At 36.6% G+C, this 51,270-nt stretch overlaps 4 protein-coding genes and 1 long non-coding RNA gene across 7 annotated transcripts in view; 2 read left to right on the top strand and 3 right to left on the bottom strand.

Moving 5' to 3' along the window:
• LOC114247689 (uncharacterized) overlaps positions 1-762 on the bottom strand; it is an 11,781-nt gene extending 11,019 nt beyond the window's left edge. Inside the window, exon 1 of one of the 3 annotated variants that reach the window (XM_028180708.2) lies at positions 323-762. The gene's annotated coding sequence lies outside the window, so the exon portion shown is untranslated. The other 2 variants (XM_089727384.1, XM_089727383.1) reach the window with 2 other exon arrangements.
• A 2,606-nt stretch (positions 763-3,368) lies between these two features.
• On the top strand, positions 3,369-18,117 carry ttv (exostosin glycosyltransferase 1 ttv). Its single transcript, XM_028183027.2, has 8 exons — positions 3,369-5,374; positions 10,958-11,159; positions 13,269-13,388; positions 13,469-13,786; positions 14,667-14,788; positions 16,522-16,702; positions 17,042-17,283; positions 17,808-18,117. Exons 1-8 carry the CDS (start codon positions 4,515-4,517, stop codon positions 17,986-17,988), a joined length of 2,226 nt encoding a protein of 741 aa, XP_028038828.2. The 5' UTR covers positions 3,369-4,514; the 3' UTR covers positions 17,989-18,117.
• A 5,784-nt stretch (positions 18,118-23,901) lies between these two features.
• LOC114249448 (uncharacterized) lies at positions 23,902-31,724 on the top strand. Its single transcript, XM_089727381.1, has 6 exons — positions 23,902-24,050; positions 25,602-25,707; positions 28,956-29,081; positions 29,539-29,610; positions 31,062-31,202; positions 31,354-31,724. The coding sequence occupies exons 2-6, from the start codon at positions 25,633-25,635 to the stop codon at positions 31,423-31,425; spliced, it is 486 nt and encodes a 161-aa protein (XP_089583507.1). The 5' UTR covers positions 23,902-24,050; positions 25,602-25,632; the 3' UTR covers positions 31,426-31,724.
• On the bottom strand, positions 31,712-38,882 carry LeuRS-m (Leucyl-tRNA synthetase, mitochondrial). The gene is made up of 6 exons (XM_089727380.1): positions 38,640-38,882; positions 37,961-38,410; positions 36,338-37,682; positions 35,998-36,236; positions 35,243-35,479; positions 31,712-32,016 (listed from the first exon to the last, which is right to left on the bottom strand). Exons 1-6 carry the CDS (start codon positions 38,730-38,732, stop codon positions 31,801-31,803), a joined length of 2,580 nt encoding a protein of 859 aa, XP_089583506.1. The 5' UTR covers positions 38,733-38,882; the 3' UTR covers positions 31,712-31,800.
• A 9,833-nt stretch (positions 38,883-48,715) lies between these two features.
• On the bottom strand, positions 48,716-50,786 carry LOC149502948 (uncharacterized). The gene is made up of 2 exons (XR_016323084.1): positions 50,284-50,786; positions 48,716-50,196 (listed from the first exon to the last, which is right to left on the bottom strand). It is a non-coding gene; the product is annotated as an uncharacterized LOC149502948 (long non-coding RNA).
• Between the last annotated feature and the right edge of the window lie 484 nt (positions 50,787-51,270).

Genomic DNA, 51,270 nt, shown 5'->3' with positions numbered 1-51,270 from the left:
ACCAAGTACTATTTTAAACTAACAATAATGAAAACTCGTCTTCGCTTAAAATTTATTTCGGTAACAAATTTTAATAATTATTTTGCAATGATTATGATTTTTGTCTGTTGAATCAAAAAATCGCAGTTAAATGCTCCACGTTACTGAGCAACAAAAATGGCGGTAGCGGCATCTTAGATGCTGGACTTTCGCCGGGTGGCGACAAAACAGTATTTTCTCTCAAATTTGTCATTTATTTTCTGCCTATTTTCTTTTCGAGTCTTTTAGGTCATTAAACACATTAAACGTAGTTTTAATAAATTTATTGCGTAAGAATACTTACACCACAAAGTTCCTCCTACGTGCAATAATCACGATTGACCATAGATAATGGTAGATAATACATTTAATATTATGGGATTTTATGACCTGGTAACTAGGACTTTTAGGTCAAGTCTTATTTTAATTTATGTTCTTATTTTTATGAGAAATGATAATATGCAGTGAAATGAAATGAAATGAAATGAAATGAAATGAGGTGATATAGATGAAATATAATTTCAGTAAAATGGTGGTAATTTACTGAGACTTTTTCAGTGGGCTTTTTGGAGGATCCCGAGAAGTTACGTTCAGTGGCTTTGTTTGATTTTCCCACATTTGTGCACTTTCACAGATACTAAGGAGTTAATAAACTACCGTTATTACACACTTAAACCTGAAGAAACCCTAAATAGACAAATTAGAACAAAACACACAACTTCCCTCCTCGCGTTCCCGTTAAAGAGTCCCATTTAATATTAGTAGCATAATAGGCACAGATTATGAACGGCTAAACAGTTTGTCACATTTGAAAGTGCACGAAATGGTTAAAATCTTACTGGTGGTGTGACCTCTTGTCCTCTTGTGAGTCTGCGCGGGTAGGTACCACCATCCTGCCTATTTCTGCCGTGAAGCAGTAATGCGTTTCGGTTTGAAGGGTGGGGCAACCGTTGTAACTATACTTGAGACCTTAGAACTTATATCTCAAGGTAGGTGGCGCATTTACGTTGTGGATGTCTGTGGGCTCCAGTAACCACTTAACACCAGGTGGACTGTGAGCTCGTCCACCCATCTAAGCAATCAAAAAAATCACTGAAGTATGAAACCTATATAATAATAAGTGAATAATCTATGGTAGGTACATACATAGTATGTACCGACTTTTTTTTTGGCGGGAACGCGAGGAGTGAAGTTGTGTGATTTCTTTTATTTTATCAATTTAGTGTTTCTTCAAGTTTAAATGTGTAATAACGGTGGTTTGTTAACTGTTTAATATCTGTGAAAGTGCACAAACGTGGAAAAATGAAACAAAGCCGCTGGACGCAACTTCTCGGGATCCTCCAAAAAGTCCACTGAAAAAATAAAAAATAACCCTAAACACGTACCTATGGTAAAAATCATTACACCTGTTCCTTTTCTTTTTATATATATGTGTATGTGTGTGTATGTGTTCGCTTACCTATTTTGATTTACTCGTATATTCAGCACCGTTATTACTAGTTTTAAGATACTCCTGTAAAAAACTCTTCACGAGACAGGCAGTGCCTAGTGTGGAGAGTTTTTAGCAAACTGTTATGTGTAAATGTTTTCAAGGTTAATAAATAAATTATTATTATTATTATAAAATCTTAGTAAATGACCACCATCTTACTGAGATTATATCATCATCCCATATCATCTCATTTCATTTCATTTCATCCCAGTTGATTAATGTCTCAAATTAATCGTCTTCATTTCATTTCACTCCATAGGTAACATCATTTTTCATAAAAATATGGATATAAATTAAAATAAGACATGACTTAAAGGTCTCAGTTACCAGGTCATAAAATCCTTTAACAAAAAAAAAAACTACTTAAGAGGACTTTTTGGCGGGAACGCGAGGAGTAAAGTTGTGTGATTTGTTTTATTTTGCCTAATATATATATTTAGTAAATAAATAAATTTAATAATAAAAAACTAATAAATAAATTTAGTGTTTCTTCAGGTTTAAATGTGTAATAACGGTGGTCTATTAACTGTTTAATATCTGTGAAAGTGCACAAATTTGGGAAAACGAAACAAAGCCGCTGGGCGTAACTTCTCGGGATCCTCCAAAAAGTCCACTGAAAAAATCTCAGTAAATGACCACCATTTTACCGAGATTACATTTCATCCCATATCATCTAATCCCATTTCATTTAATTTCATCCCGTTGATTAATGTCTCAAATTAATCATCTTCATTTCATTTCATTTCACTCCATATTATAATTTTTCATAAAAATAAGATTATATAAATTAAAATAAGACATGACTTAAAGGTCTTAGTAACCAGGTCATAAAATCCCTTAAAAAAAACTACTTAATAAAAGACTTTTTGGCGGGAACGCGAGGAGTGACGTTGTGTGATTTTGTTATATTTTGTCTAATTAGTATTTCTTCAGGCTTAAACATGTAATAACGGTGGTTTATTAACCGTTTAATATCTCTGAAAGTGCACAAATGTGGGAAAATGAAACAAAGTTGCTGAACGTAGTTTCATGGGATCTTCCAAAAAGTCAATTGAAAAAGTCTCAGTAAATGACCACCATTTTACTGAGATTATACTTCATCCCATATAATCTCATAATATATTTCAAATAAAAAAGTTATCATTAAAATTAAAATAAGGCTAGACCTAAAGGTCTTAGTTACCAGGTCATAAAATCCATTAAAACCTACTTTTAGTTATTAATAATGTTTATGTATAGTCGGATTTTTAATTAGACGAAGCCAGCTGACAGTAGCTAATGTCACTTTGTGAAATAATGTTGCTATATTTAAAGTAATAGTGATGCGTCCAGTTCTCGTTCAATCACATAAATGAACAATGAGTGTGAAGAGTTAATCATTAATTTCAAACTATAAAAGAATATTATTTATATTTTACAATAAAATTGTATTAAAGTGATCCAATATAATAATATGTTACTAGTAGTATGTAACTACAATCAGTTTTTTTTATTTTCATTACCTATGTACCTATAATTGTTATATTTTATACATCTATAGTTTCAACTATATGATGCATTGGAAATAGGACAGTCTTACAAACTTCCTCGCAATGTTTTTCTTAATGTTTAAAACACTCGGTATTCAGTACAGGTAGATACCATAGGAACATAATGTTTCGTCGAAAACTCGTTGGTATGTACAAAGCACGGCTAAAATTCGAACCCCGTGCCCGATATCGGCAGTTCGGCACACTAACTATTCACTAGACAATCGAGGCAATTTCATTAATTCAGGAGTTTTTTCAATCGTTCACTTTGTCACAACACTATTTTTATTTCATCAAAAACTGACAACACAGTAAACGTCAGTTTACTTCGTCTAATAAAAAATCCGACTATAGGTGTAGGTAGCTAGTAGGTATATAACTATATATATTTTAGACTTGCGCAAAACATCACTCCTCAATGTAATGTGATATGACATCACTTTTACAGACAGGTGATATTACTCGAAAACATTACACATCACTCTTAACATTACTCGGTGCGTTCAATAGATACTGTGACGACGAATACATTGTATCTATACACCCGAATCATTACCTAAGTGATGTGTTGATACACATCACTTAGGTAATGATTCGGGTGTGTCATTACAGTAGTGTATTACAATACAAAGTATGAACTTTGTATTGTAATACACTGTTATATTACTTGACAGAGATTGACTTACTTAATAATATAATAATTTTATTTTTTACTTAATATAATTTATTGTGGGATGAACGGATTTCATATGGCGACTTAGACTGCAAATTGAGCTCGACAATAATGTTAATATACGAGAGCAGTAGATGCATTGTTTCGGCGCGATATCCTCAAAGTGCATCCAAGGAGGACTGTACTTTCATTTAGACGCCGTTATTTCTTTCACTTATTAAACACGCATTAAAACAAATAATAAAACTATCTTCAAACAAGTGCTTAAGTAATTCAAATCAAACACAAAAATTAATATGAAATATTACTAAACAATTACGAGCGACTAGCGATTTTACAAAAGTTGCGAATAAAAAATTAAGTAAGTACTTGCGGGAAACTACCGGCTGGCCGCATGAAAAATATAAACACAAATACCTATATTAAAATTCAGACGTACCATAGGTATAAAAATGTACCTAGCGGCCGGGACATACGGTTCCAAATCACTAGGAATAATTCCGTGTCGCTTGCTCATTTATTTTGCGTCGATCGGTCTGTCTCGCTCGCTCGGTTCCGTTCGTGTATTAAGCAACATTACACGACAAAGAAAGAAACATGTTGGGTGATGGTGTGATGTTTGTTTCCTTCGCGTAATGTGTGATGTTGCATTACATCGTAGAGTAATATTACCCGAGTAATATCACTCGCATTACTTACACATGTCTAATATATTTCCCATTTATTCGTTTATATAGTTTTTAACAGTTTGAGACTTGTCTGGGGTGAAACAAATTTTGGTATTTATTTCTACGGTTGTGAAATGCAAGCGAAACGACGATACCTACTACTTTTCATGTCTTGTGCTTTTCTTTTGTATTGCTACTACGGAAATACTAGTTTCAAGTCAGACACTTGTAAATCGAAATTAAATGAATTGCCATCTTTTGCAACACTTGATGATCTGCACCTTAAACCATCTAGACAAAAACGCAATCCTGCTTCTGCAACACAGCCTTGTCGTATGGATACATGTTTCGACTTTTCTAAATGTGGAAGTGATCCAAAAATTTTTGTATACCCAAGTGATGGGACTGTCAGTGCTTCATATAGGAAGGTATTATCAGTAATAAGAGAGTCCAGATATGTAACTAGAGATCCAAATGAAGCATGTTTATTTGTGCCAGCTATTGATACACTGGATGCTGACCCCTTGTCATCAGAACATGTATCTGATGTCGCTTCACGTCTATCGAGATTACCTTATTGGAGAAATGGTAGAAATCATCTCATATTTAATTTATATGCTGGCACTTGGCCAGACTATGCTGAAGATTCTTTGGGATTTGACCCAGGTGAAGCTATATTGGCCAGAGCAAGTGCTTCCGAAATAATGTTTCGTGAGGGATTTGACATTTCATTGCCATTATTTCATAAAGAACATCCAGAGAAAGGAGGAGTTCCACCTGCTGCTACTGTCAACCCATTTCCGGCTCAACGTAAGCATTTGGTAGCCTTCAAAGGAAAAAGATATGTACATGGTATTGGTAGTGAAACCCGTAATTCTTTGTGGCATTTACATGATGGAAATAACTTGATCTTAGTAACCACTTGCCGTCATGGAAAATCTTGGAAAGATTTAAGAGATGAAAGATGTGAAGAGGACAATAAAGAATATGACAAGTAAGGTTTTTTAGTCTGTTAGTAGCTAGTGTTGTTAAAATGTTATGTGCATTTAGAATTATTTGAAGTATAGATATGATATTATTAACAGACCTAATTCTCAAATTACTACTATCAAACCTTCAAACTGGAACATGATTCATTTATGGCAGAAATAGGCAGAAGAATATAAATACTGAACATGAATTTGTAAAATTCGTGATTTTGATGATTGATGATTCAGAGGTGAATTGAATTGAATGATGAGGTGATTGATGATTCTAGTATTATTTTAGTAAATTAACATTTTAGTATATTATATTTATAATTATTTTGAACAATTTACATTTATAAATTAAAATACCACTGACGTATTACTAATGTGTCAAAACATATTTTTAATAATTTGTATAAAAATATGATTTGTCTCAAGAATTCTTTAAACAAAATCTATAATTGATCAAAGTATTGCAAGTTACTGTCTAGGTATCTAATTTCTAGACTAATATAATTTCAAATGACTTTATTATTTTAAGGGAATGATTTTTTTTACTCTAAATACATAAACTCAACCAAGACACAACACAAAGTCAAGGCAGCATCATAAATAAAGTACTTAACATTATTTTAAAGTGGAAAAAATTACAGTATGAATAGAAAATGGTGAATGAAAACTGTTTTTTCTCCTACCTACGCTGAAAGAAGTCGTCGTGGCCTAACGGATAAGACGTCCGATGCATTTGTGTTGAGCGATGCGCCGGTGTTCGAATCTCAGGCGAGTACCAATTTTTCTAATGAAATACGTACTCAACAAATGTTCACGATTGACTTCCACGGTGAAGGAATAACATAGTGTAATAAAAATGAAACCCGCACAATTATAATTTGCGTAATTACTGGTGGTAGGACCTCTTGTGAGTCCGTGCGGGTGGGTACCACCACCCTGCCTATTTCTGCCGTGAAGCAGTAATGCGTTTCGGTTTGAAGGGTGGGACAGCCGTTGTAACTATACTTGAGACCTTAGAACTTATATCTCAAGGTGGGTGGCGCATTTACGTCGTAAATGTCTATGGGCTCCAGTAACCACTTAACACCAGGTAGGCTGTGAGCTCGTCCACTCATCTAGCAATAAAAAAAAAAGTTCGGTTTTCCTCCCGCTGTACAAGGAAGAAAGTCTAACTTTTCCTCCATGGGTACAAGTGCGCATGTGCATTAGTGTTTACGTCTGCTCTCACGCTCCTAAAATTCTCTGCCATTGTTGTGCTCGGGTAATTTGCAATATTGTGTTTAGTGTAAAAGTGAAATATACAAAATGCAATAAAATTTAATATTGAAGTATTAAACAAAGATGAGTTCATCAGACAGCTTTTATTCAATTAGTAGCAGTTTATTTAAAAAAAAATTTTTTTTTTTTTTTTATTGCCCTTGTAAGCAGACGAGCATACGGCCCACCTGATGGTGAGTGGTTACCGTCGCCCATGGACTTCAGCAATGCCAGGGGCAGAGCCAAGCCGCTGCCTATCGCTGAATAACAGTTAAATTGTTTTTTTATGAGTACGGGGGAGCTCCGCCCCCCCTACCCCCTGCCAGAGCTTCGCCCCCCTACCCCCTGCCAGGGCTTCGCCCCTAGACCCCGGCCTGATTCTCCACGAACTTTCGGCCTGGTAAGAGAAGAAATAGTATGTGAACCGCGGGAAAAAAGTAGGACATCTCATCCCGCGTGTTTGCCATTTTACAATGTACTGTTTCTTAATTACTACCATTATCGCTCACCTGGTAGTGAACAGTCACTGTTGCCCAAGGACATCAGCAAGGCCAGGGCCATAGAGGACTCTTGGCAAACCATATTTCAATAGAGCACTTGACCATTTAGGGGACAAAAATCATGTCATAGAGATCAGGAAACACTGTGTAGGGAAGCTCATTCTAAACCAGATAGTAAATTTCACAAGGTTCACATATTCAATGAAGTCGTCCTTGGGCTTTACAACACTCATGCGCCTATCAGAAAAATTTAATTGAAGCGCCCTCCAGCTCTTTGGATGAGTCAAAGTATTCGGATGGCTATGAGGCGCCAGGATCGGGCTTTCCGAAAATTCAGGAGGAATCGGTGTGATGATAGCTGGACTAAATTTAAGGTGTCGAGGATTCGGTACAATCAGATGATACGTAACGTTAAACGACGCCCCGTTCTAGAAAACATGAATTCCGCTTCATCTGCTAATATTTGGAAATGCCTTGGAACTCTGGGTATTGGTATACAGCCTTACTCTGATTTTGTGATAAGTTTGAATGACATCAACTTTCATTTCTCTTCTACTACACCACAATAATCAAACGAAATGACCTTGAAAGAACCTTGAATAATCTGAATGGTTTGTCTTCACTGAACATTGACTTTTTTTAATTTTCTTCGTTTGCTGTAGATGAGATCAAAAATATTATCCTGTCCATAAAATCGAACGCCGTGGGTTGTGAAAATATAAGTCGCCGTATGATCGTCACAATCCTGGATCATCTTCTGCCAGCTATATGGCACATCACAAATTTCTCCCTATCTTCAGGCTCTTTTCCGTCATTGTAGCGTAAGGCCTATGTTATTCCTTTATCTAAAATTCCTAACCCTTCCCTTCCAAATCACTTTAGGCCCATATCTATTCTTCCCTTCCTACCTAAGGTGGTCGAGGCCTGTGTACACAAACAATTGTCGCAGTTTATTTTCCGGAACAGCCTATTGAGCCCTTACCAGTCTGGCTTCCGACCAGGTCACAGCACTGTTTCCGCTCTTCATAAAGTGGTTGACGACATTAGGGCAGGTATGCAAGACACTAAAGTCACAGTACTGGTACTCATTGATTTTTCAAATGCGTTCAATGCCGTCAATCACGATATCCTCCTGTCTATGTTGTCCTATATTATGATCTCTCCTACAGAGCTGGAAGGGTTTTCATCATATCTTCGGGGACGCCAGCACTCTACTCGTATTGATGACACCTCTTCAAGTTGGTGTAGTGTCGACTTTGGCGTGCCCCAGGGCGGTATTTTGCCTCCATTATTATTATATATTTTTATAAATTTCTTAAAACATAATCTTCAGTGTGCGTATTATATGTAAGCTGATGACTTGCAGCTTTATAGACAGACTAGTGTGGAGTCTATTTCTCAGGCAATAAACCAGTTCAATAGGGACCTGGACTACATAATTATGTAGTTGGTCAACTAAGTTTGTTTGGACAAAGAACCTCTGGAATTCTTCGTACTCTGTATCGCTTCAAGAATTTCTTATCATCAGCGACTAAGACTATGCTAGTGCAAGCCGTTTAATAAGTCGTCGTGGCCTAACAGATAAGACGTCCGGTGCATTCGTGTTAAGCGATGCACCGATGTTTGAATATCAGGCGGGTACCAATTTTTCTAATGAAATACGTACTCAACAAATGTTCACGATTGACTTCCACAGTGAAGGAATAACATCGTGTAATAAATATGAAACCCGCAAAATTATAATTTGCGTAATTACTGGTGGTAGGACCTCTTGTGAGTCCGCGCGGGTGGCTACCACCGCCCTGCCTATTTCTGCCGTGAAGCAGTAATGCGTTTCGGTTTGAAGGGTGGGGCAGCCGTTGTAACTATACTGAGATCTTAGAACTTATATCTCAAGGTGGGTGGCGCATTTACGTTGTGGATGTCTATGGGCTCCAGTAACCACTTAACACTAGGTGGGCTATGAGCTCGTCCACCCATCTAAGCAATAAACAAAAAAAAACCTTGACCTTCCCTATAATAGATTACGGTGAGGTGTTTTTTTTTTGACCTGAATGCAGACCTTCTTTATAAACTTGATCGTCTTCTTAATAACTGCAGTCGATTTATTTTTAATCTTCGTAAATATGATCATATATCTTCCTATCGTGCTGAGCTCAAACTTCTACTGATTCACCAGTGTCGTAATTAACGTTTTTTTTTTTTAATTGCCCTTGAAGGCAGACGAGCATACGGCCCACCTGATGGTGAGTGGTTACCGTCGCCTATGGACTTCAGCAATGCCAGGGGCAGAGCCAAGCCGCTGCCTACCACTGACAACTCTTCATTCCTTACTTATCTATCCCGAACCTCCTTCCTATCTAACTCCCTATTTTCAATATCTTCACTTCAGTCATGAGCGGGCCCTACGTTCTTTCCATAGCCTATTTCGTTGTCCCACACAGCTCTACTTATGGTTCGTAACTCTTTCGTCGTGCAGTCTGTTCTGCTATGGAATGCGCGAAAAGTTAGCGGAATCGTCATGAATTTACTAAAATGGAGTTATTTATTAAATTAATTTATTAATATATTCCTTTTAATACTGTTTAAACTATTATATGTATGTGTGTACCTAAGTATGTATGTATGTATGTGTGTATATATTATATATGTGTAATTTAATATAAAATTCATTGCACCTACCACTATTTACTCTGCACTACCTTTGGTTGACTCTTAGAAAATGCCTTAGGCATTAAGTCTGCCAACGTAAATTTTACATGAAGTGTAATAAATAATAAATAAATTCTTTAAAAGATCTCTGACAATGCACTGTGGTTCAAAATAGTTTTTCTAGATAGTTTGACTGACCTCATCTCTGGGGATGAGTGTTGTAATTATTTCAAATAACACTTGCTATTCTTCAGTCAATCTATGCCCCATAAACTCATCACACTCAATGGTCTAAAACGCACATTTGGCTCACATGTTCTGAACGTCACCAATACTAATGAAAAATCTCAACAAAAATAATGTGGGAGAATAACTGGCTCTCTTAACTACACGTTGGTGTATAAAATGTGTTTAGTGACAGAATCTTGTTGAAGGGTATCACAGATTAAAACATAAAATAAAAGCGGGTAGCCCCAAGCCCCAGTTCATTCTAGAGCTTAATATTGGAAGATAGTTTGGAAAATCACTGTATGTTATGAATCTCTGTAGGCTATTGCTACACTGAGGCAGACATGTGATCCCATTTCCATTCATAGGTAGACAAAGAATATATGAATATGGTGATAATGATGAGTTGTCATCATCACTTATGCTATCAATAATGTTAGGAGCATAGCCAATGTTTGCTGCAGGGAAATATTTTGAAATGTATTTTATAGAAGGACATGTTATAGAGTAAAACAGTACATATCCACTAGATGGTGACCGAGCTTTGTTCGGTTTTTTTTGATAACGCCATCTTGTTGTGTCTTTAAAGCGGTTAGTTGCCCTCAATTAAGAAAAATAGTACTATTATTCGGCAACAGATGTCGGGAAGAGTTGATTATTGAAAGCACGAATAAAACAACATTTTCTGAAAATAAATCGTGGCTAGATCGATTTATCGCCCCCGAAATCCCCTGTATACTACATTTTATGAAAATCGTTGGAACCGTTTCCGAGATTCAGATTATATATATATATACAAGAATTGCTCGTTTAAAGGTATAAGATTATAGATTTTAATTAATTTTTTTGCTATGCATAACCCTTTCTTCATAGAGAAATCAGACAGGGATCATAATTATAATAACAGCAAAAATGTGATACTATTGGTGCATGAAATTTAATAGAAATAAAATGTTGCAGGTTTGATTATGAGCAGTTGTTAGCTAACTCAACTTTTTGCATTGTTGCACGAGGAAGACGATTAGGATCCTACAGATTTCTTGAAGCCTTAGCAGCTGGATGTATACCAGTTTTGCTAAGTAATGGATGGAGATTACCTTTTGATGAAAAAATAGATTGGAGGCGTGCAGTTATTTGGGCAGACGAACGCTTATTATTACAGGTAAATACACAGTCATTTTAGCCAAAAATTGATAATGATTGAATCATAAATAGAAATTAATCATCTTATTCATGGGTAAAGTGGGTGATAGATTTTGTTCAATAACTTAAATGCAGGATTTCCTTAACCCGGCGTCATGGGGGTGAAAAACGACTACACGGACTTGGGGGTGGGTCATAACTACCCGATATTTTGACTTAAGATGTTCCAATAATTATTTATTATTTTATGGTAATTACTTTATTGTCTTGTGGTTTGGCAAATAAATCAATAATTTGTATTGCAGAATATTGTAATTAAATCTTTACACCTTCCAAAACATAAACACGTAAAAATCAACAAAATTTGTGTTCCTTAGCCTAATCTCACATGAATGTCTTCGCATTAATTAACAGTCTTTAATTATTTATAGCACTTTTTATAAACTAAACTACGATATATTCAGATAAAACTTACTTAAAACTAATCAGAACCGTTGTGAGTGCAAACACTGCCGAAAGGTTTTTTTTTATGATTGAAAGATTACTGGTGGCCCGAAGGCCTTTCCAGTTTCACCAGAACAGGTGGACGAGCAAATGCTCAGCCAAGAGAGGTGGGATTTGCTAACAACCGCCCGAGGGCCTCCGAAGGAGACCTATCAACTCAAAAGCAATTGCTTCGCGAATGAATCTACTACCGGATCGGAATCGCTACCCGCTGAGAAGATCCGGCGAGAAACTCAGCGGGCTGATGCATGGGTTAGGTGCCGAAAGGTACGACATGTTCAGGTCAGATAAATTTGTTGCAACCATAACATGTGTGGATTGTTTTGCGGTTTTTCTTCGCAGGACATACTTTGACTATTGGGTCTGTAAACTGGAGGCTCCTCCTAATCTTCGCTAGCAAATAGTCCTATTTTTTTCGCATTTCTCGAGCCCAACGTGTCACATTCTGGCGGACTTTCAAATGATCACTCACAAGGGCAAGGCCTAGTTTCTTCAGATAATGTCATCGCTTTTATTTTTTTTCGACTCATTATTGATTCGATATATTATAATAAATGATATATTATAAAAAATTCGATATCCGTTGACAGCAAACATGTTCGAAACGGCGTAGAAAACTGTGAAAGACCAGTTTTTTGAATTGCGACACACGTCATATGTAGCGTACAACTCATCAGCCACATCCACTCCACATTTTGTTGAGTTGTAATACGTATTGATTTCCAACTTTTGCTTTTCTTCAGTTGAATCATCAACACTGTTGTCATGGTGCAGACTTGACATCAGCGGACTCCTGATCAGATGACATGACATCCGAGTCATATTCTTCAAAAATGTATAAAATACGTTCTCGTTCTCCTTCGTCTCGGTCCATTTTTTCGATCTACCCATAAAAAGATAATAGATTAGTAAGAAACGATAAATCAAACATAAAATGTAGAGCAACAACACTTAAAGCAATGAAAAAACATAAAATCCATATTTGGAAACAATGTTGCAAAATTGTTACACCTAGTATGGGGATGAGTTATATTTACCTTTTTTAACATTGGTCACAGTTAGCTCCAAGCATGGTCGCAGCACAACTGAATATTTCTGAACAATGCTTAGTGAAAGTCATAAATTCCAGCTATTGAGAGGTATGGCATCTGTAAGCTAACAAAAACTTCTCAGGTCATTTTGACCCAATGATATTGTCATTATGATGAGCCTGCTATAGCCACAAAATATTGTCATTATCTTACAATACAATTAAGTCTGTCCTCATGCCCCAATGAAGGTGACAATATTCATGTTGTGATGTCCATGGAATCCGGTGCCACAGAGAGTAATCTATACTAATATTATAAAGAGGAAAGATTTGTTTGTTTGTTTGTTTCGAATAGGCTCCGAAACTACTGGACCGATTTGAAGAATTCTTTTTCCATTAGAAGCCGACATTGTCCCTGATGAACATAGGCTACTTTTTTAATTTTTGTTTTTTTGTTTTATGTGTGTTTTAATGTTTCCGAAGCGAAGCGAGGGCGGGTCGTAATTAATAATAAAATATAAATAGGTATCTGTATAATACTTTTTACGGCGTCAATAACTCAAATTTTAATAAATCAAAAATTTAAAATAACAGGTTCCAGAGCTTGTACGTTCAGTACCACCGGAACGCATCCTTGCACTGAGACAGCAAACTCAGTTTTTATGGGAGCAATATTTTTCATCAATTGAAAAAATCGTCTTCACAACTATTGAGGTATTTAAAGGTTCACGCATTTTGAAAATTTCAATCTCTTAACGTTTTGATAAGTTCAAAAATGTATTATATATTTATAGATTTTACTGGAACGTGTTCTCGCTCATCGAGTTTCAAAGCAACGAGATCTTCTAATTTGGAATGCTTCACCAGGAGCCCTCGGAACACTGGCTGCATATGGCGATTCTAGATCACATTACCCTATTCCATCTCCTGTATTAGAAGCGCCCTCGGCTCCTTTTACCAGCCTCGCCCCTCTTCCTGTTCCATCAATACCTCAAATGGCACCTCCTCATACTCCTGGTAATTCTTTTACTGCACTGTTATATGTTCAAGCAACATCACCAGCTTTACACAAACTCCTTGCTAATATTGCCAGTAGCGAGTTTTGCGAGAAAGTAAGTATAATCCCTTATCTAATCTATACTATCTATCCTCCTCCGTGCGTCGTATTCCTCAGTTCTGAGGGTCGTGACCTTTACTGAGCACTTTTGTTAGGACTATGTTCCTCCATTCACTTCTTTCCTCCGCGCAATGGATAGCGACATTGATGCTGGATTCCAAAGTCGTCTTAATCTGATCGGATCTATCTATACTAATATATAAATCAACAGTGGTTTTTACATATGTTCCGTTATAACTACTGAACCATGCATCCGATTGTCTTGAGTCTTGGTATCCATGTATAAAATCCATGTACTTAATGGATAGTCTAATATTTATATGAGTGTTGGACTCCCTACACCAGTTGCGGGGGCGTTAATGATGAGAATCTTTGTGGGGGTGAGAAATAATGATGTGAATTTTAAATGCCCAGCGAAGCGGACGGGTACAGCTAGTCCTTTTATAAAAATGTTACGTATTTACCTTAGGTAACGTTAAAGTTCATGAGCGCTCATCGCCTTGCCCAGCTCATGAACACCACGATGTGAGTGTCGCCGTCCGCCTTGAGACGTGAGGTTGAATTCTGGTACGGCCCAAATGATCTCTAGTGCTTTCATTCGCTCATTGATTTCAACTATGTCAAGGCCAAGCATTTGCCTACCGATAATATCAGCTACTAACACTACGAATCGGCAGATGGACTTGTAACGGATGCCACGACCAGTAATCAGGATATGAATTAGGAGCCGGGTTAATTAGAATATCAAACATATTTAAGCTTTCAAAAATATTGTTTGTTTTTTTTAATGCCAATAAAGACGCGCTGTTCATCAATGTTATAAATTCTTAGTCCACTATGGGTATGCATAAAATCGATATATTTTATAATACTAGGTAGTTCTAGTATGGGACAGTGAACGGGCTGCGCCTTCTCTGAAGTCTTTGTCACGTATGGCTGGAGACAGCCGGGATCCACTCCCAGTAATAGTTGTCGACGCTACCACTCACTACCCTGGGTAAGTTTAATACATTTTTAATGCTTTAGATGATAAGACGAGTTCACAGCTAACCTGGGGTCTGTAGATATCATGACATAAACTCAATCAATCGAAGTCGTCGTGGCCTAAAGGATAAGACTCCCGGTGCATTCGTATGTAGCGATGCACCGATGTTCGAATCCCGCAGGCGGGTACCAATGAAGTCGTCGTGGCCTAAAGGATAAGACTCCCGGTGCATTCGTATGTAGCGATGCACCGATGTTCGAATCCCGCAGGCGGGTACCAATGAAGTCGTCGTGGCCTAAAGGATAAGACTCCCGGTGCATTCGTATGTAGCGATGCACCGGTAGCCGTTGTAACTATACTGAGACCTTAGAACTTATATCTCGAGGTGGGTGGCGCATTTACGTTGTAGATGTCTATGGACTCCAGTAACCACTTAACACCAGGTGGGCTGTGAGCTCGTCCATACATATAAGCAATAAAAAAAATAAAAAAACCAATTTAACTAATAATAAATTAGCAAAATTGATAAAATGGCCTTATTGACTCAGTCTTTTAAATAGCTTGGTTTTAGTACGTGATTATTGGTTATATAGTTATTGAATAAATCGTTATTCGACATTTATCCTATGCATAATTTTATTGAATCAACTTTTTTGTTTCGGCTTTTGTTACTTCTGCAGTTTTTTGTCATCTTTGCATTATTATACATACAAGAATAAAAAGGCACGTTGTGGGCTAAAAAATCATTTCGAGAGAAATATCTCATAAAACATACAGGAATTACGGCCATACCTAACAAACTAGTTTAACTATTTTTAAAGCATATTTGAAATAGGTTACGTTAAATGCACACACCATTATTTTTCAAGCAAAAACTGACGCATAAAAGTTTGTTCAACTACTACATTCCAATCAGACGGATCAAATTGAATCGTTTCAGTCCATCAAACAGCCCTCTGGCTTTAGTGTATTTCTAGTCGAAGTACCCTCCTCACCAGGTCAGGATTCAAGAGGTCTATCAAAGGATTGTCAAACGGAACTGATAATAGAACTGTTCGTGTTCCAATTTTGGACCCTGTGTTAATTGTGGTTGGATCGTACTAATTCCAATTACTACAATCACAAATAATAGGTCTTGACCTACGAAGTTGCCATTTTATAATACTGTCCCTGTTTCTCCTACACGACAACCCTTGACCTTATATGGCACAACAGACCGTCTCTAAGCTACAAGAGTAGAAGGTTTTGCGTCATCCACTATGCTCACCAGACCTTGCGCCGACAAACTTCACTTTTCCAAAATTTGGAACTTCATGACAAGCATAAAGTACAATACCCGAAAGATATTAAAGTATAAAAGGCCAAAATAGTAGTTCAAGAAGGGAATTGAAAAATGATCAATGCATCGATACCGTACATTTTGTTAAAAATAAAGAATTCTTTAAAAAAAATCTCAAAGTTTTTGTATATTAAACGGTAATTTCATAGGTAAAGAATTTTAAAGTTTTAATAGTTTGCGCCATTTGCCCTATTACTAGTATTTAGTGTTACTTTTGATCGAAGGCAAAGACAAAAACAAGAAAAATAAATGCTTAGTAAAAAATATTCTCCATATCGGGTTTGTATATAACACTTTAAAAACTTAGAGCAAATCCTTGAATCCGACATGGGAAAAAAAATTCAATCCTTTCGAATATATGAAGGTTTCATCAGGGAGTAATTTTCAAATTTTGTTTTTGATCTAGTGAAGGTGTTTCTGCACGATGGCAGCCATTGTGGGCTGTTCCGACCGCAGCTGTGTTTTCATTAGACGGCGACGCTCCACTTCTGGCTGAAGAATTGGATTTTGCTTTTCGCGTATGGCAACAATTCCCCGAACGTATTGTTGGGTATCCAGCTAGAACTCACTTTTGGGACGAATCAAAGGTAAATAAAGTAATTAATATCACTTACTTATGTAATGTGAACGAACGAATAAAAAAAGGAATATATATATAAACTAGCGACCTGCCCTCGCTTCGCTTCGGAAACTATAATTTATTATTGATTTCTCCACTATTTAATGGATGTTATTATACATATAAACCTTCCTCTTCAATCACTCTATCTATTAAAAAAAAACTGCATCAAAATCCGTTGCGTAGTTTTAAAGGCTTAAGCATACATGTAGATATAGGGACAGAGAAAGCGACTTTGTTTTATGCTATGTAGTGATATACAAATTTGAAGCGAAGAGACAACATTACAGGTTTCGGAATGTTTCAGGGGTCATGGGGTTACAGCAGTCGGTGGGGCAGCCTGTACTCCATGGTGCTGCCGGGTGCGGCACTAGTGCACCGCGCCACGCTGGCGTTGTACGCGGCGAGCGGGCCGGCGCTGCGGCAGGCCGTGCGGCGCGCGCACAACTGTGAGGACATCCTGCTCAACTGTCTTGTGGCGCACACCACGCGCCGCCCGCCGCTCAAACTGGCTCAGCGCCGCCGCTACAAGCCGCCCCTCCATCACAAGTAAGCATCACCATCCCTTTCACTTTGTTTAACGTCTCTGTGAAATATTCGACAAATCATCTGATGCGTCCAAAAAATTCTTGAGTAATGTACTTTCATGTATGGTACCATACATGAACGATAATGTGAATAACAATGCCGGCATTGATAAAAGAGCTCGAATATGAATTGCATTGGAATAATTGCTGTTTTACAAATAATTTGGAACAACGATAAGATCCGAGTATTCGTCTTCAGTCTCCTCGGGCCCTTACAGCCACTACTGTCTCCCCATCATTCATCAGTAATATTAATATTTTCATTCAAATATATCCAATTTTCTTTATCATAAGATGTTCCATAAGAATTTTTTATCTTTAGTACGGGTAAATTGTAAGTCCAAACTGGTTAGTACCACGAGTCTTTTAGTCACCAGTGAACTTTTTCTGAAATTGAAAATTGAAAAGTTTCAAAACGTCAAAGTCAAAGTCGGGAAGAAGTTTCTTGTCTCAAACGAAAAAAAAAAACATATATATTATTTTCAGGTCGCTGTGGAGTGATCCTGAACATTTTGTTCAACGACAATCATGCTTGAACACATTTGCTACAACTTGGGGTTATATGCCACTGCTTCGATCGGTACTACGTCTCGACCCCATACTTTTCAAAGATCCCGTGTCTACCCTCAGGAAGAAATATCGAAAAATGGAATTAGTTTCATCTTAGAATATTTTGTTCTGTATGTTTATTAGAATACCAATGCGTCGATACGTAAGCTCGATTTATTATAATAAGAAATAACTTATTTATAATTAATGAATACCTACGTAAATAAATAAATATCTTTAATTCTGATTTTTCCCTAGTTTCATTTAAATTACCAGAACATCGGGCAAAAGAAAAACATATAAATCCAATCGCATCAATATTCATCAAAATCAAAATTATTTAATCAAAACCTCTGATTTGGTAGTGATAGTATTTACATCGAATTCTGAATTGATAATTGGTGGATAATTGCCTAATATCAATTGAAATTAAATAGATGAAAGAGATACATTTTATACATACAGACATACATTTTATAACTATTATAATCAAAAAATACAGGAACCAGACCGGGCAGTGTGTTTGTCAGCAGTTCGTTTCCATTTTTTTTATTGCCTAGATGTGTGGCCGAGACATTGAACCCATAGACATCTACAACGTAAATGCGCCACACACCTTGAGATATAAGTTCTAAGATCTCAGTATAGTTACAACGGCTACCCCACTCTTCAAGCCGAAACGCATTACTGCTTCACGGCAGAAATAGGTGGTGATACCTACTCGTCGTCCGGACTCACAAGAGGTCCTGCCACCAGTAAATACCCGACGATTTCCCAGTTGACGGTGCTGTGCAGACAAAAGGCTGGCAAGTTGAGACGGAATGAGTTTTATCTACTGCTCTCGTTTAATACAAATAAATACTTGGTTCTCAGTCATAAAAAATATTAAATTTAACTGTTAAGCGTCATAGGCATTTAAGTGCTAATATTGTTCGGTTACAGTGTATTATATTAATAACTTGTAGTAATGCCGGCCACTCACATGCGCGCAAACATTCCTACATTGTACGAATGTTCGCGCGCATGTGAAGGGCTGTCAGACATTCATTCGCAAACTTAGCGGCTGTGCAAATGGGTTCGGTATTCAATTTGCGAACCCGTTTGCGCTTCCTCCTACATTTGTTTACGAATGTCTCACGAATTTCTCCTCTTTTTTAATTCGTCAATAGAACATTGAAGAGAAAAAGAGTTTTTAATTCTTTCCCAGGCGTCATTAACGGCCATTCTGTTTTTATGGGATTTCTTTTGAGGGTCTCATATGGTCGATTCGTTTTGCAGGAGTTCAATGAACTCCATCACCTTGGTGTTGTTCCAATCCATGATGAAGATACGCTACACAGTAGACATCACGATCTATGAAAATAGCGAAACGTCCATTGCCTTCGCAATCCTGGGCGCATCTGGTAAGTGTATAATCTATGCAACTGGTCACACGAATGTGTGGGAGACTACGCGAAGGATCGCGGTTCGCGCGCTTTGATGTCCGTTAAAAAACCGACACAGCTTGGAAAACCACGAATGCAGCGAAAACTTTGCATAATCATTTGCAAATGTCGTCCTACACTTGTGGGTTTGCGTATTCGTGCGAATGCGAGTGACCGGTATAAGAATTACTTCTAGTTCAGCGGTGGAGGTGGTTTTCGTGCATTATTTTATGGCCGGCATAGATAATACACAAACTAGATGGCCGTACAGGGCAGTCTCTAATACTGCTTTAGTGTGCCCTCGATTGTAATTATTATTATTTTTTTTTTATTGCTAGATGAGTGGACGAGCTCACAGCCCACCTGGTGTTAAGTGGTTACTGGAGCCCATAGACATTTACGACGTAAATGCGCCACCCACCTTGAGATATAAGTTTTAAGGTCTCAAGTATAGTTGCATGCTGTCCCACCCTTCAAACCGAAACGCATTACTGCTTCACGGCAGAAATAGGCAGGGTGGTGGTACCCACCCGCGGGGACTCACAAGAGGTCCTACCACCAGTAATTACGCAAATTATAATTTTGCGGGTTTCATTTTTATTACACGATGTTATTCCTTCACCGTGGAAGTCAATCGTGAACATTTATTGAGTACGTATTTCATTAGAAAAATTGGTACCCGCCTGAGATTCGAACACCGGCGCATCGCTCAACACGAATGCACCGGACGTCTTATCCGTTAGGCCACGACGACTTCAATTAGTCTTGTGTTTGGCCTCCCGACTTCACGTCATAGATTAGGGCCATTTTTTAACGTGTAATCTAAAGGCTTATTCTAATTAATTTGAAGTTTCAATAATATGCCAATGACCGAGGTAGTTACACCATAGACACCGTAAATTTACGAAAAAGAAATTTTAAGTTTCAACCAAATAGACTTTTGACTAGAAATCATAATCGCTTTAAATATTCTTGATCTTGGTTTTGACCGGAAACATTCTAGAGAACCCAAAACGCGGGTCTAAATTCACATAAACTTTAAAACTTTATTTTTGAGCGGCTTTATCTTGCGTGTACGCTGTATCACTAGTCACTACGATTTCAAATGACACTTTTAATTAGATTGATATTGATTTAACAAAAATACCGCCACAACCTTATTCAAAATGACAATTTTCATTTTGTTTGTAGTGATCTAAATTTGTAAAATGTTTGCGATTTTCAGTAGTTTGAGATTTTTCTTTTCGAAGTGGTATCCTCTTCTAAGTTTTGGAATAATACCAGCTTAAGAATATAAAAATTCCGATAAATTCATATACGCAACATTCCAAATAATTCATGAATGCGTATTTTCCCCCTTGTTTTTACTATGGAAGACTACGCATTTGTATTGAATATGAATTTTTAATTACTTTATGTGTGTCACAACATCCATACTAATTAACGGTCACGAGTCACGACTTTTTCTGTCGCTCAACAACCAACGTCCAAACCTCGCATGAGACAGAACTCATGAAGAGGCAGAGGGGGGAAAGTGAAGCGTTTAGTGCGGAGCACATCTCTCCCATCACCCTCCCCCTCGGGACGCCGGACCGGCGGTCGTCGGCGCCACGACCACCAGCCCTCTCGGTCGGCAGGCTATCCGAAGCCCGCCTAGATGGCGCCGGTTAGAGTGAGCACGAGTCACGACTTGCCCATAGCTCAAAAAGGGTTGTAGAGCCAAACATCTATGAGCTTACCTGAATTTAAATGGTTGGTGTAACCTATAGAAGACGTGAACAATTTCAGAGCCCACAAGAATAACTAGCACATCGGCAACCTGTATAGATAATATTTTCACAAATGTAAAACCTTTACATAAATGCATTATTAATCATTTAAGTTCAGACCACAGTGGACAATTCTTATCTTTTAAAATAAAATCTGTTTCAGATGTTAATAGTACAAGAAAGCTACCGTTTGTTCCTATTAATATTAGACGTTTGGAGAAGCTTAGAGGTAAAGTTTTGGCAAAAATTCCGAATGTTTGTTATAGTGAAGATCCTAATGTTCATTACATGGATTTATTTAATGTTATTAATTCTGAATTTAGTGCCATCTTTACTTCTAAAACTCTGATCTTACATAATAAAAGATCATTCAATGAATGGGCGACTGTTGGAATTCACAAAAGTAGGCAGAGATTATACGATCCCTATCATGAAAAATCATATAATCATAATAAGTCATTCCATGAGTATGTCTCTAAATATTCCAAGCTGTTTAAAAAAGTCTGTACATTGGCCAAGTCATTGCACTTAGGCAATCTTATAAAAAATGCACCTGACAAAATTAAAATGACTTGGAATATCATTAATAGGGAGACTGGGAATGTCAGAAACAGCAATGCTGAATTAACTTTAAAAATCAATAATCGAATAATAACTTCTCATCAAGAAGTGGCCAGTGCCTTTGAGCACTACTTTGCTGATATCCCAGCTTCTACTACAAAATCTTTAATTTCATCTCCTACCGTCGCCGAATCATTACTGCAAAATCATGTTGATAAATGCAGTGTTAACTTTAAGTTCACAAATATTGATATAAAGGACATAATTAATAATTTCAAGCTCATTAATATTAAGAAAACTGGTGATTTATGGGGAATTTCAATTAATGTTATAAAATCCATTATTGATATAATTGCACCTTACCTTGCTACAATATTTAATGACTGTATTGATGGTGGTGTGTTTCCTGATCTAATGAAATATAGTAAAATAATACCTTTATTTAAATCTGGTAGTACTTTTGACCCCTCTAACTTTAGGCCCATTTCAGTACTACCTACATTGAGTAAAATTTTTGAAAAAATTATTCTGGAACAACTTTTGTACCACTTCAATTCCAATAACCTGCTTCATAACAAACAATATGGATTCACTAGAGGTCGGTCAACTATTGATGCAGGTGTAGATCTCGTTAAAAATATTTTTCAGGCTTGGGAAGAGTCGCATAATGCCCTTGGGGTTTTCTGCGACTTATCTAAAGCTTTTGATTGTGTTGAGCATAATACATTGTTGAGGAAATTACACCATTATGGTATTAGGGAGGGAACCGAGGGAATCCTTGAGGCACAAGTTTAAGGAAATCAAAATTCTAACTTTAGCGTCCCAATACATTTTTGAAAATTTATTGTACGTGCGTAAAAACATTGAAGAATTCCCCAGAGTCTGCGATTTGCACAATGTGAACACTAGGAACAAACATAGGCTTGCGTTGCCGGCGGCTCGAATTAAGAAAATAAGCAACTCTTTTAGGGGGCTGGGTGTACAGCTTTTCAACAAGATCCCACTAAACGTTCAACTATTACCTGTTCATAGATTTAAGAAAACTGTTAAGGAACGTTTGTGCAACAAGGCACATTATAAAGTTAAGGATTATTTACTAGATGGCACTACGTGGGAATGAGGCGCTCGCTCCTGGCCTTTTCATTTTTCATTATTATTATTATTTTTTTAATTGTATTTTTTGACTTGTTTTTTCTTTTATTGTGAATATTTCTATTTATTTAAAAAAAAGAAAATATTTGAGTAAAAACAAAAAAAAAAAGCCCGCTGAGTTTGTTTCGCCGGTTCTTCTCAGGACTGTGGCTTTTTTTGGAACCGGTGGTAGAGTTAACATTGTTATTTGTATTTTGACATTCAACAAGTGTGTCATACTGACATCTAAGTTGAAATAAATGATTTTGAATTTTGAATTTGAATTTGAATGTAATTTCCACCGACGATCTGACACAGACACAGCCCACCGAGTTTCTCGCCGGATCTTCTCAGGGTCGCGTTTTCGATCCCGTGGTAAATGCTGCGAAGCACTGCTCTTGCTAGGGCTGGTGTTAGCAACACCTCCGATTTGAGCCCCGGGAGCTCACCTACACGCTAGGGTAATGCTGATATAGCCTCTGAAGGCATTTTTTTAAATTTATTGCATAGATAGGTGGACGAGCTCACAGCCCACCTGGTGTTAAGTGGCTACCGGAGGCCATAGACATCCACAACGTAAATGCCGCCACCCAACTTGAGATACGAGTTCCAAGATCTCAGTATAGTTACAACGGCTGCCTAACCCTTCAAACTGAAACGCACTACTGCGTTTTCTTCTGCTTCAACTGCTTCACGGCAGAAATAGGGTGGTAGACGTCCTACCACCAGTAATCATAGGAATCATCATCATAGGTAGGGAAAAAAATTTCGGACGATCCAGGAACATAAGGTGTCAGCTACATTTGAAGGCATACAAACATCTTTCGCGGCAAAAAATTACAGGATTGTGGTGCTATGCATGACTATATCAATAAAGAAGCCGTCACTAAGGGTAGAGCAGTCATTAAAACGTTATGTCGACGTTATGTCTCATGGTTGGGTTGATGGGTTTTACAATAAGTAAGCCCTGAGATCTTTCACCTAACTACTTAAGAAAAGCATGAAGCAAATTAAACAAATAAATTTTAAAATTAAAATATTGCGCTAAGTTTTACAAACTAGAATTGACGGGCCATCGAACTGCACTGCGGCGCATTGCATAAGTAGAACGCAATCTGACATAACGAATACCTACTTTGTGCGGCCTTGGCCTCGTTAGTGCTGTGGTAGTAAGCGGTGTGGGTTTTAACGCTGACGGATCAATATACTGCCAGTGCCTCCGATTGCTTTGCGTGTGAAGCCGGTGCGTCAGCGCACCTCCTAGTGCTGTTATTCAAGCTGGGTTTGTGCTTTAGGTAAACCTAGTAAATCTATCCAATGAAGTGAATTATATAAATTATATTGCATGTTTAGAAAATTCAATTTTTTTTGCCATCGAAATACTTATATTGGAGCGCTAATAAAGTAAAACAAAAATAATAAAAACAAGGAGCCCAGTATGTATTATAAAATAAATTATACTTTTAAGAACAAGGTGGAGATTTAAAAATCTGAGTAAAGAACTAACTAACCAGCTTACTTAACATTTTTTTTTCTATAAAAATAGTTCCATAACAAAATATTATATAACCTATTAGACCAAAAATTAATCATCAATATACGATTTTGAATTAAAAGTGGTTGAAACAAGTAAATACCTTTTGAACCAGAGTACATAATTGAATTATTATGTGGACACCTGTAATGCATAAGCAATGTAATCGTTATCGTCATTTTTAGGAACTTGAATTGAATGATTAATTAGATAACTGGTTCTTCAACATAACTCGAATGGTATTCTTTTTCTTGCTCTATATCCTTAATCATACGATATTTTAAAGTCTGAAGTGTGAAGAAAATTAAAGCTTCTATTGTCAAAGAGGAAAAACGTCTGATGTAACGACCATCTGACGACTAGTATGACTATGAACACATGATGTAGTCAAAAGCTTGAAAACGGTATTTGTGAAAACTGATCTTAAATCTTATTTGTCGATGAGAGCTTATTTAGCCTATATTTAGGCTTTTTTAACTTAATCTTTCTCTTTGATGCTATTTTTACCTGCTAACCGAGACTATTCTTACTGCACTGTGTAGCAATGTATCATTCGTTACAATTTTGACCGTAAAATGCTACAGGATTTTTTTCTCAGATAATATAAAAGTACTATGTATTCATTATATTATTTATTTATTGTTATTATTCATTTATTGTTATTACTATATAGGCATTTGTTAAGGTGGTTAATTATTATTAAGAAGGTACTCGTAATATCAAAAAACATCACAATATTATTTTATTAGGTAAAATAAGTCTAAAAATCTTCGCTAAAACATAGAGAACATCAATTAATTGTGAATAGACGCATCTTCTACATTAACAATTACAACAATATTTAGTAGCTAGATCTTTTGTATGGCCATGGTATTCATGAACAGTGAATCTATAGTAAAGGCAGGATGCCGCCTCCTGTTTCCTGGTGAGACTTTGGACCCCGTGTTTTAACTTATTTATAAGTACGGTTGAATATGTCCAGTGCTGGAAGTATAAATAATACAAGAAATACTACAGTAGTCGTAAAATAAGATTTTTGCATGACGTATAAAACGCTATAGTATCAGAAATCACAAGCGGCAGATATATAGGTACTGTTTTTGTTTTATGCCATGATTCCTGTAGGTTCCCGGCGTTGTTCATTGAAGAGTTCTTTAAAATTTGCGATGAACACACTTGACGTACGTTATGTTAATCGGATAGTTGTGAAATGTAAAATAACTACTATATATCTGACCTTGTCACAGTTAAGAGTACAAAACAACGTAGCGATTTTTTTCACAATGTTTATCCAAGTAATATTTTCACATAGGCGTAGCAGCGGAGCTTGCGAAAAAATCAGAATGGCTTTCCGGAACTTCGCACTAGTCGCCATTCTCATCGTTGCTATCATAGCTCCACACTTCACAGCACAACCAGTATGTAGCAACTTTTTTTTTGATGTTATAACAGAACAAAACATCGCTTAAGTGCGGGATCCGCGCTGTACTGAAAATTGGGGACGTCGACGGCTTACTTTAGTTTTTAAGAAATATAATATTGTTACGCATTGGGGTTCGGGATAAATAAAATTCTACCCAATTACAAGTTAACACTGTATTAGCACTTAGAACACTTAAAACACTTCACAAACACTAAAATTCTCAATTCAGTTCTTCCGCTTCGCTTCAGGTGATCCGTTTGCTGTTTCGCTTCGAGTAGTTCCGATTACTGACTGACTGCGTGCCATCTCTGCAACGCTTTTATTGTCGATACGACATCCCTAGAATCGTCGAGAACATTCCTCACAAGTCGAGTACATTCGGTGTTGCCGCTATTTGACAATAGATGGCGTTACTTTTTTATTGCTTAGATGGGTGGACGAGCTCACAGCCCACCTGGTGTTTAGTGGTTCTTACTGGAGCCTATAGACATCTACGACGTAAATACGTCACCCACCTTGAGATATTAGTTCTAAGTTCTCAGTATAGTTACAACAGCTGCCCCGCCCTTCAAACCGAAACGCATTACTGCTTCAAGGCAGAAATAGGCAGGGCGGTGGTACCTACCCGCGCGGACTCACAAGAGGTCTTACCACCAGTAACTACGCAAATTATAATTTTGCGGGTTCGATTTTTATTACACGATGTTATTCCTTCACTGTGGAAGTCAATCGTGAACATTTGTTGACTACGTATTTCATTAGCAAAACTGGTACCCGCCTGGGATTCGAACACCTGTGCATCGCTCAACATGAATGCACCGGACGTCTTTATCCTTTAGGCCACGACGACTTCAAACTCTTACTCCTACCAGTACAGTAGGTATAACGTATAAATGTACCACATTAAACGCAGAAAAGAAAAGAGAGAGAAAGATTATTGTTTCCTTAACAATTCGATTTTATGGTACCTACTGTAACCAATGTTAATAACCAGTAGATCAACGGGGCGACTTAAAATTAATAAATGATGAGTTCTTGATTTGATTTATAAAATATTTGCCGTGTGGCGTCGGCGGACTAGAGTAGCACCACCGCATATCTGCCCGTGGGTGATTAAGGGAGTATGAAAAAGTACTAACTCCCTGTTAGTTTTTACCATAATATATCCATCTGTCCGAGTCTTTCCACAGCTGTAACCGTCTCCGTTCCAGTGGATCGAGAAGGACAAACATAAGTGCACTTATGTCTCGCGCGTAGGATATACACCTTAATATACCCTGCGCAACTGACCGCTTTTTTGTGCAATACTCACCATCAGCTGGTATGATCGTATTCGGAATACAGAAGTGCTACGGGGAGCTAATATCATGGAGATTAAAATATATATCATGTGACGGCAACTCCGTTGGTGTGGACACGTATCGCGGATATCAGATAACCATACAACAAAGTGCATCTTTTTCTCTGAACTTGAGGAAGGCAAGCGTAACCGTAGCGGATAACTCCTCAGGTACAAAGATGTGCTTAAGCACCACATGAAGAAGTGTAATGAATAATTTTGTTAGGAGATCGTACTTTGTGATTTTAGTTTGGCGAACGGTTCCTTTGCGAAAGTTATATCACCTGAATCAAGGTTGGATTTTTATGTGGCTGGGGCAGCTTCATATTCCGTCGCGCAAATAGGACCAGTTACGATGCCGACACCGTGTCCTCGTCGTAGCCACTGAAGTGATGGCAATCCCTTCAGATGGCTCCCTTCGGCCAACGTCGCGATTCACCAAGTCCGTGAGGACCGGGCCGATCGCTTCAACGGTCCGTTGCTCGTAGGTGGAGACCGCCAAGCGGTGAAATCACGTCTCTACCACGGCCCTCCTAAATTGGAGGCTCCAACATCTTCGGCCACCGAGGAGTACCTACCTAGCACAGATTATGAGTGCTCGCTAGGCGATAACTTTGCAGGAGGTTCGGTTCCGAGCCCTAAAAACAGAAAAAGAGTCGATTTTTAAAAACAAAATGCTGTAATCAAATCATAATTCGATCAGTCTAAGCCACGTCCATTTTCTTAACGCCCCGAACCTTCTATGATGTATGCATATATTGGCAATATTACTTGGACAGGTCTTTTTTAAATTTTATTTTTAAGTTCGAGCGCTCTTAATGAAAACCTTTACATAATCAATCAAAAATTGCTGAGTTTACACAGTAATATTGTTGGAAACAAGCATTATATCAGCAAAAAATACATTCTAATAAACTCAATGAACGTGGCTCTCGCTGTATTGTAACAACTAAGCAGTGCATTATGCCCTTATTAGCTTCAGGAATTGAAATGTTGTTGTTTAAATTATTTATTTAAATAATTTGGTTGGCAATGTAATAAGTTTGTATTTTGCGCTTGTATATAGTTATATTCTAGTAGTAGTCTAGTAATAGTAAGAGTTTTTAGATGTCTTTGATTTTAATTTATTAACATGATTAAAGAATAAAACGAATATTTCTTTAAATTTTATGAAAAGTTTCGGGTTAATACCGCATTTATGATTTTTTTTTTATCATTGCTTAGATGGGTGGACGAGCTCACAGCCCACCTGGTGTTAAGTGGTTACTGGAGCCCATAGACATCCACAACGTAAATGCGCCACCCACCTTGAGATATAAGTTCTAAGGTCTCACGTATAGTTACAACGGCTGTCCCACCCTTCAAACCGAAACGCATTACTGCTTCACGGCAGAACAGGCAGAGTGGCGGTACCCACCCGCGCGGACTCTCAAGAGGTCATACCACCAGTAAGATTATGTGACATGACTATCTACAATATGTGAACGCTTTTCAATATTTGTCATTTTTAAACGCGACCCTTCAAGAAATCATTTTTGAAAGATAACGTTGCTTGCTGACGATTGGTTCTTGCAACACCCACGGCTACTTTATTCGATCTTTATTATTTATCTACTTAATAGCTGCTTTCGTTTGGTATTATGCCCCTGTGTCCTGGATCGAATCTCGATCGAAGTCAGTACTTTTTTTAAACATATTTTGTATTTGTACAATGAAACGTGTTTTTGTTTTAAGTAATTGTTTTCCTTACGCAGAACACCGGAGAAAATTGTAGCTTGATGTCGTTTAATGCGGAAAGTTTTTTTCTTATCAAACTAATCATACTAAAACAAAATAAATATAATATAAAATCTTAAAAACGCAACTGTTTTTTTAAGTTTGTTAATGGTGTTGTCTTCCTTTAGCCAACAGCAGATGATATAATAAGCAAGGACCGATATCAGAGACAATCTGCAATTAAAGCGGGTTACTCCATTGCAACGAAGCCAAAATGGGGTTTCTTCGGGACTGTATTTAATCTTATCAAAGAGGTAAGCCAAACGTTTTATAAATATCCTGCTACCTAAGGTACAGTAGGTATGTGGATTTAAAAAAAAAACTAGAATATGACAGTTGCAGAACACAAAAGGTCATTTGTGGCCGTCAGCGCAAAAGTGACCTAAGCTTACCATAGTTAATATGGAGTTAATGAGATTTGAATTTACGTTTACACTGTTTCGTAAGCAGAAACAATACGTGCAAAAATAATGTTTAGAAAGGCATCTGTTATATATGGGTAGAACTGGGGATAGGCCGCTTTTGCATCAAATTTTATTATGTTTATGTAAATTGCATTATATAAGCATAAATATGAAAAACTGTAGGTAAGGCCACTTTTGCGCTGGTGGCTTCATTTCTGTCCCGGGCGGAAACCGGAAAACAATATGTTTGTATGGCCGAAACCGTGCTTTCTCATAATAACAATCTTGTTTCTAAATCTTGTTTCAGCAAGTCAACGATACCAAAAGTGCATACAGTCAAATTTCTGATTTAGTCAACAATCAATTTTCCGATGGTAATGTAAGTGTAATATCATCAGGTTTATTTCTATGTAAGTAGATTAAGTATAGGAATAAAGTTATTCTATGTACCTACTATTTAAACAATCATACATTTTTTAACGAAACAATCTAGAGCTTTTAATATTTGAGTTTCGATTTTAAGTTTGTCAAGGCAATTCTGGAATAACTTTAATTTTAGTACCTACTTTTTCCGGATACTTATCGCTCAAATATAGATAAAATACTGTTTGATAAAATAAAACGGCTTTAAAATTTTTTCATTATTATTATTAACTAGCTTTTACCTGCGACTTCGTCCGCGTGGAATAGTTACTTTGGCATAAAGCTAAATTTTACCCGCAGCTTCATTAACGTAGAAAGTGAAAATATTTTTGAATAATAGATTGTTAAGGAGCTATTTAAGGTGCCAAAATCTATCAATTCGACCACCATTTTTTATCTATGTATGTTCACCGATTTCTCGATAATGCTTGAACCGATTCTGATAATTCTCTTTTCTGTTTTTTGTTCGAAAGGGTAGACTTCGAATTGTTCTTTAATCATCAAGACCTGATGATGGGATCCTGGAGAAATCCAGAAAAATCTATAATTGTCGAAACCTATCTTGAAGTGATTTGGGTGTTTCAATGTTGTAATGAATACGTATTTATTTGGATAAGGATTAATATCATCTTTACAAAAACACCTTCACAAATAATGCTTTGTTTTAGCACACGTTTTGTTAGCATAAAAAACGTTATAGTGATCCAACCTTAACATATAGACATATGCTGTCGAGGACTTTTTTTAGATCTTTTAAACGGGAACAATTCTGTCACACATTATTTTAACGAAACTTTAACCGTTTCCACAGCGCACGCAGCGGAAGCTCTGAAAAGGAAAAAAAACCCCGATTTTGAAACATTCTTTATTGGTGCTCCGTTTGTATCGGTCTTAGCGTGATGTTATAGCCTGTATATAGCCTTCCTCAATAAATGGGCTATCTAACTAAAAGATAAAAGATCAATTTACTACAAAGTTTTCTAGTTTTTTTTATTGCTCAGATGGGTGGACGAGCTAACGGACGAGCCACTTGTTGTTTAATGGTTACCCAAGCTTAAGGACTTCTACAACGTAAATGCCGCCTTCCACCTTTACACACGAGTTCTACTAAACTACGACTTCTATAGTTACCAGAAATATTAGGCGGAAAACCAATATAATCTTGAAACATCACAGATTTTGTTAATTATTACAATATTCTGATACGTATATCAAAAATACACAAATACCCACGAAAACCCAAAAAATATTTAACGATTATTTAATATGTATTTAACAACGAAACACCTTACGTTTCTGAAGAATGGAAATTCGTCTAAAAAACGATTACCCCTGCAACGGAAGACTTGAAACCATCTCTCTGGGGACCATGTAGAGGTTTTTTCTTAAATTTGAAGTCATTTGCAGACTGCGACGACAGAAACAATTGCTGTAAATGGAACTACACCAACACCTAAGATATCTAGAGCAGATTTCCTGAATATTCTTGATAGAAATCTGAAAGGTTTAGCCCGTCTTCGCGCATTAGAATGGCGAGAAGCAAAAAAGGTATTTCAATTTCATTCATTTACCAAAATCAGAATATGATGCTTTTTAACAATATATAGAATTTATAGCTATTCAGAATTGATGTTATTTGTAAGAAATCAGCGATATACATAGTTTAAGATAAAATAATTTTTATTTGTTAAATTCTCAGGATTCAGCGGCAAATTTACGAGAGTACAAAGATGAAATATTTACCGGAAAACGATTAAAAAACAGTAGATAAGCCGGAAACTTACTTATTCACCAATCAAATTAATAATTAGTGCTCATTTTCATCTCTGAAGAGAGACGGGGCTAGAAAACAACATTAAACCGTAACGTGATTTCAATGAGGTTTAAATGTTAGCTATTTTTATTTTGTGAAACGAATTGCCTAATCAGAAATCGTTTTTTTTACCACCCTTAGGATTTAAGTACCTATCAATATAATTGTTATTAGATTTGTTGACAATCTGTATGTTCCTGTATATACTTATGCGATATGTATTTAATTCAAATAAAACATTCTGTTTAGTTTTGTGATTTATTAAAGTTAATATTATCACAATATTACTCAATTCTTAACAATAACTACGAAATAATGTTATTTTGTGTTATTTTAAACTTCTTCTACTTGTTTTTGTTTCTTATTCGTGAATATATGCAGTATGGCCCGACAACCCGGATACAATTCATACTTTTGACGTAAAACACCTCTCCGTGTCCACTTTTGTACACTTTCTTCGTTAAGCATGACTTGCAAAGCTCTTTCTTCGTGTAAATTATTAAGTTCAGCCGCTTTAATTTTTAATTCACATCTATCTGCTCCGTCTACCTGCAATTTAACATTATACAGTTTTGGTGTAGGATGACAAAAGACCTCACGGCATCCGTATCTCGCGATGCACCGGTGTTCGAATCCCGCAGGCGGGTACTAATTTTTCTAATGAAATACGTACTTAAGTAATCTTCACGTTTGACTTTCACGGTGAAGGAATAACATCGTGTAATAAAAATCAAACCAGCAAAATTATTGAGTAATTACTGGTGGTAGGACCTCTTGTGAGTGCGCGCGGGTAGGTACCACCACCCCGCCTATTTCTGCCGTGAAGCAGTAATGCGTTTCGGTTTGAAGGGCGGGGCAGCCGTTGTAACTATACTTATGCCCGTATCTTTAGACGTTTCGTAAAATAGTCCTCCACTCTTAACTCATCCGATGATGCTCGAGAATTCCCTCCAAACTTACTCGAGTTTGGTATTTTTAGTCGACCATTACAATATTCCTCAACTGTCCTCGAGTGAGGTAATAATGATGAAAATTTGATCAAGCTAGCATCAAACCCATAGAGTTCTGTAGTCTATGGTCATTGTTTAATGTCAAAGTCAAGCTGCCGCTGTCTGTTTGACACATAGACCTATATAGTAGGGACACGACATATTGTTCTATACGTACAATCGCTTATATAAATAGCACCCATTTTGAAGGCACATACATAAACATATATCTATCTCGTTCTTACTCAGCACTTTAACTCGCAGGAAAACAATATAACAGTATTTCAGTGCGTACATAAAATGAAACATGAATATACGTAAATATCTCCGTCTCCGTCTAATGAGGCCGAAAATCCGCCATGTTTAGCGCGCCAAATGTCATTGTCACGTCAGTTCGGCCGTCTGTTTTGGGTTGTACATTATTTATTGACTATGATATCGATTTAATATGATTGATTATATAAAATTTCATAATTTATCATGCTTAAAACATACAAAAATAATAATTAAAACGTATTTTATAGGATCTCAAGAAAGTCGATGTCCTAAAACTATTATCTATATGTATTTAAATTCATTATGGAGCCCTCATCCGAAAAATCCATTTTTCGGTCGGAATCTATTGATCATGACACTAATCATAAATACCACTTTAAAATATGTCATCAAAACATATTTAGACATTCTGTTTAGATATTTCGGGAAAAAGGCTACCGACAAAATCTCTTCGGAACTATTTAAATAAAATAGTTTTATTCCGCAGTGAGTAAAACACTATTGTAAATTTGTTAAATATTTAATAATTAAGTGATTTTAGAGAGGAAGTCACAAGGAATGACGTTTGTAATTAATGAATAAATGTTCTGTAGGTGTTTTTTTTTTCACGCGGTCCCTTGATAAGTTTAAAATTTGAATCACTCTCAAGCGAAAGTGATTCAAATGGTGCGGCGCACCTTCCTTGGGGTGCGCTGCGGTAGTATGTTACGGACTTTAGAGTCAGCAAAACAATTAAAATAGATTGTAATAGTCTAAGAAAAACACGTACTCAAAATACGATAACATTTAGCATGCTAGAAATGGGCTGATGGCTTTGAACTACGCCATATCTTTATGTTTTGCGACAAACGACAACTTTATAAAATCAGTGTAGCAACTTTTAAAAATCATCATATCGTTTACTTGGCAAATTCGAAGGACGAACTTGTCTTAGATTTCACCCATCTAAATCATATCATATTTGCACATAACAATATACCTACTTACTTCCCATTAAAGTATAAATTCTACAAATAAATAATACTCAACAATATTTAAAATAAAATGAGCCAAAAACGTTTATCGATAAAACCTGATAACATTGAAATCTTTTGTACAGCACTAAAGCCGCCATGTTTTGTGGCCAGATGACGTCACAGCGGCACGAAATTTTGGTTGACGTTTCATTTCCATAGGTTTCCTACTTCATTGGTTTGACACTAGATGAACTTGTTTGATGTTTTGGTTGCTGAGTTATTCGTAAATATGTGTGCGTGCGGTAAATCTGAAAGTGTATTATTTATTTTCTAACCTATTATTATTTTAGATTTCGGATCCGGCTTTGTATTTTTATTCGCCGCTTTTATGTGATTTTGGTTGCATCGTGTTGTTGAAGTGCTTTTCCACAACCACCAGTTTATTATTATATAAATAAAACTTATAATCGCATTGACTTTATTTATCAGGTAGTAAGCAAAATATGACTCTTATGTAGGTAAATAAAATAAAGAGTTTCAAATGTCTAACCTCGAACTATTTACTTTATTAATAAATATTATCAAACTTAAATTATCAAAATATGCGCGAATCATGCACAGATCCAGGCCATTGCACAACAATATCATATATTTCCATTTGCGGTCCACATACTATTTGGACATCGATAGAAAACCAGCCTTGAGGAACGTTCAAGGTACGTCGCGACGTACCTTAACTTGACAGTTCGGTCACTTCACTCCGGTTAGGAAATTTTTCCAAGGACGTTTGAGTGGAGTTTATTTTTACGACTAATCATACCGAAACGCGCGTTGGAGGTTGAGTCGAGTCGAGTTACGCTCGTGTGAACGACTAAAGATACGGGTGTTAGACCTTAGAACTTATATCTCAAGGTGGGTGGCGCTTTTACGTTTAGATGTCTATGGGCTCCAGTAACCACTTAACACCAGGTTGTGAGCTCGTCAAACCAATCTAAGCAATAAAAAAATCTAGTGTAATGTGTTTACTGATGTGAATTTCACCACCCACTTTGAGAATAATATCAAATTCTGAATTCTACTGTTGAACGGCTGTCCCTACATGCCGAAACTAAAACCGCTTTGTGGCATAAATAGCCGAGATGGTGGTATGTACCCGAGGGCGCTGACAAATACGTCCTGTCACTAGTAGTTACGTAAAATTTGTATATTAAGCGAGTTTGATTGTTGAAAGATAAAAAATTCCTTCTTTGTGGAAGCTATTTGTGCACACGTATGTGACGGCACGTATTAGATTAGACTTCTTATCCTTTAAGCTATGACTTAATTATAATTAGTATTTAATTTAGTAAATTAATAAATTAATAAAAATTTAGTAAATTAATTATATTTAGATACCCACACTTAACATTGTTTTATTATTTATATCTGGTGGTGTATTATTGTGTCTAGTTGCGAGCCGGCAACATGACTTCTCATAATTAGTTTAAATTTCTGTATCTGTTTAGATATCATATTTTTTCATTCGATATTCCGTTACGATAAAATCAAACTTACTTTGCACAAAAATGACAATTTGTAGTGATTATCAACAACAGGCCAGTTCTGTTCTAATACATTGTTCTCCCAGTTAATTGTAGAATTATGTGAAGAGATTCGATGCGGAGCCGATAATAATCCAGCCCACAATTCAGAACAAAAGTGTGGAGTAATAGGAGATGCCATTATAATAAGAGCCGCCAATGCTAATTCGAATTCCTTGCTTCTCGCGTACACTTCAGGTGGAATATTGTTCTGGAATTAAGGGAAAACACATGTTTATGCGGCGATATTAATTTAGTTAAAAGTTTTTTTTTTTATTATACAGAATATTTCATTTACTCGTAGACTTTGCAGTAGACAGAGATTAGGTTGTGCCCCTGGCATTGCTGAAGTCCATGAGCGACGATAACCACTTATCATCAGATGGACCGTCTGGCTAAAAAATTAATAAAAGACGAAACAGAGTAATCGCATGAAGAGCACAGTATGTTAAGCAGGCTATATGTGTGCAATTTTAAATAATGAGTGAAAACTGATCAACTATCGTAATCAGCTGTCGCAGAAACGGAAGGTCCTCTTGATCGGTACCGTCGCCAATATTTACCATTAATTCTTGCGGAATAGGACGAGAGGAGATATTGCCTAGGTTTGAAAGTGGCGTATAAAAATAGGTAAGGATACTTCTACTAGAAGTAGGCGACAAGGAAATAGAGGCAATAGCTTGAGGTATACGTATTGGAATTTTAATAAAAAAACAAATCTTGCCTTACCCGTAGAGTACTTGTTAAGCTTTGAAGTCGGGAAATGCCAACACTGAGTTTTTGAGTGTCCCTGAAATGATATGTAGTGGTAGCAGTAAAATAGTTTCGGTTTTCCCAGATTTTGTTCTCAATTTTTTTGAGTTCTTCAGGACTCAAGCTATTACTTTCAAAGTTATTCGCACGATATTTTAGAAATTCTCTCATAGTCATCCAAAGACGATGTTGCCAGTTCAAACACCCAGGCAATGCTAAAAAATATAACAATTTGTGGGGTATTCATTTGAAATTTTTCTGATATTTAGATCTAAAAGGAATGGATTTAAAAAGAAAAATAATATCATGAACTCACTTGCATCAGACCAACGCCTGGGTGTACCTGGTGGTACATCAGCTAGTATTAAAAGTCTTGTCATATCACAACCATAAGACTCAAGGAGTCTTTCAGGATTTTCACCATTGTATTTTGATTTGCTCATTTTTTCCCACTGAACTAATACTGGTTCACCTGTGACTTTTTCTTTATAAATTTCTCCAACTTTTTCTACATTTTCAGGTGGTAAATATTTACCAGAAGATTTAACTTTATAAGATTGTCCCATTACCATCCCTTGTACCAACAATTTTTTAAAAGGCTCTTCAACATAAGTCATTCCCAAAGAATTTAAAAAATAACTCATAAACCGAGCATAATATAAATGTAGCACTGCATGTTCCTTACCCCCAATATAAATGTCAACTGGTGTAGAATTCTTCAATTTTTCTTTATTAAAAGGAGCAAATTCGTTTTTAGGATCCAAAAATCTATAAAAATACCAGGAAGAGTCAACAAATGTGTCCATTGTATCAGTTTCTCTTTTAGCATTCGAGTGACATTTAGGACATTTACAATTGACCCAATTATCTAATGATTGTAATGTTTGGATGCCTGAGTGAGTATCAAGTTCTGGTAATACAACTGGCAGATCTTCATAAGGAACAGGAACAATATTGCATTTGGGACAGTATATTATGGGTATTGGTGTACCCCAGTATCTCTGTCTGGATATGAGCCAATCTTTAAGTTTGGAACTAACAAAGTGACCACCTACATTCTTGTTCCTAGCAATCTCTATAGCTTTTAAACTGTCACTTTCAATAGCTATGTCTTTTTTATTCTCTTGATCTATGGAAATTTGCAAGGCTTGCGCAATTTGATTATCTGTTTCATCTTGAGTTGGACAAGCAATCAAAACATCTCTACCTTCTGGATATTCAACAGTATCACACATGTAGACAGGCATTTCTGAGTCTGTTATTGGATTTAGACAGGACAGGCCAGAGTTGTATGTATGCCCTTGTAACAGAGGATGACTACTTTTCATTACTATAAAATTACCATGTATATATTTGTAGGGATTTTTAGTCCATACATCAAATAGTTTCATGGTTCCATCAACATTTAACTTGAATGTTACTACTGTGCCATCACAATCACCAATCCAGTGTCTTTGCAAATTAATTATGTCCTTCCAGTTTTCTAAGCTTTTGTCTTTTAATCCATCTAATAATTTTTTGGCATACTTAGTAGTTTTGATAAACCATTGAGTCAGTAACTTTTTTTCTACTTTCACCCCAGATCTCCATGAACAACCAAGATCATCCACTTGTTCATCAGCTAATACTGTTTGATCTACAGGGTCCCAGTTCACTTCAGCCTGGAATTAAATAACCAATCTTACTGATCATTGTCAACACTGTGTATAAACTTGGTCCACAATATAACATAAAATTATATTTAATTGAATTTTTTTCGTATTAGTTCTCATCCAAAAATATTTATTTTATATTTCTTTGGAAGATAAGTCTATGAATTTTTTTATTAAAGTATTGTGAATTTGGTTCTATCACGCACGTTGTATTTTTACTTTAAATGATTATAAGATGTGTGAGATTGAACTCTTTTAATATTAAGATACCTTAATTGAATAAGTACCTTACATTGATAAGCTAAGCCATTTTCCAACAGCTTCAAGAATATGTACTGTGTCCATTTATAATAATGAGGGTTACAAGTTGATATTTCTCTAGTCCAGTCAAATTCAAAACCCAACTGTAACAATTGTTGTTTCATCCTCTCTATATTAGATTTTGTCCATTTATAAGGTGGTATGTTCCTTTCGATTGCAGCATTTTCAGCAGGTAAACCAAATGCATCCCAACCAATTGGATGTATTACTTTGTATCCATTTAACTTGTGAAAGCGTGTTAAAGCATCAGATATCGAGTACACTCTAACATGTCCCATGTGTAGGTTACCAGAAGGATAAGGGAACATAGGTAAAACATAGTAGACAGGATCGGCATTACTGATTTCTCTGTGCAACACTTCAGTTGACCAATATTTTTCTATTTTAATTTTTATATCTCTGTTAACATCTTCATGCTGTAATATATTTAAAAAAAGCTATTTCAATTTACTTATGTTCTTAGTTCTTAGCGGATTTAAATAAAAAACTTATACAACAACAAAAAAATCTAATCATTGCACTTTATTTTTTCGTTACTTAAATCATAGCAGTACATTTCTATTTGTAGTTATATTTCAAAGAGCAAAGTAAAGGCTTTCAAACAAAATCTACTGTTATTTAATAAATGTTACACCACATCCATACCCATAATCCTAAGCTTGTTTTCCTTCTACGAAAGGTTATAGTTACATTGTGCATAAAGTTTGAGAATGTCCTAAAAAGTTTTAATGAATACATTCCGAATTAATATTGGTATTGAATGAATATTTATGTGTAATTTCCTTTGACAAAGGTTCCATTCACATTTTTTTAGATTTACTTCTAAATAAATTACCTACTGTGTAATCAGTGATCATAGCCTTTTTTTTTGGTACAATTTTTCTTATTAGGAAAGGCAAGGGGATCTGAGCCCATACAACCTTGTGTGTTCTATTTATCATAAACTATACACTTAATAATTTAAAAACTGATAATAAATACGTTCTTTTTTAAGGGATTTTATGACCTGGTAACTATAAGACCTTTAGGTCAAGTCTTATTTGAATTTTTAATCTTATTTTTGACTCCAGGAAAAAAAGCGCGGGAAACTTCGAATGTGCTGGTCGTTTATCTATAATTAAAATTAATTTTTGATGTTAATTGGATCAGTTGGGTAATATAGTATTAATATTTTAGTATATTTGTATCTATTTAATCCACATTTTATTATTTTCTTCGTTTGATTTGGTAAGTTATTCTTATAATTTCTTAGATTGTATTAATGTTTGATCTGGACGACCCTGGGGGCTACGGCCCCCAGGTGTCGAATGAAATTACTATTGATTTTAATTCTGGAATAGATACTGAGGGATCCGTACTAGATTCCGATTGCTCTAACCAAACTAGAACTAACTCCAAAAGAAAAAGATCACATGCTAGTAAGATCTGCAAGCATTGCAACAAGAAAAAAAGAAAACATCTTAAATCTGCTATTGATAGTTGTGAATCAGACTGTAGATGTGATTTAGCCCCTCCTGCAACCATTGATACCCCAATGCAGCCAAATTCTCAATCGATAATTAATGCAAATTCAGCGTCTCAATCTTCTACTGACAACAAAAAGCGGACACAGCAGTCTATAGGTAGAATTCTTTACCAGTCGTCAGATGCCTCGCCTTTTATAGTCCATGTTCAAAAAATACAACAAAATCCAAACGATAACTCCTCTATCCACCCAATTTCATTTGGGCAGTTTTTAAAAAAAAATTCATTTAAAAATATTGTAAATGGTAGCCTGAAGCGCATTGGTCGAAACAGAATTTTACTTGCGTTTAGCCATTTTGAAGATGCTAATGCCTTCCTACATCATCCTGCAGTAATTAAGAACAATTTTAAAACTTTCATTCCGACTAATAATGTAACACGTATGGGTGTAGTAAGAGGAATTCCAACGGACTGGACAGAAGAAGAGATTTTAAAAAATATAAATGTTCCATTTGGATGTGGACCTATTCTTAAAGTAAGAAGATTAAATAAAAAACAAATTAATAATGGTAACACTAATTTTATTCCAATTGAAACAGTAGTGCTCACCTTCGATGGCCAAGTCTTACCAAAACGTGTATATTTATGTTATAATTCTTTACCTGTTGATCTGTACATATACCCAACTATTCAGTGTTTTCAATGCTGTCGATATGGTCACATTAAATCACAATGTAGGTCTTCTCCCCGTTGTTTTAAATGTGGTAATGGCCACTCAGGGGACAGTTGTAATATTGAAGAGGAAAATGTCATATGTTGCCTTTGTTCTGGATCACATTTCGCCACTAGCCGCAAATGCCCTGAATTTTTTAGACAAAAATCCATCAAAGAATCTATGGCCAAAAGTTGTCTATCATATGCAGAAGCCCTGAAATTACATCCTCCTGTTGGTAGATCATATTCAGATGTTCTGTCCACTCCAATATCTCCTCCTATATCACATATTAAAGTTTCAAATCCAAAGTCTGAAAATGTCAATAAATCTTACAAAAAAACAGTTTTTCTCAAACCTAAAACACCAGTGCAGCTTAGTAAAGGTTTTGACAAAATAGCTCATGCAAAATTAACCAATGAATATGATATTCCACTACCAACAGTTGGAACAGGATATGATCACCACTCACTTCAAAACTTGTCAACTCGTGATTTAATTCTCACTCTTATGAATTTTCTTCTTCAATCTTCACAAGTAATTTCTGAACATTCTTTACCGTCCAACACTGCCACTCTTCTTACAGATAAATCTGTAACTAACAACAATAATGGATCAGTCACAAATAATTCAGTGGAACTGTCGCAGCATTAGCTCTAAGAAATGTGACATTATCTATTTAGCAAATAAATATCAACCTTTTTTAATTTCTTTACAAGAAACTTGGCTACGTCCAGGTTTTAATTTTAGAATTCCCAAATACTCTTGTATTCGTGAAGATAGGTCAGATGGATATGGAGGTGTAGCACTTCTCATTAAAAATAATATTAGTTTTTCTCAGTTTACTATTCCAAATCATAGTTCTGATTTTTCTATTATTGCCATTACCATTAACAACATATGTTACGTTTCCCTATATATTCCACACCCCACTTCTAGTGTGTATAATGAAATAGAATCAATTTTTTCTATATTTCCCAATCCGATCTTAATCATGGGAGATTTCAATGCTCAACATGTAGCATGGGGCAGCTCCATTAGTAATCATTATGGCTCTCGACTGTTGGATATGGTCGATAAGTATAAATGGTGTATTTTAAATACTGGTAAGGCAACTCGTCGCACACAACCCCATGAAGAAATCAGTGCCCCTGATCTTTCAATCTGTACCCCTAATCTAGCTTCTATCGTTTCCTGGAATACTTTATCTTCTAGTTATGGTAGCGATCATTTTCCAATAGTGATAAATTTTCCTATAGCAACATCGTCCCGTACTAAATGTCGCTCCCCGAGAATGAAATTTAAACTTGAAAATGCTAATTGGTTTTCGTTTAAAGAAGAAGTTGAAAAGGTTATTCCTAACCTCCCGATAATCACGAAAAACAACCATGAAGTTTGCGCAGAAGCATTTGCTTTGTCTTTGATACAAGCCGCAGAAAAGGTGTTCCCAGTAAAAAAACACAATCATAATAAAATGATACCATCTCCGCCTTGGTGGGATAATGAGTGTTCATTAGCTATTAAAAAAAGAAAGCTAACAGAAAAAATTTATAAAGAAAATTCTACTTCTGAAAACTTTGATTTATTATCTCGTGTAATGACTGAAACAAAAAAGCTTCTTAAAGTAAAGAAATGGGAAGGGTGGAAGACCTTTTGTGCGTCTCTATCTCCTGACGTATCACCCTCTGTAGTTTGGCAAAATATTCGCCGGTTTCGATCAGCTTTTAAGGAACCTGGTGCAACTTTTCTTCCTAATGATATAGCAGACAACTTCTTAGATAATATTGCCCCTCCGCTAGTATCGAATTTCTTTATCTCTCATACTCTTTCCCCAGTAATTAATACCAACAGCTTAACTAGTCTTGATTCTCCTTTTAGCCTTTCAGAGCTGAAAGGAGTTTTAGCATACGTTAAAGATTCTGCCCCTGGCACTGATGGTATACCCTATTCGTTTTTCTCTCACTTAAGTGATTCTAGCCTTCTTTACTTTTTAAGTTTGATAAATTCCATTATGATTTCTGGCAATATCCCCACTTCGTGGAAATTACAAGAAGTAATCTCTATTTTAAAACCGAATAAGCCTCCTTCTGATGCGAACTCGTATAGACCAATAGCCCTCGCATCTGTTCTGGCAAAATTAACAGAACATCTAATAAAAAATCGGTTAGAATGGTTTCTTGAATCTAATGATATTCTTGCTCCGAACCAATACGGCTTTAGGAAAGGTCGGAGCACTATGGATAATCTTGGAATATTTACAACTGATATTAGATTATCCTTTAGTAATAATGAATCAACACTTGCAGCATTTTTAGATATACATGCTGCTTACGATAACGTCGATCTTCACATATTAAAGCTAAAACTCCTTAAGCTCAATGTTCCCTTTTTGATTACTAATTTTATTATTAATTACTTGTCTGGTAGAGTAATAACTATGGATACGGGCGATTCAAACCATAAATCTAGAACTTTATGGAAGGGCTTACCCCAGGGATGTGTTATTAGCCCTACTTTGTATAACATTTACACACATGACCTAGATAAAGCAATTCAAATACCTAATGGTGATTCTAATAACGTGTCTATATTACAATATGCAGATGATCTAGTTTTATACGTTTCAGGGCGATCTGTTTTAGAATTAAGTGACTTTTTAAGTCGAGCACTGTCCAAACTTAAATTTTGGCTTGACTCCAACGCTCTTAATCTTTCTGTTTCAAAAAGTTGCATTGTGTTATTTTCTAGAATGCGGCTTCCTCCTCCTGTTTCCGTATATTTTGATAATGAACTTATTCCATCTCAAAATGAAATAAAATTTTTAGGAGTTATTCTAGACGCCAAATTATCAGGTTTATCACATTGTTATTACGTTATAGCTAGATGCGAACGAGTTTTGAATATTATGAGATGTTTAACTGGAGTCTGGTGGGGTGGACATCCATATAATCTAAAGCTCCTATACAACGCTCTCATACGAAGTATTTTAGATTATGGTACTTACTTTCTTGAACCATGTAATGCAGTCGGACTAAATAAGCTTGATGGCATACAATCAAAAGCTCTCCGTTTAATAACCGGTGCAATGAAATCTAGTCCTATCAATGCTTTACAAGTTGAGTGTGTTGACCCTCCTCTGCGACTCCGTCGTCAATATCTTTGTGACAAGTTTCTGTTCCGTGCTCTACAATTTACCAAGCATCCCCTTCACACCAAATTATCTACTTTATCACATTTAGTTTCATCTTCCCCCTACTGGAGGCACAAGTCTCTACCTTGTTTAGTCGTGAGTTTTCGTAAATTTTCCTCTTTGCTTGCCCCCACTCACATGTCTCATCGTCTCTCTATTTTTTCTGCTGAATATGAAGCATTAACTCTTGTTCCTAAAATTCATTTTACCTTAGATATATCTCGATCCATTTTTTCTGCCAATATCGATTTTAATATCATCTTAGATAGAGAGTGGTCAGATCGACATTACATTTATAGCGATGCATCTAAAAATTCTTCCTCTGGTCTCGTTGGTGTTGGAGTTTATCATCAACAATCAAAAATTGTCCAAAAAATTAAACTTCCACCAGAAAGCTCTGTTTTTACTGGGGAATGCTACGGATTATTTAAAGCTATAGAATATGTTAATTTGATGAAATTACATAAATCTGTTATTTTTTCTGATTCCAAAAGTGCGCTTCAGGCACTCCAGAAATTTCCTTTCAAATCTTGCGCCAATTACCCTGTTATTGTAGATTGTAGAAAATTACTGTGGGAATGTAATTTAAAAGGTTTCGATGTAATTTTTGCCTGGATTCCTAGTCACGTGGGTATTTCTGGCAATGAATTTGCTGATAAACTTGCCAATGATGCTGTGGATTGTGGAGATATTTATCCATACAAAATCTTCATAAATGATCTTTTGTGTCTTCCGAATTCAGACCTGCGCGAATCTTGGGGACAAACATGGGCTATTTCTAGTCAATATAAAGGAAAGAATTATGCCCAAATACAATCTGTCATTCCTACCAAGCCTTTGTTTTACAATTTTAGATTTAGTAAGATCACGACTACTATCATAATCCGGATGAGACTGGGTCATGCTTGCACTCCATCTCATTTGACTAGATTGGGTATAGTCAATAACAATATGTGTGATTGCGGCGCTGATGTTGGCAATTTAAATCATATTTTTTTTGCGTGCTCCTTAAATGACTGTTCCTCATTTATTGATTTATTAACATCCCTTGGTATTCCACTCCCGACTTCTATTAATACTTTGCTGTGTACTATGAACTATGATATTTATTTATGTATTTCAAATTTTATCCTGAAACATAATATCAAATTGTAATTATGTATATAAATACCTACCTGATCCATTCTTTTTAATTATCCGTTTTTTCCTTTTTCTCCTGTTTCCCTACCTTTACCCTTGTATGTGGCTAAATGCACAAACAGTGCAAGCTAAAAAAGAAAAAAAAAAAAAAAACTTATTTTTATAAAAAATTATAATATGGAGTGAAATGAAATGAAGATGATTAATTTGAGATATTGATCAACTGGGATGAAATTAAATGAAATGAGATGAGATGATATGGGATGGAATATAATCTCAGTAAAATGGTGGTCATTTACTAAATCTTTTTCAATTGACTTTTTGGAGGATCCCAAGAAGTTGCGTCCAGCGGCTTTGTTTGATTTTCCCACATTTGTGCACTTTCACAAATATTAAACAGTTAATAAACTTCCGTTATTACACATTTAAACCTGGAGAAACACTAAATAGACAAAATAAAACAATTCACAAAACTTCTGTCCCCGCGTTCCCGCCAAAAAGTCTGTTTCGATATCATTTTACTTCGCTTGTGTAGGTAATACACAACATTTAATCTTTGTTTTAAGGCATGCGCTTGAATTCCAAATATTAAGTGTGTTATCTAGGGCTTGAATTAAATTCTGAATATGAGACTTTCTTGGCCTAAAAGATAAGCCGTTTGGCGCATACGTGTTAAGCAACGCACCGGTGTTCGAATCTCAGGCGGGTACCAATTTTTCTAATGAAATACGTGCTCAACCATTGTTCACGATTGACTTCGACGGTGAAGCAATAACATCGTGTAATAAAAATTAAGCCCGCAAAATTATAATTTGCGTAATCACTGGTGGTAGGACCTCTTGGGAGTCCGCACGGGTAGGTACCACCATCCTGCCTATTTCTGCTGCATTAATGCGTTTCGGTTTGAAGGGTAGGGCAGCTGTTGTAAGTATACTTGAGACCTTAGAACTTATATCTCAAGGTGGGTGGCGCATTTACTCACCGACTGATGGCAGCCGCCGGCTCGCTGAGTCGGCTGTTGCCGAACGTCGGGGGTCCCGACATGGTGGTGCGCCGCCTCTACACGGGGGTAGTGCGGTCAATGGCACTGTACGGGGCTCCCATATGGTGCCACGCCCTGACCCGTGACAACGTCGCAGCGTTGCGACGTCCGCAGCGCGCGATTGCGGTCAGGGCGGTTCGTGGGTACCGCACCGTCTCGTTCGAGGCGGCGTGCGTGCTCGCCGGGACGCCTCCCTGGGACCTGGAAGCGGAGGCGCTCGCTGCGGATTACGCGTGGCGATGTGATCTCCGCTCCAGGGGGGAGCCGCGTCCCGGCGCGGCGGAAGTTCGAGCGCGGAAGCTTCAATCTCGGCGTGCCGTGCTCGAGGCGTGGTCTCGCCGCCTGGCGGACCCCGCCTACGGGCGTCGGACCGTCGAGGCGATCCGCCCGGTCCTCTCGGACTGGGTGAATCGCGACCGAGGACGTCTCACCTTTCGAGCGACGCAGGTGCTCACGGGACAAGGCTGTTTCGGTCGCTACCTGCACCTCGTCGCCCGGAGGGAGCCGACGCCGAAGTGCCACCATTGCAGTGGCTGCAACGAGGACACGGCGGAGCACACGCTCGCGTACTGCCCCGCTTTCGCGGAGCAGCGCCGCGTCCTCGTTGCAAAAATAGGACCGGACTTGTCGCTTCCGACCGTCGTGGCTGCGATGCTCGGCAGCGATGAGTCCTTGCAGGCGATGCTCGACTTCTGCGAGTCCACCATCTCGCAGAAGGAGGCGGCGGAACGGGAGAGGAACAACTCTTCCTCCCTCTCGGCGCCGTGCCGCCGCCGTCGAGCCAGGGGTCGGAGGAGGGCGTTTGTCCAGCTCCGACCCTTATGAGGAGGCAGTCTCCTCCCGGTGATGGTCCCGGGGCGACCTAAGGGGGTTGAGACTGCGCCGCACGCTACCGTCACTCTAGCGCGCTGGCACCAGGAGGACGGGACGACGCGTCGGCGGCTGCGGACTGCGAAGCGGTCCGCATTTTCGTCGTCGCTGTCGTCGCCGAACATACTGTGGAAGAGCAACCCGGTCGGCGGTGTATCGCGTTCTGACCCGGCAGGCTGGTTCTGGCCCAGCGGGGTATCCCGGAACACCAGCGGCATCGCCCGGGCGGCCTGGTAGGGCCGCCGTACCGCGGAGACTGACGTCGTTGGTCGTCGACTATCGCCTCGACGACCCGTCGGTCGGGCGTCCTCGGGGTGGCGCCGCGTGTCTGGTTGTAGTGTTGACCGCGGGAACCCTCCTACTCTGACCCCAGACGGAGATCGGACGCCGGGTGTAAGAGTGTAGGGGAGTCGTTTAGTGGGTGGGCCCTAAATTCCTTGGGCCCGCGGTCTGCTCTCAACACCTGCAGATCGTTGAGTCTCACATACCCCGCGCGCCCCCTAGGCGCGGGAACCTCGTAGGAGGTTCGGCCATCGGCCCGAAAAAAAAAAAAAAAAACAGGGTGGCGCATTTACGTTGTAGATGTCTATCGGCTCCTGTAACCACTTAACACCTGTGGGCTGTCAGCTCGTCCACCCATCTAAACAATAAATTAAAAAAATCATAGCACAACAATATCGCACGCAATTGTTATGGACACATTCACACTGTACTGTACTTTAAATTATTGGCCAAGTATAGGCTGCTACACTATATGGCACCATAGTATAGCGTAGTCTGAAAGCAGCTTAAAAGTGCACAAATGTGGGAAAATGAAATAAAGCCGCTGAACGTAACTTCTCGGGATCTTCCAAAAAGTCCATTGAAAAAGTTTCAGTAAATGACCATTTTACTGAGATTATATTTCATCCCATATCATCTCATCTCACTCATTTCATTTAATTTCATGCCATGTTTCAAATTAATCAACTTCATTTCACTTCATAAAATCATTTTTCATAAAAACAGATATATATATAAAAAATATGTGTGTGTGCAAGTCACACACGGCAGAACTGAAACTTATACAAATTTTAAAATATAAAAATAATCGCAAGGGTCAACCACTCCGCAGTACAACGGAGCAACCGCAACCCGGGAGAGCCGCCGCATGGTCACGGTATCCCGACGCTAATTAAGTATGTTTTAACAAGAATTTTACGACGAGAACGTCTATCAACTGTGTAACATCTCGTCACCGCGATTCAGGAATTGTTGTGCAGTGCCATCTGTTGATAACAAACTAAATAGAAATAAAATAAACATGTCGCGTAACGAAAGAAATTAAGATGGCGCGTAGCCGAAAAACGTTACATACGTTTTTTCCTCCCTACGTCGTTAAAGAAGTTTCACTTCAAAAACTTGGCTGTATGGTACGATACACTTGCCTTTCCAGTTGGAAAAATAAAACTACTACTATTACTGTATTCTGTACCTACCGTAAGAACTTTTTGGCGGGAACGCGAGGTGTCAAGTTGTGCGATTTGTTTTATTTTGTCTATTTAATGTTTCTTCAGGTTTAAATGTGTAATAGCGGTGGTTTATTAACTGCTTAGTATCTGTGAAAGTGCACAAATGTGGGAAAATGAAACAAATGGAATAATTGAAACAAACAAAACAAAAAAATGACCACTATTTTACTGAGATTACATTTCATACCATATCATCTAATCTCATTTCATTTAATTTCATCCCAGTTGATTAATGTCTCAAATTAATCATCTTTATTTCATCTCATTTCATTTCACTCCATATTACCATCATTCTTCATAAAAATAAGAATATATAAATTAAAATAAGACATGACTTAAAGGTCTCAAAAACCAGGTCATAAAATCCCTTAAAAAAAATATGACATGATAAGAAACGCTTTTGGCTCGATTAAATTAAGTGTATAATCTATGCTTTTGGCGAATGTGATACTTATTGTATGCTTATTGTACCTACGCATAGATTATACACTTAATATATTTGAGATAGATGCGCAACTCTCATTTTTATTTTTGCTTTAGTTAGAGCCCGGGACAGTAGGCGTCGCTGCTGTCGATTATTAGTCTCCCTACCCCCCACCAGGTGGCTTTTTTAGTAATTTTAATATTTTTTATAATTAACTCTCTTTATGAAAAAATCTTATCGTTTAGAATCGCTGAAATTCCCGGTAGTACTTATGAAATATTAAAGAACGTTTGATTGTGTTCAGCATTCTAATCGATAAGACCTTTTCATACAGAGAGAAAACAGTTTTTTTAAATAAAAAGCTGTAATTCTCTGTAAGCTATTTAATTTCCCTATATTACAAACAATTTACTGTTAAAAGATAGTATGAACGTACAATTGTATAAAATTTCGAATAACAATAACTCCTCTAGATTAATCCTACTAGAGTACTTAATTAACATTAAGTCTAGATAATCAAATCATTCAATGTCACTTAAGTCATTTGTGCGAAATATAAACATGTCAGCTTTCCATTACAAACATAGTAGACAATTTGAATTAAATTTAATAAATTTGTTTCTTAACTATAGCAGTTCTTGCTTAAAGTTGATCGTGACAGATCATGACCTTGTATGAAAATATTACATCTATAAACACTACCTATGCTTCGTCATACAATAATTGTCATTTATACTAGCATTGTAGAGATAATACACACACTAAAGTGAATACTAAATTATTCTTAGCATTCTTATAAACATTTAGAAATTTAAGAAACGATTAACCCACAATCATGTTCATAACATGTGACATTTTGTTCTGCACAAACGTTTTATTACATGATTTGAAAAACAAAAAATGTTTAAAAAATGTAATGATGATTTAAAGTACTCTTAAATATTGATAGTTTGTACTTAATGACGCTTATAGTAATCTTAGACATGATTACATTAGTTATACTTTTATTCCCTATCTAAATTATTTCTATTCTGACGTTTCTGATGCTTTAGCTTTGGTAATACTAGATGAAACAAACAGCAGATTGAAAGAAAATCATCTTAAAGTTAATTACATTCATTACAAACCATTAGTTTACATTTTGTTACAAAAGAAACTGGTGTTCGTTACATGCAAATGAATTATAAACATACACATGCAAACATAAAATGTAAATTTATCTTTTAATCCAAATTAAATGTACACTAATATTACATCTAAATAATAGAAAGGGTTTCGAAAATTTTTATTGCACTCAACAGCAGACGAGCACGCAACCCGGCCCATGATAAGTGGTCACCAGTGCTTATAAACTTCAGCAGTGCCATAGGGGTTGCTGTCTATCACTTAAGTTTTAATAAATTATTAATATACTCAGTCACAAGCATATTGATTTCACATAATGAAAATGTAAGAAACATAATCATGTTTGGGCATTTTCATTTATATCTGCTCATACAGAAAACACAACTTAGCAAATATATTCCACAGTTAATCTAAATAATTGCAAATAATGCTTTTAAAGACCGTTGACTTTTGATCATTAATTAAAATCATCTTCTCGTAGAATTTACAAAAGGTTATTTACAAAAATTTATATCAGTATTTTCATATATTACTAACTTACTAATTACAACTATTCAAACGTAATACTATAACTATAAGAACTAAACAACCTATTTTAAAACAAAATTGGCATCAATTTAGTTCTTATGAACTATTTCAATTATTAATTTATCAATTATAAACATATTTAAAAAAAATTAAGATCCCTTGAGAGTTCACGTTCCTTGCTGAATCAGTTTCTCTTCTGAAACGGAGAAACAAAGTATCTTATGTAACAAATATTGAAAAAATACGACCATGAAAAATTTAGTGTTAATGTAATCTTACTTACAAATTAATATATTACATAACACGTTCTGGTTCAAATATAGTGCATCAATCTTTTCATGTTTCAGACATTTTAGTGCTCCTTATAATTTTTCCATAAAATTTTGTCATTATCAAACCTTTGTCTACAAAAATAAAAACATTATTTTATATTGGGTAGAAGGATGAACGTGGTCACAGGCCACTTGGTGTAACTTAGTTATCAAACACCAGGAAACAAAACGTGAATGCCATCATCTAACTTTGGATGTGAGATCAATTGTGCTGTATTTTATTTAAACAGGAAAGCATGACTGATTGATCATTCCAAAAAACTAGTTCGGGCCCACTTGACAATAAGCATACAATACGCTGAGTTGCAAAACATAAATACTTCCACCCACTCGAGACAATTTTATTATCTGAGGTGTGTGTGTGATAGTACGAGACTTAATACAGACTGTTTTGATCAAAACTTAACATATATGATAGCTAGGCAGCAGAAATAGGAAGGACCATTAGTTGGTGCTAATTCATTTAATTATATTATGAATAATAATTCTGTTAGCAAATAATATACCGGGAAAATAGTGTAAACTCACCGTTATCAAGGCATCTGAAATAGCATTTCATTTTCGATATTCGAGGCATGCTGATTTTTAATAATAAACATTCTGTAAGAAATGAAAATAGTTACACAGGCTTACAAAACGCTAACGAAGAAAAAAGTATTGGAGCCAAGTTATGTCTAAAGAGAATTCAAAACAGAGTTTCTCAATGTCTAATCGTCTAATATTCTCATAAAGCTAAAAGTTGCTCTAAATTAATACTACAACGTAAAATAACTCACACCAAGACCAAAAAAAAACGATTTAAAAAATTAAATCGTTACGACATTTTGAAAACTTTTTTTTTTTTTTAGATTGTTTTACGGCCCTGGAATTTTGAAAACTTCAAAGCAGTGTTTCCACTTACGTTTTTTTTAACACATTTTACCCTAGTTTCTTTTGAA

The sequence above is a fragment of the Bombyx mandarina genome, chromosome 05 (assembly GCF_030267445.1).
Source record: "Bombyx mandarina strain Sakado chromosome 05, ASM3026744v2".
In the NCBI taxonomy this organism is placed as follows: Eukaryota; Metazoa; Arthropoda; class Insecta; order Lepidoptera; family Bombycidae; genus Bombyx; species Bombyx mandarina.
This window is presented reverse-complemented; position numbering and strand designations above follow the sequence as displayed.

Bases quoted from the DNA above. Each gene is read 5' to 3' on its own strand.
- ttv (XM_028183027.2), top strand. From the start codon at position 4,515: ATGCAAGCGAAACGACGATACCTACTACTTTTCATGTCTTGTGCTTTT. The intron at 13,389-13,468 runs GTATTTAAAGGT...ATATATTTATAG, and splicing joins TCGTCTTCACAACTATTGAG to ATTTTACTGGAACGTGTTCT. The intron at 13,787-14,666 runs GTAAGTATAATC...TTATAATACTAG, and splicing joins GTAGCGAGTTTTGCGAGAAA to GTAGTTCTAGTATGGGACAG.
- LOC114249448 (XM_089727381.1), top strand. From the start codon at position 25,633: ATGGCTTTCCGGAACTTCGCACTAGTCGCCATTCTCATCGTTGCTATC. The intron at 25,708-28,955 runs GTATGTAGCAAC...GTCTTCCTTTAG, and splicing joins CACACTTCACAGCACAACCA to CCAACAGCAGATGATATAAT. The intron at 31,203-31,353 runs GTATTTCAATTT...TTAAATTCTCAG, and splicing joins AATGGCGAGAAGCAAAAAAG to GATTCAGCGGCAAATTTACG.
- LeuRS-m (XM_089727380.1), bottom strand. From the start codon at position 38,732: ATGTATTCATTAAAACTTTTTAGGACATTCTCAAACTTTATGCACAAT. The intron at 35,480-35,997 runs GTAAGGCAAGAT...CCTTAATTCCAG, and splicing joins GCTTAACAAGTACTCTACGG to AACAATATTCCACCTGAAGT. The intron at 32,017-35,242 runs GTAAGTTTGATT...GTTAAATTGCAG, and splicing joins AATTGTCATTTTTGTGCAAA to GTAGACGGAGCAGATAGATG.